Genomic DNA, 56,925 nt, shown 5'->3' with positions numbered 1-56,925 from the left:
TTATTTGCAAATACATCTTCACTATTTGGTGGGGACATTTTAAACTTGCTTGCATTATTTATTTATTGCTGTTTTTTGCTACAAATATTATTTACAAACAGTTTAAATTAATTACGTTATAATAAGTCCAGGTCTTTCTTTTTATTTCCTTAAATCATTTACTGCAGTAGAAACTGCTTGGGAGTTTTTGTCTCCTGTGTCTCCTATTTTTCTAATTGCCCTATCATGTCTAGTTCTCTCCTGGCTCCAGATACTGCTTTGCTTAAAACAATCCTCTTTTCTCAAAACAGGGCCTTGTTTAAGCCCCTCATTGAGGACTGCAAACCACCCATAGATGCTTACTGCATCATCCCCATATGGACATGAGAAGTAGCATAATGATGTTGCAGCATTACATGGTGAACTCCATCCTCAAGCTCTGCAATGTTTCTGTTGTCCCAAGAAAAATCTGGCACTGGCTGATACAAATGCTGTAAACATTTAGATATCATCACTAAAACCTTCTTAAAGAGATAGTTCACTCAAAAATTAAAAAATAAATAAATAAAAAGAAAGTCATAATTTACTCATTTTCAAGTCAATAAAATCTGTGGAACACTTGCTAATGCTGCATAACCAATGAGTTAAAAAAAAGAAAGAAAGAAAGAAAGAAAGAAAATTTAATACTCAAAATAAATATTTTTATAATACACAGAAAAAAGAAAATCATAGAGTTTTGGAATGACGTTAGAGTGAGTAAATGATGCTATAATTGTATTATATATATATTTTTGGACTATCCGGCAGCGTCTATTAAGCACTATTAAGCAGCGTCTTGAGAAATACTGAGGAATATATTGACTGAACAAACAGCATGCACTTACTATAGGGTTAGAGAATTTTTTTGGGGGGGTGGGTAGTTGCATATAATTATACATAACTAATTGTTATTACTACATTAAATACATGTAATGTGTAACAGGGTCACAAAATGTACAACTTTTTGGTCACACTTTAGTTTGAGGACCAACTCTCACAATTAACTAACTCAGTAAGGTAGTTGTTAAGACTTATAAGACTTAATATGGTAAGATGTGCTTTGTTAGTAATAATAAACAGCAATATGCTAGTAATATACATGCTAATATGTAATAAGTGAGAATTTGTCCCTAAAGCGTTTCACATTTTTTAAATGTTTGCAAAATTAATAGCTGAAGTTAAAGACAGAAATAAATTTATGATAATGTTGATGGAAAATTCTATACATAGTTTTAAACACCCCTTTGCCTTAATTTCAAATATGCATGCTCCAAATATGCAAGTCATTTCAAACTATGACAAATAAATTCCAAAATATGTATGTATTCTCTCAAATAAAATAAGCTCTAATTAATTATTTTTAAAAAAGAAAAGAAAAAAAGCAAGTTTTCGACAAAGTATTGTGTGTCACAGGTCACATCAAGTATCCATATACAGTATTGACAAGTGAGGTGTCAAACATATCCATGTTGATAACATCACAGTGTAAGAGTGCATAAGTGTGTGTGTGTGTGTGTGTTTATGGGATGAGGGCTGCAGTTTGTCTAAGCTCCGTTTTGAGGCTGCTCTGCAGCGCTGTGCTGCACTGAATGTGGCAAGGGTTTTTTCTGCTTTTCTGGACCAGTTCCCATTAATGCTGCATTTCTTTCTCATCAGACACACACACACTCGGAGGTGTCCTCTGCTGGTGCAGCAAAGAGTCTGGCAGGGGATAAGCCTCTTTCAGCGCTCTCTGGTATACCGCAGTGAGTGAGCAAACATGCACACAAACACACACACACACACACACACACACACACACACAATCATGTACAGGAAGTCAGGTTCTCTATTTGGTTGAAACAACTGAAAATCTATAAATTCAATTACTCCTTTTAAGTCTAGGACTTAGAAGTCCCTCATCCGTCTTTGTACAACACACACACACACAGCATCAGAAGAACACAGCGTGTGTTTTTAATAAACAGGCTCATGATTGACCTCAGATCAATGTAATGTAACACAAGCAGTAATATACTGTGTCTTGTCTCTCTGTCTCTTAAACACATTTAAACTACATCCTCTCAGTGTGCTAAGTTTTGCTATAATAATAAACACACATTTATGTTCTGATTACAGCCATGTTTAACAAAGGAGCCTGTGCAAAGTTAGTTCATTTGAGGAAGAAGGATCTCTGGCCGTTCACTGTGTTGAATCAAACTCTAACTCATGTTATCACTATTTTATGACAGACTTTACATCCACCAGAGGGTGCTTTTTCATATATATCATTTGCAATATTTATTCAGCCACAATCTTTATTTATTTAATGCAGATTTAATGCAGATTTAATCTTCTGTCTGGGAATACGAGCGAGTACAAAGCATCGTGCTATGCTCTCCGACGTGCAGTAAGAGCCGCCAAACACAGATACAGAGAGAGAATTGAGTCTCATTTCCAGCTCAACGACTCTCGACGGATGTGGCAGGGACTGAGGACCATCTGTGACTTCGGAAACAAATCCTCCGCGGAGGTGAGAGCAGATCCGTTGCTGGCCGACGAGTTAAACATCTTCTACGGCCGCTTCGATGGCAACGGCGGCGGCGCGTTTCTGCCGACCAGCGCGTCTGGAAGCAACAGGCAGAGCAGCGATGATCCTGTAATCACCGTGTCGGAGGATGAGGTTCGGAGGGCGCTAAAGAAAGTGAACGTCAGGAAAGCAGCCGGACCTGATGGGATAACCGGCCGTGTTCTGAGGTCCTGCGCCGATCAGCTCGCTGGTTTGTTCACTTCTATCTTTAATGAGTCCCTTGCTACCGCCGTGGTTCCCACCTCATTCAAAAAATCCATCATTATCCCTGTGCCAAAGAACAATAAACCCTCTTGCCTGAATGACTATCGCCCAGTTGCCCTCACATCTATAGTCATGAAGGTTTTTGAGAGACTTGTAAAGAGCCACATTTGCTCCTCCATCCCTGATACTCTGGACCCTCTTCAGTTTGCCTATCGCCCAAACAGATCCACGGACGATGCCATTTCTCACGTTCTCCACTCTTCCCTCACACACTTGGATAGCAACAATGGAAATTATGTAAGGCTGCTATTCATTGACTATAGCTCAGCTTTCAACACTATAGTCCCCATCAAGCTGGCATCTAAACTCACAGACCTCGGCCTAAACTCCTCACTCTGTGACTGGATTCAAGACTTCCTCACCGGCAGACCTCAAGTGGTGAAAGTTGGCCAGTTCACCTCAAACTCCATCACTCTGAACATAGGAGCCCCACAGGGCTGTGTCCTGAGTCCCCTGCTCTACTCTCTCTACACGCATGACTGCGTGTCCTCTCACAGCTCCACATCTATTGTCAAATTCGCTGATGATACTGTGGTTCTGGGCCTCATCTCCAACAACGATGAGACCGCATACTTGGACGAGGTAGAGAGACTCACATCATGGTGCCAGGACAACTGTCTCTCTCTGAATGTGAGCAAAACTAAAGAGCTGATCATGGACTTCAGGAAGAGACAGCAGCAGCCCTACACTCCTCTTATGATCAGTGGGACCCCTGTGGAGAGGGTGAGCAGCTTCAAGTACCTCGGTGTAAACATCTCCGAGAACCTGACTTGGACTACACACATCCAAACACAGGTAAAGAAAGCCAGGCAAAGACTATACCATCTGCGACAGCTGAGGAAATTCAGGGTCTCACCAGCAATCCTGAAAACTTTCTATTCAGGGACCATAGAAAGTGTATTGACTCAGTGCATCTCAGTGTGGTATGGAAACAGCTCCAATCAGGACTGCAAAGCACTACAGAGAGTTGTGCGCTTAGCTGAGCGCATCTCAGGGTCTGCTCTCCCCTCTCTGCAGGACATCTACCTCAAACGCTGCAAAAATAGAGCTGTCAAAATAATCAAGGACTCAAATCACCCTGGTAACCAGCTATTCACTTTGCTTCCATCTGGTAAGCGCTTCCGTAGCCTGATGGCAAAAACTGAGAGACTTAGGAGGAGCTTCTTCCCCCAGGCCATCAGGCTCCTAAACTCTAACTCTGTGTCATAACATCACTTGACTCCATGTAAATATCACCATATCAATAAGCTATTCATAATTTTTCTCTACCTCATATTGCTGCTATTATATACCCTGTACAACTTTTTTGCACATTATTTTGCACATTCCTCTTAGTACTATTTAAGTCAACAACATACTGACCTGCACATTTATATTTATATTTTTTATCTATCTTTTTATTTTATTCTTTTATTTTATTTTATTTTTTTTAATTTTTTTTCTACTTTTCTTCTCTTAATATTTGTATACTTAATAATTGCACTGTCCTTGGAGCGGACCTGACCTACATTTCACTGCTGGTTATACTCTGTATAATTGTGTATGTGACAAATAAAACTCTTGAATCTTGAATCAGATATAATGTTCAATTCTTGTTTGTGTTTTTACCATGACTAAATCAGTCTACTTTGAGTAAACACTTTAATAATCATAAAATCTGTCAGTTTAACGGAAGCACAACCAAAACTAGGATAGCTTAAGTTAGAATTGAACCCTTGCAAAAAATAAAAAAAATAAACTGGCATACAATCAGACTCAGTGGGGTAGGGTAATAGAAAAAATCAAGCATTTGTGGTTTTTATGGCTTTTGAAACTAGCTTTACCATGTCAAACTTTCAAAGAGAACACAACATTCACAAAAAAAATTTTTATTTACTTTTAAAATGGTCAATTCAAAGAAAAATCTATAAACATTTGTAAAATTTAAATAGACTGTAATGTAATAAAAATAATTTGATATGAACAGACAAGTACAGTATTTTCTTTGAAACTAGGATTAAAGGATGAATTTAATCTCACTTGAAATATATTTTCTAAATAGCAAAATCCATGCAGCATTGATGAACATAATCCCAGAACACTGAAGATTTGAGCGGGGTAGTACAAACAACAAGAAAAGTTCAAGTACTACATTTGTTCAATATTTTTTTTCATGCAGTTTCTCTTTGATCCATCCATTCTACCTTTATTTACAAAATGTGTTGCCGGTTTTAAAATGTATATTGCTCCCTTAAATGGATAATTGTTTTTGTTTTTTTGCCGCACAGGTTTACTGTATGTGACGGAAACTGCTGTAAAGTAGTGCAACAGACAAATGCAGAATGAAGAATGACAAAAATTCTCAATCATACAGGCAGAAACAATCAATGAAGTCAGAGTTTAAACACATATAAACACTTCATATCTGCCATCTTTTTAAGAATACAAAACATGGATGATATCACTTTATATATGAAATTTTACTTCACCTTAAGTTTTCATACATAAAAAGTCAAATATAAAAAAAGTTTATAATAACTAAAAACATATATCTGTAAAATTAAGAGTAGAAGAAAGTAAGCTTCTACTGATCTATTTGCCATTTAGACATTGTTATTTCTTGTAATTAGAAAATCCTGTGTTGAAATATGTCATCACTAGTAGTTAAAGATGGGTTAGTCCAGACAGAAAACTGCGGAGACTCACAAAAACCCTGAGTCAGGCATCCTTTCTCACAGCACCTGATCCATTGATTTGTGGTTCTCCATCTCAACAACCATGTCATCGTCCTGTCTCCGGAATACCCGCACAACGATATAAATGATGAGGATCAGGAGAACAACGCCAATGGATCCACCCACAGCTATTGCCAGAATTCCAATTTCAGAGAATGACACTATAAGAAGAAAACAGAAAGTATTCTTAATGCTCAGCTGCCTTGTTGAATGTTTATTTTATTCAGATTATTTAATAATGTTCTTATTAATATTATTTTCCCTTTTAATACCAGTACTGGCATCTTGTTTTATTTATTTTTCCTGTCACCGCTTTTATTGTATATACTGATGATTTGGCAATACTGTATAAAATAATTATGCCCACTAACATAGCTGGGTAGTTGGAATCTGGATTACATTTCCAAAAATTAAGTACTTGGATTTAGATTAAATTACATTTTAAAATCCTCGTAATCAGACTACAGTTACTTTTTATTGAGTGAATAATTATATATTATTCACACAATATCAATAAATTATTCATAATTTATTGTTTCTTCCTAATTCTTTTCTTTCTTTCTAATAAATGATTTGCTTTTCATTAAACTCACATACCCCTTGCAGTTCCCTCATCAACCCCAGTTTGTGAAACCTTAACGCAATGTATTGTTTCATGCATTTCATGTTGTTAATAGCAAAGAATAGAATATATTTTCTTTCCCTTTATATCAATATGGTTCAAGATTCTCCTTTTTAAATCAATGTGATAAACAAGTTAGGTCAAAAGTAATCTAAAAGTAATCAAAAATTAGTCTGATTATATTACCTAAAATGTGTAATGCAATGATTACAAAACTAACTACAAATTCTGTCATGTAATTTGGAATCAGTAACGGAATACAATTTTCAAGTATTCTACCCAGCTCTGCCCATTAAGGACATTAAACCGAAATAAAGAAGGAAATCTGTTCAAATAACAGGATGTGAAACTTTATCAGAGAATGTCCAGTGAACTGAATATCGCTCACTATTGCTACTCTTACACTCTTGTTGTTTGTACTATAACAGTCTCAGAGAAGACTGTCTGCTATTCTAGCCCGGTTGATTAGATACTTCTGTCCTTCAGCTGCTGGGATCAAAGAAAGAACACAATATCCTGCTCATACAACCTTCACCTCCATTGCCACACAGGTTTAGAAGGGTGAGTAAATGATTTTTCAAGCTCATTTTTCAAACAAGTGGCACAGCATCTGCTCTTACCTTTTTCAACGACTCTTAGGCTGATCTCGCCTACAAAGCCCTGGATGTCGGGTGGATTTTTGACTTGGCAGCTGTAGGTACCATTAAATATGAACTGCACATTTTTCAGCATGATGGATGCGTCACCCTTCAGTATATTGCCAGACCATACAGCATGACCCTTAAACATGCCTGTATCCGGGGGAAATGCACTTTTTTGGTAGTGAAAAATCTATGACAGATTAAAAGAAAGAGAGAGAAAGGTTGAAAGTTAAATAGGAAGGAAGGACTATGACCCACTGAAATGAGGTTGGAATAGGGGTATATAAAAAAAATGAAAGAAAGGAATAATAGAGAGAAAATGGGCAGAAGGAAAATTGTATTGTAGACTTTTGAACAGCGTTTTAAGAGGGCCTCGGCCTAATTTCAGCCAGTAGTAAATAAAGATTTTTCAGACACATTAACCATTCAGTCTCACCGATTCTTCTGTCGTCTTTCCGAGTGGTCGGAAGCTCCAGGATACAGAGACTCTTTCTTCGGAGAGAGGATGTGTAGATTTAAATGTACATTTGAGCCGTACATCTGTCCCATTGACTGCCTCCAACTCTGAGGACGTATGCAACTCCATTCCCTCCACCTGTTGTACACCTAATAACCATGGATTACCATGTTACTAAGAGAAGTATATAAGTGACACAAACAGCTCTTTCCATCAACATTTACATTCCTCACCCTAAACCCGATACTAAAATGTACATTCTATGGCCTTGAAGCAAACAACAGATACATAGATACTTGTCGTCGACACATTCATGTCATAACTCTCTTCTCAGACCTAATCTAATTTACAATCCATTATTAGATCGGTACAATCAGATGTTACAAAGTAAAACCTCTCACATGAAAATCACATAGTGATAGTCCTTCCAGCTAACAATCTGAACCATCAAAACATTTTTACAGTATTACATGTTGTGAAGATTAACCAGCTCATACAGAATCATTCAGTCACATGGAACTATTGCGGAACTGAGATGTTCTGCACTAACTACCCTGAACTAATTATTACGCATTAAGGTAAAGCTTTCATGGGTCCTGCTGTGATCAGTGTTTAATTCTGCTTAAACTGAGACTGCAGCCGTTCCAATCATTAAATCTGTTAGATCACTCTCTACTCAGTAGTAGGTCTACCTATATAGGCTATTTATAAATATGTTCATATATTTTGAGAAGTGTATTTTTGTGTAGGCTACTTCATTTTAGATTTTATTTTTTAGTAAAAAACACATTACATTTCTTCCAATTGTTACTGCGTTTTTCTACCTATATTGTTAATCTTTCTTACTGCACCTGCTATCCACTTCAAGCCGCTGTAATTCCTGCATTAACCCCCTGAGGATCAATCTAATCTTGTATAATCTTGTTTTATGAACGGCAGTACAGTGTAAATCTGATAAGCGTCTAATAAGTGCCGCAGAATAATACTAAAAATGAGTAGTGGTTACTGTTACTCGGAGACTACTAACTTACCCATAGTATAATGTGACCACAGTAATCTCAAATTGCCAAACGTAGCAGGCAGAGAATCTTCCTAACAACACCAATAATGACTCGTTGAATAAAATATTTAAAACACATTAAATTAATCAAACATTTTATATGTATTAAAGGTAAATGAAAGGTGTATCCAGGAAGTAGGAAACTCACCTGTCAAGACAAGCGCACATAGCGCAGGAAACAGGTCAATCCAGACACGACTCATACTGGAGGAGCTATCAGAGCTCCTTGAAATGGTAGGAGCCTACTATTAACTATCTATCTAGCCACTTACTGTATTTATACTCGATATCTGAATATTAGTTATACTTCGGCACTACTGAGGACAGCGGCCATGCTAAACTATTCACACTGTTTGCTCTTCTCCGTGAGTGGAAAGAGGAGGAGTTTCAAAAGGAGTTAACAAAAACAGGTCAGGACAAGGTCTACCTGCACATCAGTTTCCCAAGTTAACTGATGTCGTTTATGTATCCAGTGCATGCCACTGCATGTTTCTCATAAGCAGTGTAGCAACAACATCCATTCTAATCGAAAGAATAATTAACAAAAAACAGTTTCGTTTCCTACAGGGATTTGGATGTTCGTTTCATTTGATTTCTCTCCCGCTAAAACAAATGTTACATAAAGTTATATTTTTAAACGAGACTAAAACAAAAATATTTTGTCTGTGTAATCACCGAAAGCATACTAATGTGACATGTATTAGTTTTTTTTACTCTGCTGTCATCTTGTGGAATATTGAAAAATTGCAGCCTCAGCCTTCAGGTTCAAGTGACGTCATTAATAAACTGATCCTCTGGACCACAAAACCCATCATAAGTAGCACGGATATATTTGTAGCAATAGCCAACAATACATTGTGTGGGTCACAATTAGGCTATCAATTTTTCTTTAAACCCTCTACATACGGAAATTATTTGTGAGGTTTATCCTACTTAAAATTTGACACTATAACAATATCAATAAACATTTTCGTATTATTTATTTATTTATTTATTTAAAGTTTGTTGCCTCAAGGCAACATTGTACCACAACGGAAAAAATTTAACATTTGACCTTTTCATGCAGAAAAAAATAAATATATTTATTGAAAACATCAATTTCTTTAACCAAACACTTGAACAAACAGAATTATCTAGTTTTTAATGTATTGCACATCTCATATTTAATAAAAAAGTAACATTTCATATCCAGCTGTTGCTCTCAGGCAACATTGTACCATCGTGGATCACATTCCATTACGGTAAAATGTTGCAACATGCAGATTTTTGTAATTTCCTATGATACATTTGATGAAATATTATGTAAAATTTTTGAAAATACTTCTTTACTTTCCAATGAAGGGGACTAAGATTTTTGTAGGCAATTATATGTATGGAAATGAATGAAAAATGCACTTTTCATTGGACAAAATACGGAGTCATGTAACATGTGCACATGTCCTGAAAGTGGAAACAAAATAGACCCCTGTGGGTCATGTGACCGCTTTTTTTGTATGTTCATTTATTAGTACTTGACCTCTACTTCCCTGAGACAGCATTGATCAATTAAATGAGTGTCTCATTTTATTTAAAAAACAAACAAAAATATGTTGTGTTGCCTGGAGGCAACATGGTACCATAGAGGGTTAAATCATTAGGATAAGTAAAGATCATGTTCCATAAAGATATTTTGTACATTTCCTACCATAACTATATCAAAACTAAATTTTTGATTAGTAAAATGCATTGCTAAGAACTTTATTTGAACAACATTAAAGGCGATTTTCAGATTTTTTTTGTTTTTTCACCCTCAGATTCCAGATTGTCAAATAGTTGTATTTCTGCCAAATATTGTCATATTCAAACAAACCATACATCAATTGAAAGCTTATTTATTCCGCTTTCAGATGTTGTATTAATCGTAATTTAAAAAAATTAGACCCTTATGACTGGTTTTGTGGTCCAGGGTCACATTTAGGCACAGCCTACACATTTTCTAACATAGTTAGAAATATTGTAAATGGATAGTCCTAACGGTCCTTTTCTTGTGCATAGTGATGTAGGCCTACTAATGTTGTAAGAACATCCAAACAATCATAACAAAAATGCTTAGTTTTATGAATGCTTAATTTTATCAAAGCTCTGTATTGTAGTCTGTATTTAATTTTCTTTTTTCTTTTTTTTTAGATAACGTATGGATAATCCGGTAAGCCATATTTTACAGTTATTTGTTTTATATGCTTGTTTACTATTTGGTTTATATCATTAACTATTTTGTGCATAGTGCCATTAGAAAAGGACAAATTCACGTGTTGGTGATAAATATGCAATTTTCTTTTTTAATTGCTTCGGTTCAGAAAATGTGGAAATATTAACAATATTATTTTTTCAACATTTATTTTGTAAAAATAATAAGAGCAAAATATACATTTAGGCTACCATGACCTCAAGGTGGTCAATTTTTTAAATTAGACTATAGAAGAACTTTTACTCGGGCTACTAAAACTGCAGGCATGTCTTGTGTACAAGTTGTGGACAACATTATGCACGTTTTAATCATATTCATTCTGTTATATTCATAATTAAAATGCCTTAGAAATCCACGTATCGAATATGATACAGCTTTATAGAGTTAGCAGTAATATTAAGTTATTTTTTATCGAACTGTTCTAAACAAGCTGAATGAAATATAAGCAGGACGCTATTTATTAGTTATTCCTATCACAGATCTATTCTTCACGAGGCGGGACGGCGCTGAATGGGAAGTGCGTGATGATGGCTGGAGGCGGAAGTGAGGCTTCCAGAAAGTGCGAGGGCGGTTGCGCAGGGAAGTGGGGAGGTGGTTGGCTGGATGCTATTCGGTTTACATAACCCAAATATTTACTGTGATTTCTTGAAAACACCTCGCGCTATATACCCTCATAACTGAAACGTCCAACATTATTGTTACTGTGCAGCCTGAGTCAGCCAAGGTTGCATTGCTGGAAAAAACAAAGCCGAGGTGCGCGGCAGCAGAAACACTCATCTGCATCTTCCACCGGACAATCAGTCCGTCAGTCGACTGCGGTGCTGCTGTACGTGACCGAGGGAGCCCTGCCCTGCTCTGCTGCACACCAGCAGCTCACTCAGTGCAGACGGGATTTGCAAACACGGTAGCCAGGTTAGTCAAAAGGAAACGTGCGTTGAGATGGACGCGATGTGCGGGAATGTGATTTCCTTTTGTCCCGGCTGTTAATTCATTCTTCTTCGTTATGCCATCAGATAAACAATACTGTGACCGTAATCCCTGACAGTAGCAATCATTAAAGAACATTATGAAGCGTTAATCTTTACCGCACAGCCTCTGCTGTGTGTTGGCTTCATCCGGGGTTCATCATCACCATCCTCCTCATCCTCCTCACAACACTAAAAGCAAAACACAGGCGCTCTTTGCGCGGCGTAACTAGCGTTTATGTATCCGGAATGATATGTGTGCCCTTTCAATGAATTATATTTAGCTGTTGACTGTTGAATTACTAAACTTCCACTCACTACAGTCTGAACGAGTCAACCATTGCTGTTCATTTCCATTACGTCAACACGTCCGCTCATTAGTAGTGTTGTGTTTGTGTTGTAGACTCAGAATGAGCGCAGAGGAGAATCCCGCTGCTGAACCTGCGCCTGTCATCGACGTGCAGGGAGACGGACGCTGGATGTCACAGGTGTGCACCATCGAGGAAGACTGTATAAACATGTGCTTGTAACAGCTCAAGAGTTGTGCAAATCTCTTCCTATTTTATAACACCTGGCTCTGATTAAGGATTAGAGCGTAACATGCTTGGATTTGTCCTATATTTTTGCAGCATAACCGGTTTGTGCAGGAGTGCAAGGATGCAGAGCCTGAAGTTCTGTTTGTGGGGGACTCAATGGTGCAGCTAATGCAGCAGTATGAGGTGATTGTTATCTCGTTAATGAGTCAGTCCATGTAAGAAGAGCCATAACATTCGATTACAATGCCATTTATTCAGTAAAAAGACACTTTTTTTTATCCAAATGCATATGAGAATAATTGTAACAGAAGCAATGAATTCAAAGGAGAAACCAACGATTGGTGCTCCCATACTAATCTTCCATAAATACAAAAGCAGTAGAGCAGATTTGTGTGTGCAAAACGTTGAAATGCACTTAAGGCGTGAACTAATGAAAACTTGCAGTCAGTGGTTTGCAAGCCGAAGCATAATGTTTTTATGTTCAAAATTAATTGTAAATTTAGTGTATCATATGAAACTGGTATATTCAAATATTTTAATGTATTTATAAGTATTGTACATGTATTTTTATAGCCAATATACAAAATTTTAAGTAATACTAACAACAAAACTTTGCCTTAATAATTTATTTCATTTTAATGACTTGTTACCCAGCTCTCAGGAATACTTCATTCTCATCGGTCTTTCATGGCATTCTGTGGTCAAGTACTTTTAAATAATGTAAATCGAATATATAGTAATGGAACTGAAAGCAAGTTTTATCATTCCAAAATGAAAAAGGCATGACTCTTTTTTTTACTTACACTTTGGTAAATGTGCACCTGATATGTTTTTTTTCTGTTGTAGGCTATTATTAATAATAATCAGCACTTAATGTTTTTCTATAAATGTACATATTTGGTTTACATTAGTTTCAGTTGGTTTACAATTCTTGTTGGTGTTGGTCTCAGGTGTGGAGGGAACTGTTTTCACCTCTCCATGCTTTGAACTTTGGGATTGGTGGAGACACGACCTGTAATGTGCTATGGAGACTGCAGAATGGAGAACTAGAGAACATCAGACCCAGGGTGAGGAAGCGTTTTTTTATTTATTTGTTCTAACAGCTTTAACAATATTTGTTATGAAGTAATAAGTGTGTCCAACGCTGGAATTGTATCCTTGTTTGTTCTCCACAGGTGGTGGTTTTATGGGTAGGAACTAATAATCATGAGCACACTGCGGATCAAGTTGCAGGAGGAATATTGGCCGTTGCACAGTTACTTCTGTCTCGCCTCCCCAAGTCCAAAATTATTGTTTTGGTGAGTTACCTAAATCACCTATGTCCAAATATTGATAATGTGAGATTTGTAGTGTTCGAATTAATGCGTATACAGAGTATCAACTCTGAGTAGTTCATTTGTTCTAAGCTGATTAGTCGTAATTCCTGTCATTCAGGGCCTGTTGCCAAGGGGAGAGTTTCCTAACCCTCTGAGAGAGAAAAATGCAGCAGTGAATAATCTACTTCGCGCATCTCTTCCTCAACTCGGCCCTGTTCAGTTTATTGATGCGGGAGGTAGTTTTGTCCACTCAGATGGGACTATTTCCTCTCGCGACATGTTCGACTTCCTACATCTGACCGCCGGTGCATACAGGAGCATATCAACAGCTCTCCATGAGCTGCTGCTTCAACTGTTGGAGGAAACACCCCAGGAGAGGCGAGCCTCACTGGTCTAGGAAGGGGCACCAGATTGGTCAATCACTGAAGAGGCAGGCTTAGGACATGTTGGCTTTTCAAAATGTACCTAAAATACTTTATTTAGCAAGACAAAGAAAAGAACAAAAAGAATGTGGATGTAGGACAGTGGCCAATTTTATATGATCCGTATAAAATGTGTATATGTGTTTAAGATGCATAATAGAAAACAGTAAGAGAAAGAAGACTAGATAAGAAATATTTGTGGCAAGAAATAGATTTTCTTAGGACATGTTGCTTTGCGGTGGGACCAGAGTCTCTTCAAAATCCCAATGTCACAGTCTGAACAACCTTTAATAGTAGCACTTACTCTGCCAGCTTCTCCGTGCCTTCATACATGCACTCAGTCACACTCACAGTAGTGTTATGATGACAGCATAATGATTCAGACACACACGAGAAATCATGCCTTTGAAATATGTATGTCTTGCTCCCAATTTCAAGTTCTTCGGCACAGAGGCGTCTAAAAAGTCCTCTTTCTCTTTTGCCCTTTCATATTCCCAATAACTCAACATAGACTGGAGTGAACACCATCAAACCATGCCATACCTTGTGTGTGAGAAAGCTCCTCTTCTTAAGCATCTAATGCACAACCATGAGGTTTTCAGTGTTAATATTTCTCACTTGCATCCCTGTTTTTGTGTGTGTCCATGAGCTCTATAAAGTATTATGTACAGTTAACTGTGAGTATGGGAGAGCCAGTGGGCAAGAAGTGATATATGAAGTTGTGTGCGTGTGTGTATGTGTATATATAAATATAATCTGCTAGTAATTATGTACAGTACTCTGTGCAAAGTGCTTACATAGCTGGTGCTGGTGTATGTGAATGTTTTTGTGTTCGAGTGTAAGAGATCGACCATCTGTAACTATTTGTATGGCCCTCAAAGCGTGCACAATTACAGCGGCACAACTGCCACTTGCTTCAGATCTAAGCATTCCTAATAAATCAGCAGGGATCGAACCTCATATGTGTATAATTTATTTCACATGCTGTTAATATGCAATGTTTATATCAGGTTCTTTTTTTCTTTTCTTTTTTACAACATTTGTACTATGCTTTCAAAATGCTTTCAAAAATGACCAAGAGTTTCTATATCTATATTCAGTCAGTTATTTTAAACAATCTGCTTGAATATTCATTGATCAGTCTTTTTTCAAATGCAAGAATATTAGATCATAGTACATTGTAAAACAAAAGACATAGGAAGTGCATCTTGCTGGAGGCAAATATATCTTGTACCATTCATGATTTTGAGCCTTGTACTCCGAATCTGCTTCAGAAATGACAAAATATTAAAACTCATTCAGCCAGTAGAGGGAGACATAACACACCAACCTGTGTAAATGACCTACTGTGTAATCATGTTTATGATCATTCATTAAGAAAAGCAATATGCTACCAACATGGAAAGAGTTGAATAAACCACCACTATAATGTAGGGTAGGCCTACAACATTTAATAAGGGGGTCCTCTCTACCCAAAAAAGATGATTCTCCTCTGTTAGTTGATAACAATAAACCTTGTACTGATCCTCTGTTAGTTGATAACACGAGAATAAACCTTTTACTGATTTGAAAACATGGAGTAGGCCTATCATCACCATCGGCTCATCATGAACTATCAGAAGAACTATCAGATCAAAATCCTATACTAAAGTACTACATATCTACTATAAATCAGTTCACAAATACTACAGAGCAATGACATGCTCTGCATCAATATGTCTATTTTATGGGGTCGACAGGGATTCATGCAGGTTGTATGAGTAGATAGATAAGTTCCTGCTGATTATGACACATCTGTTCTGATGATACAGCCTTGGATAACCTGGTCCTCTGTATATTAGCATGCAGTGCTCAGAACCCACTGTACCTGTGTTTGACTGCACATTTGAGACGACAACTGTAAAGTCTATTGCCAAGAAAAAGAAAAATGTTAGGTTATATTGTACAACAACAGACAAAGATAGTACATCAACAAAGACGTACATATTTTAACCCCCCGGTACAGTCTGTTCTAGTGGACAATATTTTCTTCATCGTGTTCACATTTAAGTAAATCAGCATTGTAGCTGAAATATGAATACTAAACTGAAATGTTCTCAGTTTTCAATCAAAATTCTACTCAGCATAAGCCAATCAAGAGACTTTTGCTTGAGAATGTGAACAGTCGAGTATATCAAGGGACAAAGATAACTAGTTGATCAATGACCCCTGACTAGTTATGTTTTTGTTTGGTTGGCAATTGATAAAATAGGATTTGGAGCAGGAGGTGGAGATCAAGGTTTGCTACACGTTGCTAAATGTTTTGAGATAACATCAGTCTTGTCATAGATTCACGATTACCAGTTTATGACAGCAAATGTAATCTCATGAATGCACTGTATTCAATAACAAACTGCTTAATCACAAACCAATAAATGCAACTGACAGAGCACCAAAATATAATCAAAGTTTTGTTCTAGCTTTCTTTAACTGCTGAATTTCAGCACTTAGATTTACATTAGACCAGTGCTTCCCAAACTGTGGGCCGCGGCCCCCCGGTGGGCTGTAGCGGTATTGCAGGGGGCGTAGCTACGCTAAATCAAAATATTAAAATAATTAAAATATTTGTTCTTAATATATTTTATTGTAATTAAATTGTTCTCTGTTACACACTTTGATGCAATATAATTGTAAATAGTAAGCCTATGCAGAAAGTATGTAGTGTGATGGATTTAAATATATTTGTAAAGAATGTTTACATCATCTTACTTTCACCAGCATATAAAATTATTAAATTTTATGGTAGTTCTCATAATTCACATGAAATTCTTACAAACTGGTTAATAAATGTTGATAATTTTGTGCAAAGAGACAATCTGCTTTATTAAACATATCGAATATACAATATATATATGCATATATATATATACTATTAATCAAATATTTTTTTACAAAGAAGTTTGAAGAGGGGGGGGTGGTCGTGGAGCTTTTGCTATGTTTTGGGGGGGCCTTACCCCTCTGAAGTATGGGAAGCTCTGCATTAGACAATTTAGAGTTTCTGGCTTCTAATGCTGAATTGTATTCAGTAAATATTGATTTACTAAATAAATATTTGTCCCAAGAATCATTGTTTAGATGCAGTTAAACATCTCATAAAATTGATATGCTGTTGCAGAGATTTAACTAATGTAGATTTCAGTAATATCTGAAAAAAATAACTTTAGAAATGCCAGTTAAAATATTTTCTCTGGCAGAAATAGTGCCATTGAATATTTACAAGTAATTCCATTTTGTGAGACTGACAGAGAACGTGCATTGACGTATATGTAGATATCTAAAAGGTATCTCTTATTGCACTTAACCTTTGAACCTCTGATGTGTAAGAGGACAGGGTTCCAAATCCACATGCTCTGTTCCTGCCCTATATAAGACCTTTGCCTCTGCTGTCCGTCCTCGCACATTCAGAGAAGCACCACTCAGGTAAGAGATCAAACCAGCAGGAGAGGAGGAATGGATCAAGGGAATATCCAAGTAAATCTTTGTTGAACAGCGTTATAATAAATGCTTTCTCTTTCAGAGTTTAACCATGAAATTCGTGGCTCTTGCACTGACCATCCTCTTGGCTGTGGGTAAGTAACATACTGATTTTTCTTTAGTAATTTAAATTTACTTCATGTTTAACTAATCAAAAACTATTTTGTTAATGCTTTGTTTTTTTAATGGTGACTATTTGACCACCTGTTTCTTGACATAGTTTAAAGACTTCACTGTCCTCCCTTTTGGTTTCTGAAGCTTTTTCCGTGTCTTCTCAGGTTCCCAGGCCCATTTCCTGCAGGCTGATGCTCCTTCTCAGCTGGAGCACTACAAGTCAGCAGCCTTGGTGTACCTGACCCAGGTCAAGGAGCAAGCTCAGAAGGCCCTCGACAATTTGGACGGAACCGACTACCAGCAATACAAGTAAGAGCCTTATTTTATCATGATGACCTCTACATTGTCATGTCTCTCACTCTTTTCTTTGCGACTTAATCTGCTGTTTGTGGTTTTTAATCTCCCAAATCCTTTTTTTCCCCCTTCAATTCATTCTCAAAATAAGAGCATCATGTCACACTTCAGTATCTCATCAATTCAAGTCTGATATTAATATAATACAGATTGATTCAAAGTAGCTTCACATTAAAAAGAAAATAGTGTTAATGTTGCCTCAATTATGAACTAATTTAATGTCAGCTTTAAAGGAGATCTACAAAAGTAAATGGTATTGCTATTCAGCTCAATTTAGCTCAAGTGTCGTTTCAGTTCCGGTCAATAACTGTTAATGCTGCAAATTATTAAACAAGTTTATTTCAGCTATAAGCAGCTCCACATAATGCAGTATGTGACCCTGGACCACAAACCAGTCACAAGGGTCAATTTTTTTAAAATTTAGATTTATATATATCATCTGAAAACTGAATTAATAAGCTTTCCATTGGTGTATGGTTTGTTAGGATAGGACAATATTTGGCCGAGATACTATTTGAAAATCTGGAATCTGAGGGTGCAAAAAAAAAAAAAAAAAAATCAAAATATGCCTTTAAAGTTGTTCAAATGAAGTTCTTAGCAATGCATATTACAAATCAAAAATTAAGTTGATACATTTACAGTAGGAATTTTACAAAATATCTTCATGGAACATGATCTTTACTTGATATCCTAATGATTTTTGAATATCCTAATAATCAATAATTTTCAATAAACCCATACAATGTATATTTTTGGCTATTGGTACAAAAATACCCCAGCGACTTAAGACTGGTTTTGTGATCCAAGGTCACATATCATTATTCAGCTCAAGTCAGTGCAACATTGATTCAATTCAGATTAATAACGGTGTCGACGTTGTAAAGTTTGTGTCATTAACCAGCTCAATTCATTTCAAATATTATCATTCTATATTAGCAGTGCCGTTAAATCACTGATATTACTGTATTGATATTAAGCATCTGAGCAAGCCAAAGGCAACAGCAAGGAACCACACCTCCATGGGATAGTAGTGGAGGGAGGGAAAAAAAGAAAGAAAAAACCTTGGGAGAAAACAGGCTCAGTTGGGTGGCCAGTTCTCGTCTGACCTTAATGAACAAGCAAAGTGTGATTTATGATTCTAGATTTCACCTGAAATGGTTTGTGTTTGAGTTTCCCAAATTTATGTTCTTTTGTCTTCAGGGTGCAACTTTCAGAGAGCCTGACTAAGCTCCAAGATTATGCCCAGTCCACCTCCCAGACTCTGACTCCATACGCTGAGACCATCTCCAACCAGTTCCTGGAGAACACCAAGCAGCTGCGCGAGCGTGTCATGACTGACGTCGAGGACCTCCGTTCCAAGCTGGAGCCCCACCGTGCTGAGCTGTACGGGGTGCTGCAGAAGCACTTTGAGGAGTACCGTGAAAAGATGGAGCCCGTCTTCCAGGAGTATGCCAACCTGAACCGTGAAAATGCTGAACAGCTGCGTGCCAAGCTGCAGCCCCTGTTGGAGGAGATGAGGCAGAAGCTCGAGACCAACGTTGAGGAGACCAAGTCTAAACTCGTGCCGATGGTCGAGGCCATACGCACCAAAATGACCGCGAGTCTGGAGGAACTGAAGACCATGGCCACCCCCTATGCTGAGGAATACAAGGAACAGCTAATGAAGGCTGTCGAGGAGGCCAGAGAGAAGCTTGCCCCACACACCCAGGACCTCCAGACACGCATGGAGCCCTACATGGAGAATGCCAGGGCCAGGTTTGCACAGGTGTATGAAACCATCTCCAAAGCCATCCAGGCATAAAATGCACAAGGACTTTGCACACAGATCCTCAGGCAACAGCAAAGAACAGATATTCTTGTGTTTGGTGAAGGAAGGAGAGTAGATGCAAGGGCTGTGTTATGAATGTTTATTATTTTCAAGTTAAATAATCTTTGATGTAATAATGCAAAGAAATAAAATGCAAAAAAAAAAAAAAAGTTATTTTGCATCAATGTTTTCTTCCATTCTGAAACAATACGGTATAATATCCCAATACAGTTTTTATATTGAACAATATTATCATTTATTTAAAAAAAGGGTAACTATCAGTGATTACAAAACATCTCCTCAATGTATAAAGCTCTCCACATAAAGGCCTCTGTTGATCCTTAATTTAATAAAATACAGAAATAATATAACTGCAGCACTTTCCAGTTAAGTACAGTTTTGTATCACTTGGAAAAGTTCTGAAAGAAACATTTTATTTTGTTTTGGAGTTTGTATGGTATATGACCTTTATAAAAGCGTACACGAGGATTATACTTCAGGGGCTGTTTGAAATACTTTGGATTAACACTGAATACTGAAAGAAAACTACTATTCATATTGTGAGGGTTTCCATTGATCTGCAAAGTAGCATCAATTAGTATAACAACATATTGTCCTTATAATAATAATTAACTGACCAGGAATGGAACAATATGTTTTTATATTAACCAGAGTTACCATAAAATTACAAAAGCTTAATTCACAAGTGTCTTGATAACTATGTATATGATCATTCCACTTTTTTTTTGTTGCATGTATAGGCTCAGCTATGTTTTGTCCTGTAGTCAGACCTCACTTGGATGGGCAGAAAGGACAGGAGTTATTCTTGCTAGTCTTGAGCCAAACACTAATGCACTAAAGAAAAGGAGAGAAAAACAGTTATTAGAACACAGACAAGCCAAATAATGTGCCTTAAATGTATTTTCTGAAGGTTACACACGCACGTCTTTGTGTATGGTATGGGAGCACTTGGTGTTGTACTGGCTTCCAGCATCCACAGGATTCTGACACATCAAACAACATTTTTGGGCAGAGGACTGAGAGAGACAGAGAAAAAGATTGTACATTTATATGGTAAATTTTTTATTAAAGGTATTCTAATACATTCAAAAAATCTGAATACTGGTTTTCCTCGTTGGTTTATGGATATACCTTAGGAAATAATATGCAGCATTACCCTACTGTAAAACATTGCAGGGTTTTGTAATGAGATTATAAAACAGTAATAATTTTTGTTAACGTGTTAACTTTTATGTTAAAATATTCTGAAAAGATTTAATACCCTGTAATATGGGGTTAATGCGTCTCTTTTAGTTTGGTCTCATACTGTATCGCGTATCTTGTCAGTGTCTGCACTTGCTTGGCCATTTTTTGTGACAAACAGGAAAGTGGGTCCAGCTGAATTCAAATAGTGATTTGTTAGATAGGTATAAAAAAGGTTATTATACTGCGGCAGCCGTCGTGTAAAGCCCTCCTCGTGTGAAGATCGAAGAGTGTAAAGATCATCGACTCTACCATGCGACTCCACCGGACAGGGACACCGGCAAAGGATATAAGTATTTATTTTTATTTTTTCTCTTTCCTACTACGCGTTTCACTTCTGTTTCAGTTTTTATAACCATTTCTTACTATGTGTAAGTAAGTTGTTGTTTTAAAACGTGTGCTTGGCTCAGTGTTGATGTCTGTATAGGTTGTTCATTCAGTTATTTTAGTACTTCATACTCTATGGAAATGAAATAATATATATATATTGAATTTATTTTTATATGTATGTATATGTATATGTGTGGCTGTACATACTGTGGCGGGAGGAGCCAACGACAGACACAGTGGGCGTGGCGTCAAGCCTCTGAGAAGTTTTTATTAAACAATATTAAAATAAAGTGTCCAAAGGGGGAAAAGTGTCCAAAATAAACGGGGATCTGGTGTCCTCGTCGTGCTGCGGGGCTGTGCAGGAGGGCAGTGTTCAGGAGGGAAGGGTCCAGGGAAGGGGCGGAGTCCGGTGGCCGCACGCGCTCCCCTCTCGGGGCCGGGAGCGAGTGGCGGCGGCGTCTCTTGCGCGGCTTCGTCCATCTCTTCGGTTCCCGGCGCTTCTGGGGGATTCGACGGCCCGGCATCCTGGCCCGTCAGCCGTCTCACGGGTGCGGCAGTCCTGCTCGACGCTCCCTTCCTGGACCCACGAGGACACCAGCGTGCATGCACGGGGGAGAGACCGGTCTCCCGAGGAGAGGCGCGTTCGGCATTTAACGGCGGCGGTGATGAGGCTCTATTCACGTCAGGTGCGCCTCATCACACGCCGCCAGCCCTGGCTGTTTCAGCGCCCCTCCTCTCTCACACACCCACTCCTGTCGGGAGCCTGGTGAAGGGCGGCGAATATGGGACGGGGTGGTGATGATGGACAGGGGGGAGGCAGCCGACTCGTCACATTCCCCCCCCCAAGCGACATCCCCGTCCTAGGGTCGCCGCCCACGCAGGAGTGCTACCTTCCTCAACCAGGCTCCAGCGGTCGGAGTGGGCGGGGCAGGGATTCCTCTCCGGGCAACGCTCCCTCTCGCACCGCGCCGGAACCGGGACAGAGAAACCGGGTATTAGTTGTCAGCCTCAACCAGCCACAGGGTAAATGACCAATAGAAAGAACGTCACTTACCCCTTCGGTGGCTGGGAGGCTGTCCCCGTCGTTCCTCTGTCCCCGTGCGGGTTCCACGGCTTTTCGCGAGCGAGAGGGGATGACGTCATCAGATGTTGCCCAACTGCGCTGTCTAGGCTCCGCCTGCCCGCATTCTCCACCACTGTGGCGGGAGGAGCCAACGACAGACACAGTGGGCGTGGCGTCAAGCCTCGGAGAGGTTTTTATTAAACAATATTAAAATAAAGTGTCCAAAGGGGGAAAAGTGTCCAAAATAAACGGGGATCTGGTGTCCTCGTCGTGCTGCGGGGCTGTGCAGGAGGGCAGTGTTCAGGAGGGAAGGGTCCAGGGAAGGGGCGGAGTCCGGTGGCCGCACGCGCTCCCCTCTCGGGGCCGGGAGCGAGTGGCGGCGGCGTCTCTTGCGCGGCTTCGTCCATCTCTTCGGTTCCCGGCGCTTCTGGGGGATTCGACGGCCCGGCATCCTGGCCCGTCAGCCGTCTCACGGGTGCGGCAGTCCTGCTCGACGCTCCCTTCCTGGACCCACGAGGACACCAGCGTGCATGCACGGGGGAGAGACCGGTCTCCCGAGGAGAGGCGCGTTCGGCATTTAACGGCGGCGGTGATGAGGCTCTATTCACGTCAGGTGCGCCTCATCACACGCCGCCAGCCCTGGCTGTTTCAGCGCCCCTCCTCTCTCACACACCCACTCCTGTCGGGAGCCTGGTGAAGGGTGGCGAATATGGGACGGGGTGGTGATGATGGACAGGGGGGAGGCAGCCGACTCGTCACAATACACATGTAGTTGTTTTTTGGTGTTTGGCTTAGTGTTATGTTAGAAGCATTATTATACTCATACCTTTTGTTGTTTTAATATTTTGAATTGTTTTTAGCTTATTTTTTTGTTTTCATTTAAATGTTTAGTATTGAAATGTTGTCGTATGCATTGGTCAATTTTATTTAATTTCTTTATTTTCTTAAATGTGTGTATATAGTATTTACAGAGTTTTGACTTTTAGTTTTAGTTACTTTTTCTTATTTGTAAGTCGCTTTGGATAAAAGCGTCTGCTAAATGACTAAAAGTAAAGTAAAGTCAAGTCTTTTTTTAAAAACATTTTTTGTCTTAAGCTAATAGCATACATCCTGAATTAGGCATATTAGTTTTACCTTTGACTCACAACTTCAGGATAAAAGTGGCACAGCTTACCCTTCACTCCCCTATAGTTCAGAGGATTTTGTTAAATATGATTTAAGAAAAAGGGTTTAAAGTAGAATTTTACCTGCAGAGGTCTTGTGTGGAAGACCTGAGCAACTGGAGATTGGAAATGAGGCCTCATGGGATGCGGCAGCTGGGCAACGGGACGCTGAATCGGACCAACTGAAGCAGGAAAGGCTCTTGCTCCAGATGGAGGTGCTATAGGCCCTGGAGGCTACAACAGCGATAAAGTTAAAAATGATAAGGGGCAATGCATAGAACGAAACAAACAATAAAATCACACTGTACGAGTGAAATAATAATTATTTGATTACACACCGGTTTTTGGTTCTGCGCAAGTCTTAGTGCAACCTGCTGAGTAAGATCATCAATCGACATGCCGGCCATAGTACCACGCTCACTCTTGATTTGCTGTAGAACACGTGTCAACTGATCTCTAATGCAGACAAAAACAGAGATCAATTACAAAAAGCAATCAACAAACTGTGTCAAAGGAAGACAAAAAAATCTACTAAAATTACACTGGCTCCTAAAATTGTACTCGGAAGGAAACAAGCTTATCAAAAAACTGTGTGATTTCAGTACCTTGTGCATTGTGGGAAATGTGAGCCCAGTCTCTCCAGCAGCTTGTCCAGTTTTCCTGCTGGTGCAGGATTGGAGGGAAGGGGCTGGGGGGAGGAGTTACGAGCAGACGTGGATGGCATGAATGTTTGGGGAAGGCGCACTGCAGCTTGGAGTTGAAAACTGGCTCCTTGATTATTTGGCACTACAACAAAGGCGCCTGCTGAGGCAGCTGGAACGCTTACATGTGTCTGTTGTAGGATCTGTGGGGCTGGTGTGACAGGTGTATGGGATGAGGTTTGAGGCAGGGAGATCGTTTGAATGGGTATTTGAGGGACAGCTGCATGAGTTGTCATGGGGACATAAATGTTTGGGACATGTGCAGATTGTAGACCTATCATGACGGGTAGGTATGGTGTGGTTTGAGGAGATAGGGCAGAAAGTGGTGGTGTGACCCTTTGGGGTGGTGTGATTGAGGAGTGAACTACAGGAGGAGAAGTTGTGGTAGTCGGCAGACCACTGTTGAAAACAGGATGGGATGCAGGATTCTGAAGTGGACTCATTATCATCTCCAACTTCGGAAAGCCAAAAATAAATGATACACAAATAAAATATGTATTACTTATATAATTACTTCTTAACTAAAAATATGCAAAAAAATTATTAAAAAATTACATTTAAATACAGTCTCATTATATTCACAAAACATAAATATGACTGGATAGGCCATGTTTCGAACTGTGGAAAGCTACTCTTAAACAGCTAATTTATCAACTCCAGTTGATAGATTATCAATTCAACAACAGCACAGCATATGCCATCATACACTAGCGTTCAATGGTTTTGGTTCAGTGAGAATTTTCAGTGAATTTGAAAGAAAGTAATACTTCTATTCAGCAAAGACACATTTATTTGATCAAAAGTGACATTAAGGACCTTTACAATGCTGCAAAAGATTTCTATTTCAAATAATTGCTGTTCTTTTGAACTTTCTATTAAATCAAGAAATCCTTAAAAATTGTATTATGGTTTCCTCAAATTTTTTTCCCCTTACATTGATAAGAAATTATCCTAGAGTACCAAAAGTAGAGTACCAAATCAGCATATTAGAATGATTTCTGAAGGATCATGTGACATTGAAGATTGGAGTAATTCAGCTGTGCCATCACAGGAATGAATTATATTTTAAAATACAATTCAAAAAGAATAGTTTTCACTTGTAATAATATTTCACAATATTATTATAATGTTTTACTGTATCCTTTGATTATTTTAGATCAAATTAATTCTGCCTTGGTGAACACAAAACACACACAAAAAAAACAAAAAACTTTTGAACGGCAATGCACCTCCAACCCTAGGCCATATAGTATATGAATAAACTGACACTTACTGTAGGCACTGGTGGAAGATACGGGAGCGAGACTGAAGGCAAACTGTCCAGCTGTTCACCTCTCTGCAGGAGTTGATGATTTTCATTAAACTTATTCTGTGAATGAAAAACACAAAGGACAGAGTGAGAGAAGCTGCTAACTGCCTTCACCTGTAATCCACCTAATAGCTCCCCCCCTCACCTTTAGTCCCACCAGATTGCTGCGGATGATCGCTACATTCTGCTCCCACTTCTGCCGCTGGAGCAGGTGGTTCTGGGAAGGATTTAATCTGTCCAGAATAAGCACAAATCCAAAATGAATCATTTCCCCTTTACGCATACAAACATATTGTACATGCATACCTTTCAACAGACATTAATTCACACACAGTACCTGAGAAAATTCAGATATTTTTCAGCATCTGCAATCCAGTCCTCCACTTGAGAAAGCGCAAGCTCTTTCTGCATCTCTAACGCAGCTATCTGCTCACACAGGCACAGGCAAAAATACTTGATTCATTACACTGTCAGTGAGATTTCTAGATGATGTTTGCTGTGAAGGTGTAGAATTGACCTTATCTTGAAGAACGGTCTGACTGGCCTGCTCTGCCCGTCTGCAGAGTGTCTCCATTTCCACCCTCAGGTCAGCTATTTCCTGCTCCCAGGACAGCCTGTCACATACACAAGCACACACAAAAAAAACAGATAAACACACATACAGAGACATTGTATTTCTTCCTCCTTTTATGTTTTTAATTTCTTACTTTTCTTGATTTTGTTCCTCAATCAGCATCTTGAGTTTCTTTTCTGTGTCCTCCAGCTCTTGAGCCAGTCTAAAACACACACAAGCCTTATTTAAATTCAATGACCCATCCAATATTATATGCACTCAGAAAGCATGCATAAAATTGACCAAAATACATTTATAATGTACGAGTTATTTAAAAAAAAAAAAAAAAAAAAAAAAAAAACGCAATCAAGATGTTTTGTTTATTCTAAAGTTTATATTCATCAAAGGATCCTGAAACTAATGTATCAGTTTCCATAAGAATATTAAGCAGCGACTGTTTTCAACAGTGATAATAATAAATGTTTCTGGGGCACCAAATCAGCATATTAAAATGATTTCAAAAGGATCATGTGACACTGAAGACTGAAATAAGTCAAAGTAAAATTCAGCTTTGCCATCAAAGAAATTAATTAAATCTTGAAATATATTAAAATAGAAAATGGCTAAATTGTGATATTATTACTGTTTCACACTAGTTTTGATCAAATAAATACAACCTTGGTGAGAATAAAAGACCTCTTTTAAAAACAAAAAAAAACTACTTTTGAACAGTGTATATTCTGCCCAAAGCGCACAGCTGGATTTGATAAATTACCTTGTTTTCTCATCTTCCATCCGCTCTTTCTCTGCAGTAAGCTCTTGCCGCTTTACCGTGAAGTTTTTCCGTGTGGTCTTGCTGCTGTTCAGCTCCAATTTAACTTGCAAAGACTCAATTTTTTCAATAAAACCCTATACAAATTAAAAAAATTATAATTTCAACAAAAATGAGGCAAGATGCTTCTGAACAAAGTAGCATTTCTAAGGAGTTCTAAGGAGATTAAGCACTGCTATTCATATAACCATGTGTAAATGTCAGAACCTCTACAGATTGTATATAGTCAGGGGCGCCGCTACGTTTCAGATATTCACCCGGGCCCCTGCTTTTTTGAGGGGGTGGGGTCCTCTTCGTTAGAAATCGAGATTGCTGACCGTGGGGGGAAGGGGGTTGCGTCGAGCTCTTAAAATCGTCCTTACCTTCCTCCCTCTTACGGCGCCCCTGTATATAGTGGTAGTTTCTTTTTTCATTCATAAAAATGTGATGCTGAACCTGGTACTGATGATTTCTGTCATCTCTCGTCTTTTCCAGACTGCCGACATGGAGGTTGTGCTCCTCCTGCTCTGCTGCATGCTGCTTCATAAGAGCCTCATACTGCTCACTCAGCTCAATACTGCAGTCTTCTAAAGCACACTACAAAGAAAGAGAGAAAGAAAGATATACATTAGGGTCTGAAAGTCTGACACTATTCAAATTATTATTCCAGGAAATAAAGAGTGCAGGGTTCCAAGGCTATTTTTTTTTCCAAACTCGAATTTAGAAAACAAGTTTGACATTTTAGCTACAAATCTTTCAAATGAACAATAACAAGGTTGTTCTGTCCAGCAGTACAAGGCTATAGTTACTCACATACACACAATCAAATATTGGTTACACTGTCATGCAAACCCATAACAAATTTCTGGGTTTGATAAGTTCTGGCCAATTTATGAGCATTTCAAGGACCACTTCAAATGTACTTACAAGTCTGTTCATCGTGTACATAGCTTGTTACACACAAACACACACACTTTTCCCTGTTGTATGGAGTCCAACTTTATGATCATCACCTGTGGGGACCACTCTTTAGAGGCTTAGGGGTTTCAGAGGTCTGAAAAAAGTATAGAAAACCATTGCCTATACACTACTTCAAATAAATTAACTGACGAGGTAATGACTTGACCATGCAAAATGGGGACTTCTAAAAAAAAAAAAAAAAAAAAAAAAAAAAAAAAACATGCCTGATAGGGACCTTATTTGTATATTATTTTCATAATACACACCCATTTTATTTGTGGGGACCTTGCAGTAACATGTATATTAGTAATGACAAAAGCATTTATAACAAGTAAATCAGATTGCATTTGTCCATTTGTACTTCTACAAGTATAATTAAAAGATACAGTAGTAGTAGAAAACAAGTTTAAATTTTAAAATTTAGCTAAGATTAGTTGTTCCCAAGTAGTGGTTGAGATGTGATGAGTCCTGTAATTGGTGATAATGATGCATAGAACACCTAGTGTTCTGTATGTAGTCATCGTCAGTCACAACATGCAGAATTTGGGGTTTGACTAATTGATTGATTGACTGATGTTCCTAAGTTTCACAGGAATAGCAGTGTGATTGAAGTGTACAGATAAAGAAGTGAAAAACTTCTCTATTCACATATGAATGAGTGAAACTGTAGTGAACTGCTGGCTGTGAAAAGTGAAACCTTTAAACCTTTCCACTTCAAACGATTTTCTTCAATTGTAATGATTTAACTGTATATCCACAGCTACTAGTTCCCCTGATAATTCTTAAGGCCCATTCACTCCAAGAATAATAACTATAAATAAAACTATATCAGCATCCACACCAGTGAACAATATTGTCTGTTTATTCTAAGCGCATGCTCGTCTGTCACTTTAAATTGTCGAGCTCATTACAGCAGGATTGATTCTGATTGGGTGTCGCTGTTTTTATCATGCATTAGCTGGAAGAAAAATGTATCTGAAAGGGAACCCAATGATATTGCCTGCGTCCCAATGTGCATACTATCCATCCTAAATTCTGTGAGATATTAGTAATTTTCAATACCGTTTAGGGCAGATAGGGTGGATAGTATGCACATTGGGACGCAGGGAGTGTCTCTCTGTGCCGTGATCGTTTTAGCAGTGATGTGGACTGTGCTATTCTTTAGTATTCAGAATGATTTTTAGACTGTATCTTTATTGTTACCTTGGTGTGAAGAGTGCTTTACCATGATAATAAAACTACTGATAACTACTAAATGAACCTCAAGACATCAGATCATTTAATTTGTTGAATGAAACTTTTAATGAGTTCAACTTTACAAACATTTACAAAGTCAAATAAACCCTGCAAATAAATGATATTTATATTAAAAAGTATAAAAAATTATAAAATTGTTTAACAAGTTCTGCTACTGCATTCCAGCTTGCGGCCTTCATCAGTTATCATAAATCATACAGCAATATTGCTTAAAAATATTTGTCTCCCATGTCCTCTGTTGGACACTCCCGTTGCTTCTTTTTCAGCCTGTGACAAATATCTTTGTAGGTATCCCACTGGCAGTGCTGGGAGGGTTACTTTTCAAATGTATTCCGTGACAGTTACAAATTACTTCCATAAAAAAGTATTCAGTGACCTAATCTAAGTACCACAATATGAAAGTAATGTAGTCTGATTACTTTTGAATTCCTTTTAGTCAAATATGTAAATTGGATGCAAATTATTGTTGAATAAACAAATTCTTATTTTAAAATAATAAATAAATCATTATTGTTTTTTGCTTTGCTTCACACTCTATTTGAAATGTTGTTTGCAGTATAGGTTTCTGATGAAAGCTACACGCTGAAAAGAACTGGTCTTACAATAAAGTTGTTTAATATCCTACAAGTTATGCTGGAGTTTTGACCTCTTTGGATATAGTGTAAGTATTTCTGGCACAATTTCACCTACCTCAAAAGTCAATGGAAGAGAGAAAAAAGGCTAATGTAAACAAAAACTACCATACCAGAGAGTTGGTAACCTTCATATTATTTGCACTGCAAACTCTTTTTATAGGCTGTAATACGGTTATATGTGAAGAATTTCACATTCTTCCAGTCCCGGTTCTTTAGAGCTTCTGGTTCAGCCCTTAAACACTTCTCACAGTCACTCTTTCCTGGTACAGTAAAAGATGTGATGAATTGCATCATGTGCCTTTCCACCGCCTGAACCTCCATCTGCTGCCAGGGATTTTTCTTATTTGTACTTGGACCTTAAATGGGTGAAAAAAAATTGACAAGATAAATAAGGGTGTGTGCCGGAATTCTGATCTAAAGTAAAGAAACTTATATCAGTTTTTATGATCAGCATATTATTTCAAATGACAGTAAAGCTACTTGAAGTTGAGCTGCTTCTACAGTACGAGTAATGTAAGTTTTTACTATGCATCTATTCACTCAATAACTGCTCAAGGGGTTAGTTATTGTTGATGATTTAATTATTAAAACAGCCAAAGTTACTAGTCCCATTTAAAGCGCCTAGTAGATTTTAGCAACAACCAAGTAACCGTAAAAACTACAACTGGATTTCTGAGCATTGCAATCTTGATCAAGATCAGCATTTAGTGATTTAGGGCCTCATGTGTAAGTCTTTGCATAGATTTCATCCTTAAAATCAGATTTTGTTCGAGGGATGTCAATCCCATAATCAATTGTAATTTAAATTAATGATCGATTAATCGTTACACTTCATACTGCCAGATGGCATATAGTCACCAGCATGACAGGATCTGCAAATGCCACTCAAAACACCCAGCTTCTTCATCTGAATGAAACGTTTAAATAAGTCTAAATAAGGCAAGTAGTATGATGATTATAATCATTTGATTAAATGAAACGAGCACATCTTAGTTATGTTTGGGATCATTTTACTTTTAATAAAAGCTATTGTTGGCTGTGAAATGGTATTGTACTGTATTTTAGGGAAAGGGAAGTGGTGTGTGGCCAAGTATGGTGACCCATACTCGGAATTTGTGCTCTGCATTTAACCCATCCAAGTGTACACACAGTAGTGAACATACACCCGGAGCAGTGGGCAGCCAATGCTGCGGCCGGGGAGCAGTTAGGGGTTCGGTCTCAGTCGTGGTATTGAGGGTGGAGAGTGTTGGTTATTCACTCCCCACCTACAATCCCTGCCGGACCTGAGACTCAAACCCATGACCTTTGGGTTACAAGTCCAACTCTCTATCCATTAGGCCACGACTGCCCAATCACAACATTTGCAATTAACATTATCGCCATATAAAGTAAAATGATCGCAAACGTAATTATGGCGCAAATTTAGAATTTGTTCCCACAACATATTAATTTGTTTCCTTATTTCTTCTATTTGTTCCCATAATTCAAGAGTGATGATGAAGGGGCTTGGAGATCTTTTCATTAAAATTCTGGATTCATGGCCTGGTAACTCCCTGGATCTTAATAAAATGGGAGAACCTATGGTCAATCCTCAAAAGCCAAGTGGACAAGCAGAAGCCAACAAACTGTGATCAACTCCATAGACGAAGGCAAAAATGGAAAGTCATCAGTCAGGATTTGACCCAAAAACTGATATCCAGAAGAGAATTACAGAGGCCATGAAGGGTCAACACTGTAAATATTGACTCTGCATATTTAGCATAATTCAATGCCCATTTCACAAGTTGTGTGTGCTGTCCGAGGAGAGGAGTTTGAGCTGAGAATATGGCCCGAACCTAGAGTACTCCCCCATATCCCAAGCTGGGACAGAAATAGTCAAAAGTGAGGATGGGGTGGGGTGGTGGAGGGATACTGGAAAACTGCCGTAGGGACAGAGGTGAGCTGGCTATATATAACATAGGTCTCCTCTCATGCTAATTGAGTAGATTATCTGAACGTGCTCCTCTAGACTTTGTTAAATTAACATCATTTTGTGACTGTGCAATGTTTATACATCAGGCCACTGGCCTGAGGCATGGAAATTGGGAATATTCTTGTAATGAGCTATTCCTGCTACTGCAACATTTGGTAATTTCTAGTTTAATTTGTAGACTGACAGTGCATCTTCAAAAAGCAGCAGACGTAAACATTACTGATATAAATGTGTAGAGAGTTCACCTTGAAAACAAGGCCTCACAGCACTGGACCCTGAAGGTGGTGATGGTGGTTTTTGTCTTTTGGGTGGTGGTGGCATGTCATTCCTCTCAGCAGGAGGAAGTGTCTCCTCTGCTATTGGTTCTATGGAAAATAATTTTTAAAAATGATCAACTCAATATTCTCAGAAATATATACTTTACATGTACTATAGAAGGCAGACAAAATATAACTTCTATAATTTGCAGCATGCACTAATGGTTTTAAATTATAATTAGTGCATAAACATGCAATAAGCCATTACGTATGCATTTCTGTTCATCATTTGAAGTATAACTGAACCACATAATATTCAATTAATGAATGGGGAATCTTTCATGTTAATTTTATTTTCTATTGACTGATAATGATGATAGTACAACAAAGTGCTGCCACAAAGAACCAAGTGCTCATGAAGTTTACTTTTAACTGTATAGCCTGCTCAGGTAAAGTGTTTGACAGTAATACTAACCATAAACAGTAGATGAACAGTGTCCCTCTTGTATTGTCCTGTCTTCATCACTTTCTAGAACTTTTTCTGTTGAGGCCAAACAAAGTACAAAGTTTGAAACAATGTGATTTAACAGAAAGGAACAAATGGTAAGCACAGCACAAGCAAACAAACAAACAAAAATCAACTAAAACACACCATCAGCATCTATCACAATTTCATCCAAGTTCTTGCCATGGAACTCAGCTAATCTTCCTTGTTCGACAGCCATTAGAACTTTGCAGATCTTGGCGAGTTGCAGGGTTTTCTCAGGGAGTCGACAGAATTCACGATTCATTTTTATATCATGTCCAAGAAAGTTTGCCAGCTGGTCCATCTCTGTCATATTCAGCACTGTTGAAAGGATTGCAGCATGCTTTCGCAGTCTGGTAGATGTCAGTGATATGGGACACTTTGCACCACATGCCTTTGCAAAGCCACGGAGGCAGTTTGACCCCCGTAAATGTGTCATGGCTTCTGGTCTTGCAAACATGTAACCATTGTCTTTTAGAACCCCACAAGGCTCTCTCTGCTTAACAAGGAGTTCTAAGGAACACAGCATTTTTGGAGTCAGAAGAATTGGAACTGGTTGACCACACTTTCCCATGGTGATAATCCTTGAGAAGTGTCTGCAGAGTTTTTTTTCTACTTCGGACAGTGCCCAGTCCACACCCTCATGTGGATCAGAAGTGTCTCTTGAAAAAAACGCAGACAATGGCATGATCGCCACCTCTCCTCCCCTGCGCCGGTTAAAGAGAATTATCTGGGCTAGACAAACCTTTGCCAGCTCCATCCAGGCTTTAGTAGAGGAACTTTCAGAGAGTGATTTGTACCACTCATCTTGCACTTGACTGAGATGTGTGTGCATTTTTTGGACATCTTCAGTAAAGGGCATGAGAGCGGGCACATTCCACTTTGCTTCCTTAATATTCCTCAATGCTGTGTCTAAGATCATTTCATTCCACTTTTCCTGATGGACATCTTGAAACTCCCTGGCATTCTTCACTTGCTGTTCGTCGCTTGACATTATGCCCTGAGCTTTTAAGAGTTTGCTTACCTGAAGCAGAGAATTCCCAAGCTTCTTTGCAAGTGATGGAATCCTGAACTTGTCAGATTCATACCCACATGTATACTTGACAGCTTTGACAGTCTCCATGTACTTCTTTGGATTTACACAATCTTCCATTGTTTTTAAGGAGGTGATTTTTCTAGCATTGTGAACCAACCTTCCCAATTCTCGCATCTTCTCTCGCACACACTGTTTATTCTTGGCTGATAGCCCACCTATGTTTAACAAATGCTGACCAATATCAATAATTACTTTGTCTTTTTTTATTATATCTGTGATTGGATCAAAATTCATGACACTAATTACTTCCCATAGTTGTTTAGTCATGTTTGAAGGCACAGGCAACATGGACTGAACACGTTTTTTTCCTGGTTTGAGGGGGACCGATTGTGGTTGAAATATACAAGTACGCACATGTCGCCACAGGACCTTTCTTGCAAAAAGTCCTTGACAGTATGCACAATGCATGAAATCTTTTCCCTGTGCTTCTTTGGATGGTCGTTTGCATGGCACTAGTTCCCCCTTTCCTGATTCCAAAACAGCAGCATTGTGAGCATAGTTTCCTCTTTTGCGAATATAATCCAGCTGTTTTTTTCTCTCCTTGGAACTCTTTGGAAAGCTTAGTGCTTTAGCCACATCAGATTCATTTGCATGTGCACCTTCTAGATGCCTTGCCATCTTAGCATAAGACTTACAGCAAAACAAGCAGTAATGTCTCTTGTACACTCTACTAGTACCTCTTTTTTGGCACGCACTAACAACTATGCCATCTATTGCATTCTGACTTGAACATGGTTCTTCTGTTCCAGATGCTTCAGATGCAAGGCTGTGCGTTTTTTCTGGTCTTGCTGTGTCACAGTCAAGGGAACTCATTGAGCCAGAATCATCAACATCCAGTTCATCATAAAGAAGCTGAAGTTTTTTCTGGTTTGGTATAAGATTAGCATCACTGTCAAAGTCACTTTCGGGCACACTGCACTTTGCTTCCCTTATATTCCTCAATGTTGTGTCTAAGATCATTTCGTTCCACTTTTGCTGATGAACGTCTTGAAACTCACTGGCATTCTTCACTTGCTGTTCGTCACTTGACATTAAGCCCTGAGCTTTTAAGAGTTTGCTTACCTGAAGCAGAGAATTCCCAAGCTTCTTTGCAAGTGATGGAATCCTGAGCTTGTCAGATTCATACCCACATGTATACTTGACAGCTTTGACAGTCTCCATGTACTTCTTTGGATTTAAACAATCTTCCATTGTTTTTAAGGAGGTGACTCTTCTAGCATTGTGAACCAACCTTCCCAATTCTCTCATCTTCTCTCGCACACACTGTTTATTCTTGGCTGATAGCCCACCTATGTTTAACAAATGCTGACCAATATCAATAATTACTTTGTCTTTTTTTATTATATCTGTGATTGGGTCAAGATTCATGACACCAATTACTTCCCATAGTTGTTCGGTCATGTTTGAAGGCACAGGCCCTGTGTATATACACATGGACTGAACATGCTTTTTTCCCGGTTTGACGGTGACCGATTGTGGTTGAAGTATACAAGTACGCATATGTCGCCACAGGACCTTTCTTGCAAAAAGTCCTTGACAGTATGCACAATGCATGAAATCTTTTCCCTGTGCTTCTTTGGATGGTCGTTTGCATGGCACTAGTTCCCCCTTTCCTGATTCCATAACAGCAGCATTGTGAGCATAGTTTCCTCTGTTGCGAATATAATCCAGCTGTTTTTTTCTCTCCTTGGTACTCTTTGGAAAGCTTAGCGCTTTAGCCACATCAGATTCATTTGCATGTGCACCTTCTAGATGCCTTGCCATCTTAGCATAAGACTTCCAGCAATACAAGCAGTAATGTCTCTTGTACACTCTACTAGTACCTCTTTTTTGGCACGCACTAACAACTATGCCATCTATTGCATTCTGACTTGAACATGGTTCTTCTCTTCCAGATGCTTCAGATGCAAGGCTGTGCGTTTTTTCTGGTCTTGCTGTGTCACAGTCAAGGGAACTCATTGAGCCAGAATCATCAACATCCAGTTCATCATAAAGAAGCTTAAGTTTTTTCTGGTTTGGTATAAGATTAGCATCACTGTCAAAGTCACTTTCAGAAGTGGTATCTGTAAAGTAATAATCTGAACTCTGTGGTGTAGAATCAAAGAGTTCATCAGAATCTTCAAGATCTTTGTCTTTCATCTAAAAAGATAATGATTAGAAAGTTAATTAATTGATCAGTAATTTAACAGACATTAATTGGTAACTGCTGTGATAATTAATTGTTCAGGTATATTAATTAAAAACCAATTACATGCTTTTGGGCTTAAATAAAGGTGATTAAAAATTCTTGAAAGTGATGATCTTAGTTTTTTTGTAGTCCAAATTATGTATTACCTAAGAATATATTAATATTTTCAAGTAGAATACGACTTCGACTTACTATTATACTTTTAGTCCGTGTCAGTCTTGGTACACAAATCTCATTTTCATTTCGGAGCTGTGTCACAATCTGTAAACAAAAAGCAAAAGTATAAACAACACTTTACATTATTATGGTTTTTGAAGTGTAAAAATATAAATTTGTTCTTAAGCTTAAATATGCTTGAAAAAAAAACACTTAAACATGACAATGAGAGACAGTAGACTTCTAAATCTTTAGTGATAAATGTGAACATACCTGTTGAGGAGAGTTGTTTTGACCAGTAGCATCATTCATCTGACTCTGTGACCTGGGGGAAGGATCAGAGTCACCTTCTGCCTTGGTATTAGCAGCAATGCTGGTTGTCTGTAAAAGACAATGGGTAATAATAGGAGATAAATATGATGTAGATGCTGCATGACTCCCGAATAAAATCAACTTCATCTTAAAACATTTGTTCCCGTCCAGCTGATCTCTGTCTGCACTCACACATCTTGAATAAAACAGGCTTCATGAGGACCTCTCACACACAAAGATATAGTTTCTTATGGCAACCAGTTTCGTCAAATTCAAAAACGTTTGTACTCAAACTATGACTAAAAAGTGTGCTGTGGGGAAGTCATGAGTATCCATTATAAAGAAACAATTAACCAAGAAAAAAAACCCTGTGAATGATAAAACTTGCTAATATAAGACTACCACTTATGCGTTGCAACAATACAAGCCATTCTGAACACGGTGCTGTGCAACATACTTGTGTTCTCCATGGGTACTCTTCTCCTCCATAATCATATGTAATTTCTTCTCCCTCTTTAATGCCATTCAGGGCAAACAAACAAAGGTGTATCTTCCCATTTACATCAATTTTCTTCATCACACAGTTTGGATGTTTGTGGTCATCATTAACTATCCGCCCAAACGATCCATCTTCTCTAGAGGCATCGATACTTAAAAATATGAAAACATAAAAGGATAAATACATGTAATATAACGCATCATCACAAGTCAGTGCCTCATTTATTATAATACAGCATAAAAATATAGCTTTGGTGCAGCTTGACTTCTTACCACCATGTTTTCCCTCTCCACTTAAACTCAAACATAAATGCAGCACTGGATGTGTGGTAACGTTTTCTTCTGCACTGCAACTCTGCATCATCTATTATATCTCCCCTATATTCAACAACAAATTCACCTTTGCAAATGGAACCCTTTGCAAATAGACCACGTCCTGCAAAATACATCAAAAACATTTTCAAAAAAAAAAAAAAAATTTAATAAATGAAAACCTATAGATTTAAAACATCAACTAGTCTATGAAAATAAATGCTACAAAATAAAAAAAGCTTGCAGATAAAGGATGCCAGTTACACACACTAAAAAAAATAATCAACAGTTGATAGCCGATTAAAAATATGCAACCAGGCGCCTATTTAATGCACATATGACAGTAATTATTAACCAATAAATCACACCAGACACCACCTTACCTTTCACTGCATTGATATACTTGACCTCTAAATTGAATGTTTTGTCAGTCTTTGAAACAATATGATGCATGGCATCCTTAAGGGAGCTGATTCGTGATGACTGAAAGAAAAAAAATGTGAAAGTGTGAACAACTGTGAAAATAGGGGGACATGAAGAATTAAACTCGTATGTTCAATAAGCAGATAAGAATGTTGTTGTAATGTAACACTGTACTGTATTATAGTTATGAAACATTAATTACAATGTTATCATAATGTATCGATGAAACAAGAAATGAGAACTAAGCCTCAGTTAAATATCTGGCAGGGATGCTCTGATCAGGATTTTTGCAGCCGATACAGAGTACAGATTTCTTGTCATGGTGCTCGGCCGATACCGATGCTGATTCTGATGCTTAAAACTTTATAAATGTTATATAATCAAAAAAATTCCTTATACAGTGAACATTTTATATGCCTTTAAAATGAGGTTTATGCATAAAATTATGTAGATCAGGATACTTAATATAAGACAAAAATAAATACAAACAAAATGGAGCAGTCTGATGCAACCCACAAGGTTTATTTATACATTATCCAATAGTAAACTGTGGAGGACAAAATAAACATTTAAACTCCTAAAATTGAGAAGTCTGATGTAACTTAAACTTTGTCCAATACAAGTCTGAGCAGGACAAAAAAAAAACTCCTAAAAGAACTAACTGGAGTAGTTTGATGCAACTCATTGGGTTTAATTTAACATTGTCCAGTTTTAGAGACAGGACACAGTAAATAGAAACATTTAAACTCCAACATGGAGAAGTCTGATGTAACTCATAAGGTTTACTACTGTCCAATATAAGACTGAAGAGGAAAAAAGAAATGTAAACATTTAAACTACTGAAAGAACAAAATGGAATAGTTTGATCACAGTTATATCTACAGAAACGGTGACATTCCAGATAAAGTTTGAAAGGAGTAAAGCCTGTGTTAATACTATCGAGTATGTTAATATGGCCAAAGAGGATATTTTGTTTTATGAATAAATGTTAATTTAAAAGCAGCCCATGATCAGCGTATTATGTTACCGTTACCCCTTACGGCTCCGACGAGGTTTTGTTCCGTCCTCCACAAGTAGGGCTCACTACAGCCCACAAGCTCCAGGGGGCGTGGTTGGATCCACATCTAGGGGGTGGAGATTGGTAGGTTTAGGGGTGGAGATGGGTAGGTTTAGGGGTGGAGATGGGTAGGTTTAGGTATATGTAAGGTGGGTGGAGTTGGATCTGATCCAACCACGCCCCCTGGATCTTGTGGGCTGCAGCGGTGCCAACTCTCACAAAAGATTATTTAGCCAAGCAGCGCGGAGAGGTGCTTCAGAAACATGCCATGGCGTGGCTGGTATAAACACAAGCACTGACTGAGTGCTCCGGTTCCCATGGAGCTGTAACCTGCCGCAGACGTGTGCAGTGATGCGCAGATCAGCTCTAAACGTCACTGAATCTGCTGTTAAAAATTAACCATCCATTCATCATCATGCAAAACATACATGACAAATCGCTATTTTTCCATTGTTTCTCGAAACGTCATAGCATTTCCACACCAGCAACATGACTGCGGCACCAAATCATTTATGTCCTCATGCAACATGTTCGTCCTCACGCGTTGACGTCATCAAATTGCGATCAGTTCATGAGATCGGCCAAATGTAGTGAGTACCGATCGAGTCATAAAATGTGATTATCGGCCGATTGATCGAAGCATCCCTGGCACAATGCTAGGCTTGAGGGCATCAACACAACTCATTATTTTCATATAATCCCAGGTAGCCTTGGGTAATTATTTAACTACAAATTTTGGGCCTTATCCCAAATACTCTATTGGACAATCTCACCACACAAACCTATGTTTAGTTAAAATACTGTCATAACATATAATCATTCATAATTTTAAAAGTTTAATATTTTCTTCATTTAAAGCTACCCACCAATTTATTATTATTATTATTTTTTTTAACTTAATTTCTCTGTGAAGAACTTCATTTAAGATCGGTGGCTTGTATGTTGTCAATAAATTCACTTAAATGTAAAAACAAATATTGATCATTAATTCTACATATAATCCCCACCCCCTTGGAATGCCCTGACAAGAAATATAAAATAAGAAATTCAATTAAAAAAAAATCATATTAAATATTAACATGTAAAATGTTAATATCATTAAAATAACCCACCCCCGCCCTCTTCCAGCACTAACACTGACAAAAGAAAAAAAAAAAGCAGATTAATATGAACAGAATCACTCCATTAGCAGCCATTCAGGCAAAAGTTTTGACAAGACACTTGATTGTGAGATCGCTAGTTGGAAAAACATAGAAACATTTCATGTCTCACAACAGTTAATTAGTGCTAACTAGCTACCTATTTATATCTAATTAACCTCATTGGTTGGATACATATATGCTTACCTTGCGTTTCACTTTTTATCCTCTGCAAAAGTTCTTAGATCCTTAGTTGGCATCCCCTGCAAACAATCTTCTTCCTTGTTCTCCGTATGTAGTGTCTTTAACACTTACATTTTCATTTTTCTGCTGAAATTCTTGCTAACGAGGACTAGGAAGTGGGTTGTACCCAAACATATTTGGAATATTTGTGTGTGTGAACAAGTGAGTGCATTATGAGCCAGAAATGTTTTGGGGTGCAACTGAGCACCCCTTACACACACACACACCTCAACTGATAAATGTGTTACGGACCAATATAAAAAAAGAAAAAAAAAAAAAGTTCACCAGCAACTCCAGAGTAGCTCCTCTTTTCATTTAAATGGGTTTCCCTCATGGGACCTGATTTGTGGTCCCCATGATGTGACCGTAAACAGATTTTTGTCCCCACACTGTGATGATCATCAGAACACACAAACACACACACAACTAAAGCTTACCATGTCTGTTTCCCAGTCCTCATTTGTGTTTGTAGATCTTTCCTCTGTCCAGTCCTCCGTCTATGGTTGGAGACAACAATCAAACTACATAAAACTACATTTAAATGATGAAATGTGTCATTACGAGGGTCTAAAGACCTGTATGGTTTGACTCTGTGTTTCATTGCTGGGGATAACCGTGCTGTAATTTGGCGCTTCAGCATATTGATTGAATACTGTTGGGACGCTGCTCTCCGTGGACCAGGGCCCGGCTGATAGGCTCCATGGAGAAGGACCCGGCGGAATCACTGCAGAAACGGGGTCCCTGCCAAGAGAACGGGGACAGTCGTGTAGCGGATTCATTTTAAGTAGAAAAAAATTCTAAATTCTACCTGAAGCGGTTTTGTACTTACTGAACGATGTCTTCATCTAAAGCCGAACCCCACTCGGTGCGTTTTTCACTTTCCATTGACAGACAAACTCAGCGACACAAGACTCCGGATCTGAGATACAACACTCAAATTGAACACCTAAGCGGCAGTATTTTCATGAACGCGTCTTAATATATACCGACGATGCACTGGTTTTAAATCATTTTTACAGTGAAATATGAGCGCCAAAAGCGCTGATATTAGCCCAATACTTACACTAAACATTCAAAGAGTTGGACTTGATGGTCAAATGACTTACAGTGTACTCGGTGTATACAGTATGTAATCTAAGTAAGTTAAATTAATAATGATCCTTTCTTTTAAAAATGAAAAGAACAGACAACTGTCGCAATTTTCATGACATCATTTAGACTTGTTTTACTTCCGGGACGTCACGTGACGTCGCACACGTTCTTCTTCTTTTAGGATTTAATGGCGGTTGGCAAACCAACTTAAAAGGTGCATTCCCGCCACCTACTGGAAAGGAGTGTGAAGCGCACAATGAATAGGAAGTTAAGAAACAAAAAGCTACTTATTCAAAAAAAAAAAAATATATATATATATATAAAAACAAGAGAGAAACCGGTATCCTATATCCTATTAATCAATCATGTTTTTTGGTGCTGTTTAGCACCAAAAAATGGTGCTAAACAGCACCAACAGTGGTTCTTTGGCTCGTAAAGAACCTTTAAAGGGGCTTAACAGGTTCTTTGTACAGCAGTGGTGCTATACAGCACCTTAATCACTCCAAATAACTGCTGAAGAACCATACAGGAGCTTAACAGGTTCTGTATATGGTAGCGGTGCCAAAGAACCGGTGAAAAACCACTGAAGCACCAAGATTGGTTCCCTTATGCTTACGAGCCAAAGAACCACTTTTAGTGCTATATAGCACCTTTTTTTTAGAGTGTATACTACAATTCCGGCCAAGATTTATAAATAATTTTAAGAAATTAATATTAAGTCTGAAGCAAAATAAGCAGTATGTTCCAATAGGATGGATTTGACTTTTCAAATAGTTATAGGCTAATTGTTGTAGAACGCAAATCTGCATGATTTGACTTAGGCTTCCCTCCAAGATACCTTGATAGAATATACTTTGGAAAGGACTCATACCAGCAAAATGAAGTACCCATACTATGCCCAGGGCGTGACCAGAATGAGGACAATTGTTCTTCAAGATGCTCACACCAGCCACAGTCAGGAAAACTAACTGAAAACTGCTTGCTCAAATGCATGTCAAAGAGTGGAAATGTGGATAAAAGTAAGAAATAGTTCTCCAGTGTATGCAAATGAGCAGCGACTACCAATGGGAGTGCAGATAGTGATCTGCCTGATCCAGTCCGGAGAGAAGGAACACATTCTAGAAACCAATGGCACATTTCAATTCTGCTTTATCTGAAATTTTGCAGATTGTGTAAAATTCATTTGATCATGATCATCAAGTTAGAGTTACCTTTTCGTGTTAATGCTTCCAACTACTTCCTGTTTCTTTCTAGTTCGAGACTGCACTGCTGTTTGTATATGCAACCATCTCCACACCATCATAAAGGGATGTGGGGAAATGTGATCTGACTATGGACAGAAAAGGAAGTGCAGAAGATAAAAGAAAGCATCACAACTATTTTTCTCAGGCTCAGATGGTGTGATATATGATTCTAACAACTGTGCATGTGCAGTTACTAACGTGTTTGCAAGTGTGATGGAGCTGCAGCAGCGTTTTTCTGTGTCCATGAATGATTATGAAGAAAGTGAAGGAAATGCAGAGAAAAGGAAGATGCAGAAAAATGATGTTAGAACAGAAGATCTTTATCAAAGTCTTCAGTTACCTACTGCACACCAAGGAACTATTAACAGTACAACACTGCTCTCAGGTAAGGCAACAGAGGATGGATAGATGGATGGAACCAACTTTTAATGTAGTTTACAGCTAGTGCAATCATATTAATTTCTATTAATCTCTGTTTAACAGAACACTGTGAAAGAAAGTATGTGTTTTTACTGTTTGCTGTGAACATTTTGATCTCAGCCATCATCCTTGTCATTGTGGGCTTAAATTGTAAGTATCATTTCACAGTTTTTTTAATTTATTGAGGCACTAAATAATAATCTAGAAAAAAATTGTGTCGGTAAAATACTTCCCATTTCTGAAAATGACGTTTCCCCCCGTAGACTCTCACAACAAAGAAACACAACCAATAAAAGGACAAAAAGGTTCAATTTTTACTTGCTGTGTGTTTTTTTATTTATGTCAACTAACAAACTATTCTGTAGTTCATACTTACTATTCTTTGATATCTTCCAGAAATGTGGCTTCTCCATGACAATGTGTTTTATTTGTTCTGGAGTGAGCACAGTGACTGCAGCGCTGCTGAGATCTTCTGTTCTAAGAGAAATGCCAGTCTGGCCATTTTAACTGAGCATAATAAGGTGCAGCAGCTATACACTTTCCTATCTATCTATCTATCTATCTATCTATCTATCTATCTATATATCTATCTATCTATCTATCTATCTATCTATCTATCTATCTATCTATCTATCTATCTATCTATCTATCTATCTATCTATCTATCTATCTATCTATCTATCTATCTGTCTGTCTGTCTGTCTGTCTGTCTGTCTGTCTGTCTGTCTGTCTGTCTATTGTTTTATTTTATCTTATTTTAAATGTGAACATCATTGAATGAATGTGTACATGGGCAGGTCTGGTTGATGTCGAGAACCAATGGAAAGCCATTTTTGGTCTCAAGAGCCTCATCAGATGGATCTGGAGACAATGCTTCTCAATCAGTGGTAATGCATTTGAAATGTACATTTTTTGTTTCATTTAAAGCACCTTATTATGCATTCAGCAATAAAAGTATTTTTGTACATTAATTTAATAGGAATTATATGTGTTTTTGTTATAGGTATGTGTTTTTAATTCACATTCTAAGAACATGATTTTATTACATTTCTGTTAAAATGTGCTTCTGACTAGGTTCTGATTGTGCCTCAGGATGATGAAGAGCTTGAGTGTAGCGTCATGACCGATGACATGGATCATGAAGAAGGATTTGTGTGTGAGAGGAGAATCCCACAGTCAGAAACAGTTTAGACTACAAATTGTTTTGAAGCTGTGATGGATGTATTGGATAGCTCCTTGGACCAAAGTTCAGCTTCCAGACAGCATGCATATGTGTTGTAGCCTACTTCATTTATCTTGTTTTAGTTTATTTTATTAAAACTCTTCTCTGTAACTACTAGACAGAATAGCTGTATTGTCTCCAGAAGTTCCAGATAAGAGGTCGTCTCCCTTCAAGGCTTTCCGTGACATTTTTTCAAAAGCTATAATTTTCTATTCTCTTTTTCTTGTTTTAAGAACACTTGATGAAATTGCTTCTAGGCAAATGGAATCATGTCTAAGGTTGTTCAATAAATAAAACTAAAAGAAATTTAGCTCTTTTCTTATGACCATTTCTTGTGGTGGGGGATTAGTGAATTTGGGATGGGGGTGATTTACCGATTTCTACGGAGGGGGAGATCGCTTCTCAAATCACTTTCCCTTCTCTTGCTCTTCCCCTGCATCCGCCTCTAGGCTGGCAAAAGAGTTATTTCTTGACTGACAAATAACAAAATCTCAAAACATTAATTCAAGATAAATTAATTAAAATATTATTAAAAAAAGTATTCCAATTTACAATCAGAGAGAGAGAGAGAGAGAGAGAGGGAGAGAGAGTAACCCCTCCATCTCTATTACAGAAGATAATGACAACGATCAAGATTACGCAGATGCATTTCAGAGCATAATCTTTTATAGATAAGATTTTTTTTTTTATTCCTTTTTTTATTATTGTTTTTTCAGGCTCCAGCATCCCCGCAACCTTGTATAGAAATAGAACAAGCAGTTTTGAGAATAACGATAAATCTACTCAGTCTAAAAGCTTCATACATAGGGTAAAACTGGACACTTTTGCCATTGATATACGGTGCCTCTGCGGAGTATCTGTAACTTATCGTGACAAAAGAAGCCTTTAAATTGTATAAGGTTACATTTTGTTGGATGATTTAACTATCATTATGCATACACTATCAATCAAATTTATTTGATTAGGGTTATTCAAACGACATTGGTGAAGATCATTAAAGTACAGGTAAAAGGATAAGGAAGGATTAGTTGCTCACTTATATTGGGATAGAAATCAATCAATGCGTTGGGTTTATTCTCCAAAATATCATGCGGGTAAGACTGAAAAATGCATAATGTCAGCGAGGAGTCACGAGAATATGTCTTTTGTTCCAACTGGAAGGGCCAAACGTAGCCGAGTTCCAAGTAAGCCTACTGTAAAAGCGCCATATGGTTCAAAGTTTGAAAGCAAAGACATTCATGAATATTTACAAAAAAAAAATCTTCCCAGGGGATGGGATGAGTTTGCATCTCTGTCTCAAAACTAATGTCTATTGCATTTTTTTCTTTAGCCACTATATGAATAACTTGATGATGTGGTGGAAAACCGTGTGCAAAACGGTGTATAGAGCGTAAAGCACGTGAACTGAGCCACTGTATATCTTAGCAAGGTTGCACTTATTTTTAGTCAACACAAACCGCAAGCGATATAAGCATCACAGCTAGTTTTTCAGCCTCAGATCACGTGATGTGTGATTCTGTGCATGTGTTACTTCAGTGCTTGTGAGTGTGATGGAGCTGCAGCAGCGTTTTCCTGGGTGTGTGAATGAATATGAGGAGAGCGAGAGAACGCAGATGAGAGGTGCTTCTCAAACAGAAGATGTTTATCAGTGTCTTCAGTTCAGACCTCCTGCAGCCCAAGGAACTATTAACAGTACATCACTGCTCTCAAGTAAGACAGCATGGGAAGAATGGATGGAATCAGTTAATAGGATTAACTTGCATATATTTTATAATCAAAACTGTATTAATCTCTATATTAATCTTTGTTTAACAGAGCACAGTGAAAGGAAGTATGTATTTTTACTGTTTGCCAACATTCTTCTCTCAGTCATCATCCTTGTCACTGTGGGCCTAAATTGTAAGCATCATGGTATAGCAACATTTTAAACACACACATGTGAAAAGTATAAGAGAGGCACTAAATTATAATCTAAATATGGATTTAAATATGGATTGTGACAGTCATGAGTATAGTTCATGTAGTTTCACTGAGTATTCATGAATATCACCCCCTCCCCCAGATTTTCACAACAAAGAATCAAAACCAACAAAAGGAGAAAAAGGTGCATTTTATTTATTTATTTATTGGTTGGTTTACTTATACTGGTGAGAAGAAACTAATTTTGTTAACTAGTTTTCAGCCTGTGTGAAACATTGAAAAGCTGGATATAAACTATGTGGCACATAGAAACTTACTTCATTATCAGATTATCAACAATTTGTTATATTTCTGTATCTTAAACGTTCACATATGTTATTGTTCTGGCAGTTTTCTGGCAGTGAAGCACTGTCTTTTGAGCTAAACCACATAACGGAAGTGGTCTGTTGTGGTTTTCCTCTATAGCAGTTCTACAAAATGATTATTAAGACAAAGCTAATTTTTAATGGTTTCTATGATTAAAATATTTATAATTTCTTCAAACTACAAACTAAAAACTATTCTACATTTAATCCTTATCTTCCAGAAATGTGGCTTCTCCATGACAATGTGTTTTATTTGTTCTGGAGTGAGCACAGTGACTGCAGCGCTGCTGAGATCTTCTGTTCTAAGAGAAATGCCAGTCTGGCCATTTTAACTGAGCATAATAAGGTGCAGCAGCTATTCATACACTTTCCTTTCTTTTTCTCCTTAAGTAGACTATTGGTTTAATTGTGTTCATTTAGAAGTAGAATTAGAAATTGAAACATTATAGAAAAAAATACCAACAGTACACAGGAATAATAAACCCAATATTTTCCCAGTAAAATTTTAATATAAAAAATATTTTAAATTGCAACATGCAATAATAAAATAAGCACTGTGCCATGAAAATTACTATTGTGTGTGAGAGTAAACAGAATTAAAAAGTAATTACATTAGTAGTTTACGAAGATATAATGATGAGTTTATGAAGATGATATGTGATTATGGTTGCACATTTATTTAATTGGTTCATAAATTGAATGTGGGGTAATTTCTACCTCATAAATCGGTAATTATTTTAATTTTTAAAGTAATTTAAAAGTGATTTTAAATCTTTTTGAAATTGAACATATTTTTTAAATGAATGTGTGTACATGGGCAGGTCTGGTTGATGTCGAGAAGCAATGGAAAGCGATTTTTGGTCTCAAGAGCCTCATCAGATGGATCTGGAGACACTGCTTCTCCATCAGTGGTAATGCATTTGAAATGTACCCCCCCCCCCCCCCCCCACACACACACACATTTTCTAATTTATATGGGGGTTTATATATACAGATTGTTTTAGAGCAGCTTTACAGACAGGAAAATAATGATTAAATGATGCAATCAGAGATCAATTCTGCTGTAAAGCAGCTCTAGAAACAAACAAACAAAAAAACAATAGTGTAATTGTTCCGTTGAGGACAGTTCAGTGTTAATTTAGTTCAGTTCAATTACTGTGTAAAGATCTTCAATTATGAGTTCAATTCAGATGTAAAGTATCATCCAGCTCAGTTCAGTTCTCATTCATCCAATAGTGTCAGTACAGTCAATTCAATAATATTACTGAAAATGATGTGTCCCCAACTAAGCAAGCCAAGGCAAGGAACCCAAACAGTGAAGAGCATGGGAACAGGAAGTGTGGTTGAGGGTTTGGTTGTGTGATTGTGTTTAAATGTAAAGACAGAAATATGTGTAGAAAAGATATTGAATATAATATACTGTAACTCAATATAAATTATAATTAAATATAATATTTAAATATTTAATGAGCTTTTTTCCCGCTAGGAATTTTATTATTTAAAATCAATACAATTACTATTCATCATTCAAATGAATTATATACGTATCATTTCACATTCTGTGAACATCATTTTGATACATTTCTGTAAAAATGTCCTTCTGACTATATTCTGGTTGTGCCTCAGGATGATGAAGATCATAAATGTGGCATCATGACGGCTGATACAGATCATGGAGAAGGATTTGTGTGTGAGAGGAGAGTGAATCCCATAGTCACAGCTTTCTAGAGCTTGTCTAGATTTGTCTTCTTCTTTGTCTTATAATCATCATTACTTTTGCCACCTTCTTCTCTAGTAGAACTTGTCCTCATAACTCCAGTAGTTCAAAGTGAGTCAAATAAGGCCATGCTATCAATGGTTAGGAATTTTGAATTTGAGCTGTAATATGAATAGCTCCTTGGAACAAAGTTCAGCTTCCAGAGTGCAAATATATAGGCCTGTTTTGTCTGTTTTATTATTATTATTTATTACGTCATTATTATTCATTTAAAACATTATTTTATACATTAGAACATACAATATAAATTTTGCTTACATTCAACTTGAATTAATTTTGTAATTTTTTGCTTCTTTGCTGTTCCTGTATATCCTCATGTATAACATTTAGCTAATGCCTTATCTGTTCGAGGCAAAACTCATCTCTGTAATTAGACAGAATAACTGTATTGTCTCCAGACGTTACACATAAGAAGTTGTCTCCCTCCAAAATTGTTTTCTTTTTCTTGTTTTAAGAACACTTGATGAATTGGTTTCAAGGCAAGTGGAAACAAGCAGATCTTTGGATATTTAATAAAAATTCAGATAATTATGAAAACTTGGTTTCCGATCTCTAGCTCTTCCCATGCATCTGCCTTGACTGACTTTAGACTATATAAAGATCTAAAATTAAAACGGATTACATCAATTAGACCAGGGGTGCCCAACCCTGTTCCTGGAGATCTGCCTTCCTGCAGAGGTCAGCTCCAACCCTGATCAAACACAACTGAACCAACTAATTAGGATCTGAAGGAGCACTTGATAATTAAAGACAAGTGTGTTTGATCAGGGGTGGAACTGAACTCTGCAGGAAGGTAGATCTCCAGGAACAGGGTTGGGCACCCCTGAACTAGACTGACTGCTTTATGCAAACACCAGAAGTGATCATTTCGCGCATATTTCCCTGGATTCTAGCGCCCTCTTCCTGTTATGTTTTGAAGTGCTGATCTGTTTTAGCCGTTGTTGCAAATCACAAAACAACAACAAAACGTAAACCTAAGAAGTAACATCACGCTGGTATCCTCACTTTAATTTTTAATCAAAATTATAGTATGGCTACAGTGTTTCTACTCTTTGACAGAGCACGTTCACTGATCAGAAACGGACCAACAGAACAGACCATTATTCAGGTAGGCTATATCAAAGATTATATTTATAACGTAGATCTTGCACTAACTTAAACTGAAAATCCTTTGCTGTTGTTATCGTTTCATAGTTCATTGCAGTATAAAGATGTTTGGGAGCTCTTGCAGCGTTAGATCAAACAATTAGCGATGAAACGTTTATAGTTATACTGTTTACAGTTATTGTTCGGTATGTATTTCATAAGGTTCACTGAGCATAGCCTATGTACATTTCTCAAAACAGCTCATGAGCTTGTGTTACTCCATGTAAGGATGGAATCAGGAAATTCTCTGTCACGGTGGCTGAACTCTGATGTCTTCATCGTGTTCGTGGTGTTGCTGTTGCTCCTCCTGCTGGTCATCTTTGCTGTCTGTTGGCTCATAAGACGACATCACACACAGAGATCCACAGAGTACTAAAACATACACACACTGTGCCCACACACACACACACACACACACACACACAACGCTGCATAGCTATCTTTGTGAGGACATGCATTGACACAATGCAATCTCTAGCTCCTTACCCATCAGAACTAAGTGCCTCACCCAAACCCTTACCCTAAACCTAACCTGTACCAAAACTAAAACCTGACCCCTAAAACAAAGTCTTTACCCTCAAACAGGCCTTTAAAGGTGTCTCAGAGAGTGAGGACCCGCCTAAATGTCCTCAGTTTATATATTTGTCCTCATTCCGATGGTCCAAAACTCAGATTGGTCCTCACAAAGATAGCTGACACACACACACACACACACACACACCAAGAGTGCTTGTTTCTGTTCCTGGGGATCTAATTTCCAGCAAAGTTCAGTTCTAGTCTTGATCAAACACATCTGTTTGTAATTATGAAGTGTTCTTGAAGATCTTAATTAGTTGGTCCAGATATATTGCAGGAAGGTATTTCTCCAGGAGCAGGATTGAGCATCTCTGCTGCACATTTGGCCTATGCCGTCTCGGTTACATTATGATTGATCTCTCTCTCTCTTTTGTTTTTCCAAGAAAAATGTCTGAAATAGAGATTATTCCAGTTGATGGCACACACGTGGGGAACTCACCCAGATTTACCCTGAAGATTGTGACTGAGCAGACACATGCAACAGAGCTTGTGGAGATGTTAACTCATAGAGGTTGCTCTGTTGAGCTTCCAGAGCGCCATAACTCCTCTGTCTCTGCTGTTACAGAAGATGATGGCAATGATTACACAGATGCATTACAGAACATATAAATCTGTGTGTAGATGAGGATTTTTCATCACAATATTTAGTTTACTTCAATTACTTAAATTAGAAATACAGAACTATGTACACAAGTAAATTGGTTATTTTTAATAATTATAAACAACTTTATAATAACTTTGTAATAAAAACAAAACATTTATAATAACGAAATGAATAATGCAAGATTGCATTTGTACATGTTTATTCTATTTGAAATATTTATGCCATTTTGTCAGAAAGAAAGTGTACAAGAAGAACATAGACATGAAAAAAAAATATATATATATCGGATCCATGAGTCTACTCACAGGCTCCAGCATCCTCACAACCCTACACAAGACAATCAGTCTGGATAACGGAGGGAAGGATTAATCCACTGTACAAACTTCATAAAGGGTTGGAGAAAATAATACAAGTAACGGAAGTTATGTAATCAGATTACTTTTTTAAGCAACTAGTAAAGTAACACGTTACTTTTTAATTTAACTTTTATTTGCTTTTCCAAATAAGTAACTCCAGTTACTTTGTTTCCCATGTATTGTGTTGCCATGTTGAGAGAAATCGTGAGTAAGTGCAGAGACATTGTGCGCTGTGTGAACCTGAGGTTACTGTAGTTCTAGACTAAATGTGAACATGCATTTACTCATCTCACCAGCACAAAACAGAATCAGTATTGCTCAAAACGAATAAACAGTCAAATGCAAACTCAATAATTAAATATATTAAATAAGACAAATATTAATTTATGTAGGCCTATTAAATTCCATTTTATTAATGAATGTCTTTGATGCTGACCTTCAATGATAAAACTGTACCATACTAATAAGCAAAAATGTCACATTTGTTACTACTGAATAGTGTTGAACCTTCTTCTCCTGTGTCATATTCTGCACTCTCTACTGATGATGAGAGTAGAGATGTGAATTAATTTACATTTCCTTCAGCCTGAGGCCATTTCACTTTTGGTGTGAAAGGGCTGTTACATTTGTAAAAAAATAAGAAATTATTATATTAAAAACAAACAAACAAGCCCTTCCCCGATTTAAAAAAGTAACTCAAAAGTAACATAACACATTACTTTCCATAAAAAATAACTATGTAACCGTTACTTTTTTACAGAGTAACTCAATATTGTAATGCATTACTTTTAAAAGTAAAAACCAAAGTGAATGATATGGACACTATGGATTGTGTCTAATCAACACAGCAAACTGCCATCAAATTTTAATTTTCACCCTGAAGACTATTTCCACAAACTTTACAAGCCAACAGCCATGAAAGCTCCAAATGCTAAAGTTTTTATCAGACACCATGCTAAATTGCAAACAATATGGTGTCATGATCGTAAAGCCTGGGTGCGTGGAGCACCGAGATGAACTTCAACATATGCCCTGGCTATTTAAATCACGTGACTTTAATATTATTAAATCACTGGGGCCAGTTTTAGAGAGAGGAATGAGAAGCAGATTCCCTGAATCAATCGACAGATGTTCTGTAACAACATTCAACTGTAGTCTATTCAAAAGTTGTATGAATCAATTCTAAGGCTGATGATACACAGGGCAACTTTTTTTGAGCAATGTTGCTTGTCCACTTTCCCATTGAGAATGGGCAACAAATTTCTATCTGGATACTTTAGATCATTGGTCTCAAACTCAGTTCATTATTTACTGACTTTTCATGTTGTTCTAAATCTGTATTAGTAAAATTCTGCCTGAAGACTTTTGTGCTTCACAGACGAAAGCAAGTCATACAGGTCAGATTGAATGGTTGACTGATTGTCTGAACTGTCAATTTAAGGCACAGATTACATTCACTACGTAAAATATAGCAACTATGATAGAACTAATAGAACTGTTTTGTAAAGTAATCTTGTCTGACTTACTCGATGGCATCGTAATTTGCTGAAGTGGAGGGATGAAAAATGTTAGCTGCAAAAAGAACATGATAAAGTAAGCTAATTAAAAAAGTTACATAAAGTTGCTTTTAAAAGGGCCTGTAACAAGCGATTCAGACCGCTTCCTTTCTACCTGTTTGTATTCAAATTATCAGGCTATCTGCAAACCTTGTTAAATTCCTCTTACCTTGTTTGTCTTGTTAAATGTTGTTGTTTGTGGAAATCTTGAGGGGTGAAACTGATGTTTGACCACCATGGTTTAGCAGAATTTGAAAGTGAAAGCAGCCTTTTAACCTACGTCACACATTTCAGAACTGACCAGATCGAGTCACGGAAAGAAAGCATAAAAATACAAAGGCTAGCCTATCTATTATTAATGTTAACCATGTTATAAAATAAATTCTTCTGTGCATATGCTGTGACAACCTCAAACTGGATGTAGTCCAAAGAATGTCAATGAAAACTCATAACAGCAGGTGGTGCAAGCTCTTGAAAACGGGACAAACTTTATTCCGTCATGATGCTTTGCCCTAAATTTTACAAAACCGAAAAGCTGTGGACATCACAAAACTGGGCTACAAATATGTTTAAGTCCGTATGAAAACTGCTGGGGATTTTGCAGTAGTCACAAACAATGAATTGGCTAGAGCCTACACATATCATGTGCAGTCATGTGTTCCTTATGTGCCATACAAATCAGGGGAACATATGACCCTGAATGTATGACCCTCTGACTGGATTGTGCAGATGTTATAATGTGCTACAAAAAGGGAGAGCTGCCCATATGACACTAATAATAATAAAAAAAAACATTTGAAATAGTTTAGGCCCTCACCAGGACAGACGATTTGGGGGGCTTTTATATTTCTTTTATATTAAGCAACACGCCAAACTGGTTGCCAAAGTCCGACCGTCGGTCCGAAGGGGGGACACAGGGATGAGAATGATCTGTCCATAGGATTATACTTTCTACATCCCGGTTTGGGCTTTGTGCTACTCAACTAAATAGACTTCAGGATCCTTCATCTCTCTGTTTCTTTTCTCAGTGTTTGGCTGCTTCTGATAGAGGCCTCGGCTCCTTATTGTACCACATTTTACTGCAGATTAAATTATCAACAGTAAAATAAGCGTTTTATTCTTCAATCTGTTTTACAGCTCAGCCACCCGCACGCGTATTTGTTAAATAAACACATTTACATGTCCCCATATGTAAACATGAACCTTCAGTTTTATATGTGGAAAGAAGTTGTGATTATTAACTATAAAAGAACATGAGAGAAAGTCAATCTTTATGTAATGCATATTGATGATATGAAAGCATACAAGTGTCTAAAAGTTCAGTAAGTAGAATATTAAGTGTATTCTCACTGTCCACAAATTTACTGTTGTATGGCACAATGTGCTCTCGGAGTCATATGTGTGATGAAACACCATAAGAGTCATTGTCAGTTATCCAGTATATATAGCTTTGTATACACTCTAAATCATAAACATCTTAAAGACATCTAATAAACATCTATTTGACATTTGATAGGAAACGTCCTATAGATGAATTGCAGATGAGCAAACACTCTAAAAAATATGTCTTGCAGATGTAAATGCAGATGTCAAATAGATGTCTCCGTGATATATGTGTGCTATCAGGGATCACTGCCCTCCTATTTACCATTTCTCACAATTTTCGCTGGTTAACAGGATATATCTTCCTTTTAAGCTTTAGCAAAATCACTGATACTGTCAGGCACATTGATGCTATATTTTACTGTAGAAAAAAGCATGTGACAGATACATATACTGTTACAAATCTGTATGACTTTCTTTCTTTGTGGAACACAACAGTAAATGTATGACAGGATGTTTACTACTGGGAACAAATGCTAAAAAAAAAGTGACCAGTGACTTGGCTGCTCAAAAACAGCAGCTTGTTGTTGATGTTTTACCCCCCACTAACCACACGGTGTCCTCAGAGGCCTAACTTTGGCACACAGACACATTGAACGTTTGTTAACGCTCCTGTCTTCCCTTGCGAGGGATGTTATGTTTTTTCAAGTCGTAATGGCTGCCTCAGAATCTCTGAAAAGGGGAGCATGCTGTACGTCGGCACACGCGCGTTTATGTCCACATTCATGTCGGTTACGATCATGCGGCTTGGCAGGTGGTTTATCCTTGGAAGTCATTTCAGAGGCGACTGTCTGTCTAGACTTCAGTCACACAAACACTTGCAGGCGGCCGCACACACACCTTTCCAACATGGACGGCAAATTTATGTTATGTTAAAAAAGACACGGGACACGTATTTCAGTTCTCTCATACTTTTTTCATCTTTTTTTTTTTCATAAACTGGAGTGACATTGTCTTAATCACAGGCAATAATCATTGAGGAATTTCTGAATTCAACAGACATTTCTACTATATCCATACCATACAGTCTCCCCTTGCCCACCCTAGCCCATATTTCCCCTTATTCACAGAACTATACAGTAGCCCACAGCCTATTAATTGTCTTATTAAAACCCCTTTGTGCACAATTGTCATTGACTCTTTCATAGAATTAGATATACAGAAGAACAGATCAAGTTTGTAACTTTACACAAACTCCTGATTGTGCATATTAGACCCTTTCCCCCAACAATTGCAGGTACAATAAAGGATTACTTTTCTTTTTTGTATCTTTTTTTTCTGGACTATATATAGATAGTCCATACCTACAGTATACATATGACCTTGGCTGTATTTCTACATCACTTAATACCATGTTAATGTTTTCTGGAAAGAAAGTCTGGGGACACAATTTTATACACCAAACCAGACTCTATACAATTGTCATTCTGAAGAAAGAAAAATCCCACTGCTAGAATGCAGAATCTTCAAACATAATTCCCTGTTCTAGAATAAAAAGCATCTTTTACAGCTGCCATGTATTAAATAAGAGCTAATACAGACAATAAGGCAATCAAAATATAGAAAAAAGACTCATGGAGTAAAACAGAATAGCCAAACACGGTTTGACAGAAACAGACACACACACACACACGCACGTACACACACACACACACACACAAACAAACAAACACGATTTGATGGTTTCTTTGCTTTTCTGATGGTCTACCTATGAAGTGCATTAAAAAAAGGCATATGTTCTGCTCAGGATGAGAAGTAAACACAGAGGTTAAAACTCTTAAGGGAACATTATTAAGCCCACCCCACATTATAATCACCACCTGTTGTTCTGTTAGTTTTAATCAGATTATGAAGCATGTGAGCTTTTTGGTGGGAGGTATGCATGCTATCTGTAACCACTAATAATCACTGTATAAGTGATGTGGATGATGAGCATAAACACTGTAAGCAAGTGTCACCTCTATTAAACACTAAGAAACACTGCATTGAATGTTGCATGTTTTTACATATCAATGAACCTGTATACAATATGCATAACCTAAGGAGAGTTTTATTTTTACATGATAGAAAATGCATTCATATAAGCACTATAAGGCTTCATTGTTGATTCCTGGTAACTGAAGGCAGCTGTTGTACTATGTGAGATATGAATTTACATTGCCAAAATAGGTGATAGAAAATATGTAGATTGTGCAGGCAAAAGAGAAAAATATTGGTTACTAAAAATCTGGTATTAAAAAGCATGATTCAGTTTATGAGATCCCTAATTTTCCTCAACACATGATCGATGGTAGTGTGTGAGTTAGAAATTTGGCACTAAAACAGAATCATTTCTACATATTGTTTTTGCAAGTTACATACACCACACGAAACAAACTCTAGATTAATTAGAAAATTGCAAAGCCAACAAAATGAATCTTAAAAGTCAAAACGTGTTTAATATATATATATATATATATATATATATATATATATAAAATAACAACATGCTACGTTTCAGCAAAGACAGGCATAACTGTCCGGATGGCAGAAAAAGACCCTGTTCTCTTGTAACTCTCATCTTCAAATTGCAATACTTAACAAAATAAGTGAAAGCAGAGGAAACCGGAGCACATTCTCTACTACAGGACAAGTGAAGTGTGTGTCTGTGTAAAAAGTAAATTGCAGGTGTGTAAAAACCAGTCAGAGTATCGTCAACAGGTCAGATAGAGAATTTGATGGATATCTGCTGTCTGGATAATTGGATGTGTTAAATTTATATAGCAGTCGAGTCTGTGATAACAGAACTGCATTTGAGGGAGGCACAGTTTTAAATCTGAATGCGAGTGTGTCACCAAAGATGGGAAGTACTACATTAATACACCACCCTGGTTATACAACTATGGACAATAGTCCATGGATGGACGGACACACAACACACACACACACAAGTTTCCGTTATATTGATTAGACACCTATCAGTCATCTGATTTTGTGCTCCCAGCCATTTGATGCCATTATGCTATATTAATAGAAGAAAGGGTGGATCATATTAATGTGTGTAAGTGTATATCTGTGTAGAAGTAGATGCATTTACTAAAGTTTTAATTACACAACCATATGGTAAATGCAATCAGTTTTGATCTTACTGTGTGTGTGTCCAGATCTTTTTTAGTGAACTGAGGCACAGCATGGCTGAGGCTTAGACGGCTGATTACACACACACACACACACACACACATGCAAATACAGCACAGTAAGGCAATCTGATTACACAAACCATAGCAAATAAAGCTCTACCATCTATCCAATAGCTTTTCTTCACTTTACTTATTTGTAACTATCTGTCTTTCGGCTTTGTTCAGCATAGCGAACACAAAGGAATGGGAACGCAAAAAAAAGAAGCATTTTTTTCTTTTACAGAGCACATTGAGACCTGTGTAAAAATGGCTACAATCAAAA

General features: G+C 37.7%; 5 protein-coding genes across 14 annotated transcripts; 3 read left to right on the top strand and 2 right to left on the bottom strand.

Annotated features, from left to right (window-relative positions):
* Nucleotides 1–4,424: 4,424 nt before the first annotated feature.
* Nucleotides 4,425–8,718, bottom strand: LOC306871396 (myelin protein zero-like protein 2). Of its 3 annotated transcripts, XM_079419286.1 has the most exons (5): nucleotides 8,494–8,716; nucleotides 8,317–8,377; nucleotides 7,265–7,434; nucleotides 6,808–7,018; nucleotides 4,612–5,726 (listed from the first exon to the last, which is right to left on the bottom strand). In XM_079419286.1, the coding sequence occupies exons 2-5, from the start codon at nucleotides 8,318–8,320 to the stop codon at nucleotides 5,563–5,565; spliced, it is 549 nt and encodes a 182-aa protein (XP_079275412.1). In that variant the 5' UTR covers nucleotides 8,321–8,377; nucleotides 8,494–8,716; the 3' UTR covers nucleotides 4,612–5,562. The 3 variants fall into 3 exon arrangements, with proteins under 3 accessions (XP_079275411.1, XP_079275412.1, XP_079275413.1); XM_079419285.1 differs by lacking the exon at nucleotides 8,317–8,377 and having other exon boundaries at nucleotides 4,425–5,726; XM_079419287.1 differs by lacking the exon at nucleotides 8,317–8,377 and having other exon boundaries at nucleotides 4,658–5,726; nucleotides 7,265–7,423; nucleotides 8,494–8,718.
* On the top strand, nucleotides 6,615–14,770 carry LOC306871395 (platelet-activating factor acetylhydrolase IB subunit alpha2-like). 2 transcript variants are annotated; one of them, XM_079419284.1, is made up of 7 exons: nucleotides 6,615–6,748; nucleotides 10,512–10,530; nucleotides 11,941–12,025; nucleotides 12,167–12,256; nucleotides 13,024–13,140; nucleotides 13,249–13,371; nucleotides 13,508–14,770. In XM_079419284.1, exons 3-7 carry the CDS (start codon nucleotides 11,948–11,950, stop codon nucleotides 13,784–13,786), a joined length of 687 nt encoding a protein of 228 aa, XP_079275410.1. In that variant the 5' UTR covers nucleotides 6,615–6,748; nucleotides 10,512–10,530; nucleotides 11,941–11,947; the 3' UTR covers nucleotides 13,787–14,770. The 2 variants fall into 2 exon arrangements, with proteins under 2 accessions (XP_079275410.1, XP_079275409.1); XM_079419283.1 differs by lacking the exons at nucleotides 6,615–6,748; nucleotides 10,512–10,530 and adding an exon at nucleotides 11,107–11,484.
* A 2,456-nt stretch (nucleotides 14,771–17,226) lies between these two features.
* On the top strand, nucleotides 17,227–19,739 carry LOC306871782 (apolipoprotein A-Ia-like). The gene is made up of 4 exons (XM_079419937.1): nucleotides 17,227–17,270; nucleotides 17,368–17,419; nucleotides 17,603–17,747; nucleotides 18,993–19,739. The coding sequence occupies exons 2-4, from the start codon at nucleotides 17,377–17,379 to the stop codon at nucleotides 19,591–19,593; spliced, it is 789 nt and encodes a 262-aa protein (XP_079276063.1). The 5' UTR covers nucleotides 17,227–17,270; nucleotides 17,368–17,376; the 3' UTR covers nucleotides 19,594–19,739.
* Nucleotides 19,685–41,076, bottom strand: LOC306871781 (RING finger protein 214-like). 6 transcript variants are annotated; one of them, XM_079419934.1, is made up of 16 exons: nucleotides 40,887–41,076; nucleotides 40,653–40,742; nucleotides 40,399–40,567; nucleotides 40,261–40,320; nucleotides 27,249–27,389; nucleotides 26,757–26,890; nucleotides 26,136–26,204; nucleotides 25,946–26,042; nucleotides 25,766–25,854; nucleotides 25,574–25,661; nucleotides 25,393–25,488; nucleotides 24,024–24,574; nucleotides 23,757–23,874; nucleotides 23,503–23,652; nucleotides 20,544–20,636; nucleotides 19,685–20,454 (listed from the first exon to the last, which is right to left on the bottom strand). In XM_079419934.1, exons 2-16 carry the CDS (start codon nucleotides 40,706–40,708, stop codon nucleotides 20,392–20,394), a joined length of 1,974 nt encoding a protein of 657 aa, XP_079276060.1. In that variant the 5' UTR covers nucleotides 40,709–40,742; nucleotides 40,887–41,076; the 3' UTR covers nucleotides 19,685–20,391. The 6 variants fall into 6 exon arrangements, with proteins under 6 accessions (XP_079276060.1, XP_079276061.1, XP_079276062.1 ...); XM_079419935.1 differs by having other exon boundaries at nucleotides 40,399–40,564; XM_079419936.1 differs by having other exon boundaries at nucleotides 40,399–40,564; nucleotides 40,930–41,045.
* Nucleotides 41,077–42,159: 1,083 nt separating this feature from the next.
* LOC306870663 (uncharacterized protein) lies at nucleotides 42,160–44,086 on the top strand. 2 transcript variants are annotated; one of them, XM_079418062.1, is made up of 6 exons: nucleotides 42,160–42,544; nucleotides 42,643–42,729; nucleotides 42,843–42,884; nucleotides 42,976–43,100; nucleotides 43,377–43,466; nucleotides 43,654–44,086. In XM_079418062.1, exons 1-6 carry the CDS (start codon nucleotides 42,373–42,375, stop codon nucleotides 43,768–43,770), a joined length of 633 nt encoding a protein of 210 aa, XP_079274188.1. In that variant the 5' UTR covers nucleotides 42,160–42,372; the 3' UTR covers nucleotides 43,771–44,086. The 2 variants fall into 2 exon arrangements, with proteins under 2 accessions (XP_079274188.1, XP_079274189.1); XM_079418063.1 differs by having other exon boundaries at nucleotides 42,315–42,544; nucleotides 43,672–44,086.
* The last annotated feature ends 12,839 nt before the right edge of the window (nucleotides 44,087–56,925 follow it).

This window comes from Barbus barbus (genome assembly GCF_936440315.1).
Source record: "Barbus barbus genome assembly, chromosome: 6".
Lineage (NCBI taxonomy): Eukaryota > Metazoa > Chordata > Actinopteri > Cypriniformes > Cyprinidae > Barbus > Barbus barbus.
Note: the sequence above shows the minus strand (reverse complement) of the source record. Positions and strands in the feature narration are given on the sequence as shown.

What these genes read in the sequence shown, in the direction of transcription:
- LOC306871396 (XM_079419285.1), bottom strand. Translation starts at nt 8,548, where the DNA reads ATGAGTCGTGTCTGGATTGACCTGTTTCCTGCGCTATGTGCGCTTGTC. An exon ending in ATGTGCGCTTGTCTTGACAG is followed by an intron (nt 7,435 to 8,493) that starts GTGAGTTTCCTA and finishes CATGGTTATTAG; the next exon opens with GTGTACAACAGGTGGAGGGA. An exon ending in CCTAAGAGTCGTTGAAAAAG is followed by an intron (nt 5,727 to 6,807) that starts GTAAGAGCAGAT and finishes TTCTTCTTATAG; the next exon opens with TGTCATTCTCTGAAATTGGA.
- LOC306871395 (XM_079419284.1), top strand. Translation starts at nt 11,948, where the DNA reads ATGAGCGCAGAGGAGAATCCCGCTGCTGAACCTGCGCCTGTCATCGAC. An exon ending in ACGGACGCTGGATGTCACAG is followed by an intron (nt 12,026 to 12,166) that starts GTGTGCACCATC and finishes ATATTTTTGCAG; the next exon opens with CATAACCGGTTTGTGCAGGA. An exon ending in TAGAGAACATCAGACCCAGG is followed by an intron (nt 13,141 to 13,248) that starts GTGAGGAAGCGT and finishes TGTTCTCCACAG; the next exon opens with GTGGTGGTTTTATGGGTAGG.
- LOC306871782 (XM_079419937.1), top strand. Translation starts at nt 17,377, where the DNA reads ATGAAATTCGTGGCTCTTGCACTGACCATCCTCTTGGCTGTGG. An exon ending in GACCATCCTCTTGGCTGTGG is followed by an intron (nt 17,420 to 17,602) that starts GTAAGTAACATA and finishes GTGTCTTCTCAG; the next exon opens with GTTCCCAGGCCCATTTCCTG. An exon ending in ACCGACTACCAGCAATACAA is followed by an intron (nt 17,748 to 18,992) that starts GTAAGAGCCTTA and finishes TTTTGTCTTCAG; the next exon opens with GGTGCAACTTTCAGAGAGCC.
- LOC306871781 (XM_079419931.1), bottom strand. Translation starts at nt 40,708, where the DNA reads ATGGAAAGTGAAAAACGCACCGAGTGGGGTTCGGCTTTAGATGAAGAC. An exon ending in TTAGATGAAGACATCGTTCA is followed by an intron (nt 40,568 to 40,652) that starts GTAAGTACAAAA and finishes CCGTTCTCTTGG; the next exon opens with CAGGGACCCCGTTTCTGCAG. An exon ending in CACGGACTAAAAGTATAATA is followed by an intron (nt 35,635 to 35,875) that starts GTAAGTCGAAGT and finishes TTATCTTTTTAG; the next exon opens with ATGAAAGACAAAGATCTTGA.
- LOC306870663 (XM_079418062.1), top strand. Translation starts at nt 42,373, where the DNA reads ATGGAGCTGCAGCAGCGTTTTTCTGTGTCCATGAATGATTATGAAGAA. An exon ending in CAGTACAACACTGCTCTCAG is followed by an intron (nt 42,545 to 42,642) that starts GTAAGGCAACAG and finishes TCTGTTTAACAG; the next exon opens with AACACTGTGAAAGAAAGTAT. An exon ending in ACAATGCTTCTCAATCAGTG is followed by an intron (nt 43,467 to 43,653) that starts GTAATGCATTTG and finishes GCTTCTGACTAG; the next exon opens with GTTCTGATTGTGCCTCAGGA.